General features: G+C 35.6%; 1 protein-coding gene across 1 annotated transcript; it reads left to right on the forward strand.

Moving 5' to 3' along the window:
• Window positions 1-1,458: 1,458 nt before the first annotated feature.
• Window positions 1,459-60,281, forward strand: LEO1 (LEO1 homolog, Paf1/RNA polymerase II complex component). Its single transcript, XM_074234671.1, has 12 exons — window positions 1,459-1,659; window positions 20,584-21,336; window positions 24,353-24,457; window positions 25,694-25,788; window positions 27,409-27,554; window positions 31,657-31,741; window positions 35,799-35,893; window positions 36,869-37,003; window positions 46,696-46,831; window positions 48,893-49,079; window positions 52,026-52,123; window positions 60,068-60,281. Exons 1-12 carry the CDS (start codon window positions 1,602-1,604, stop codon window positions 60,170-60,172), a joined length of 1,998 nt encoding a protein of 665 aa, XP_074090772.1. The 5' UTR covers window positions 1,459-1,601; the 3' UTR covers window positions 60,173-60,281.
• The last annotated feature ends 2,597 nt before the right edge of the window (window positions 60,282-62,878 follow it).

The raw sequence follows: 62,878 nt of genomic DNA on the forward strand, positions 1-62,878 counted from the left end.
GGAGAAGACTTGATTGAGGATGAATACATTTTCATTTTTACTAGCATTAGATTCATCCAGAATGCTACTTCAAGAAGAAATAGAATATTAGTTTCTTCATGAAATAAAAATTGTAATAGAGGGTCAACCAGTATACTTCCTACCCAAAATATAGGAAAGGATGAACTTAATCATTGGCCAATTTTCTTACTTTTTCTTAGGTTTTTGCAAGGCAATGGGGTTAAAGTGGCTTGCTCAAGGCCACACAGCTAGGTAATTATTAAGTGTCTGAAGTCAAATTTGAACTCAGGTACTCTTGACTCCAGGGCCGGTGCTCTATCCACTGCACCACCTAGTAGCCCCCATTGGTCAATTTTCAGTTGAAACTTGTCAACACAAGAAAGCCAGGTGAGGAAGTGTTTAAGAGATGATATATGTACTTGTTTATGGCTATGTTTTTTTTATAATTTCCCCAAAAAGTGTTTTGACAAATTATGTATAATATATACATTAGAACTGGGATGAGTGTCCGTGGCCAGGGGATAGGACAGAACCATTGCACCCTCTCATGAACTCACCTAAGCAAGAACCATTTGGAAAATAGTCATTTTGTATTTATTTGAACAGTCAGACTTATAAAAGTATCTACTAAGATGTCCCCTTAAGACACATGAGCTTTCCCTGTGCCTTTTCATTTGGAATCTGGTTCATGTTCCAATACTAGCTGTCATTGTGTGATTTTGAGTGAATCATTTACTATCTCTGGGCCTCAGTTTCCTATAAAAGGAAGGCGTTTAAAACTTGATATCTCAGGTCCTTTCTACTGTAAGTCTTAAGGGTCTATGATTTATTTATTCCAGAGCTAAGGGGAAAAAATATTAGATTGGGGAGAGGAGACGAAGACACTTAAAATTAAACTATTGAGATCCACTGCAAGAACTGTTTGGAAAATAATCATTTTGTATTTATTTGAACAGTCAGAGAGAAGCAGCCAGGCCCAGACTCCTCCTCTCTCCACTCTGGAATTTGCCCTACATCTCCAGACTAAAAAATCTGGCAAGCCTAATTTCGCATATCCAGGATGCCCCGCCTATCCTTGACCTTAATTACTCCCTGAACTAACCCAATGGGCTAAAAGTCTCAAATAAAAATATAGTCGTTTTAAAAATCAGCTTTTACAAAAGGACTCATAAGAATCGAAGTTCTAAATGAAAAGTATATCAGTACAACGCAACAATATTGAGTAGCTTTTCCAGGAGGGGGGGGAAACTCCATAAAACAAGGAACAAAGGCTTCCAACTTGGCAGGGCTTCACTGTGACCTCGTTTATTCCCCCCAGCTCTCGCCAACTAGGGCAGCCCACGCTGGCCCCGCCCCCGACGGAGCCCCGCCCCGACGGAGCCCCGCCCCCTCGCCGGCCCCCGTCCCGCCTCTTCCTGTCCTTCCATTCCGGGAGACAAAGGGCGGAGCCGGCGCGGGCGGCGGGGCAGGAGGGAGGAGGGGCCGATGCGCTCCGTTCCTCTCTTTGGTCGTCTCTCCCCTCGCCCTTTTGCGACAGTATCGTGAGGCGCGCCGGTTCCGTGCCGTAAAGAACGCCAGGCGCCGGCTGCTTGGGCCCCGGGATGGCGGACATGGAGGACCTGTTCGGGAGCGACGTGGAAAGCGACATGGAGCGCAAAGGTCGGGCTGGGGAGGAAGCTTCGGGAGGCGCGGAGGGCCGGGGGGCGGCTCGGGGCCTCCGGTGCGCCGTGTCCGGGGGGGCCCCCGGGCCGCTCCCGCGCCATCCCCAGGGTCCTGCCTCGGCTCCTAACGGCGGGGGAAGGGGGCGGCCAGCCTTGCCGGCCGGGGGGCCCGGGGCCCGGGTAGCGGGAACGAGTGAGGGCCCCGCCGTGCCCGCGGCATGCGCCCTGGAGTGCCCGGGTTGTGGGGTCCGGAGCGAGAGAAGGGGGCGGCCGGCCTTGGCTGTGGCGGGCGAGGGTTTCTGCTGTCATGCGCCTCCTCGGCCCGGCTCCCTTCACTCCTCGTAGCTGCCTAAAGCTTGGGTTTAGTCATGGCACTCCTCTGCTGAAAAAGCCCTAGGCTCTCCTGCTTGCCTATAGGATTAAATAATACTACCTTTTTTTCCCCCTTCTATTCAATGAGTATAGATTAAAGCAATTGCTAAGCACTGTAAAAGGCAAACACTTTAGGGAAAAAGGCTTTTTGAAATGAGTTAGAGATGTCAAACTGTTACTGACTAGTCTCGGACTATATAGAGTTGTCTCTGGAATCTCAGTTCTAATCTTTCAAACTTAATTGTTTCTCCCTTTCATGATTCCCGATCTAGCTCAAATATGGCCTTTCCATTTCTGATCACTAGGCCTGGAATTCATTTCCTCTTTTTTTTTTTAAGCTTTGTAGAATTCTCAGTTTCCTTCAAAGATCAGCTTAGGTTGCATCTACAAGATAATTTCTGATAATCTGAGTTGTTAATGTCTCCCTCAGCCTCCACTTATGTTTCATTGTATATTTACTTAGATGTGTACTTGTTATTTCATTATTATTATTATTTATTATTATTATTATTAATGTTTTTGCAAGGCAAGTGGGGTTTAAGTGGCTTGCCCAAGGCCACACAGCTAGGTCATTTATTAAGTGTCTGAGACCGGATTTGAACTCAGGGACTCCTGACTCCAGGGCTGGCGCTTAATCTACTGTGTCACCTAGCTGCCCCGTTATTTTCTTATTAAATACATAAACACATAAAACATGAGATTGGGGGTGATAGTGTTTTTGTAGTCCCCAGCATGTTGCCTGGTACAGAGGGTGTTTTAATAAAGATTGATTGGTTGCCTAAGTCAGTGGAGTCTATCAGGAGGTTTTTTTGTGTGAGATCTGTGCTTAGGTGGGAAGAAAATCACTGGTTGATAGAATAAGGGGATAAAAATGTGTAGGGATAGGACTGCTCTTGTGAGGTGACTTATTCTTGGTCCTTGTTCTCCTTGTTCTTTCTGCAGCATATAACAATCCTGGCTACTCCTTCCTTCTAAAGATGCCTTCCCTTACCTTCTATGACTTCTATGACTTGATTCTTGATTCTTATCTTATTTTTCTGACTTTTCATTCTCTATATCTCCCTTGCTAGTTCATTTCTTTATTCCTGCCCCTTAAATTCAGTGCCACCCCTTCACCTTTGGTGTGCCCTTCTGATTTTTCTCTCCACACTTTTGATTTCAATTATAGTTGTGCAAATGACTTTCTGATCTTTATCAAAGAATAATAGTATCTTAGAAGTTATTTGGTCTAACACATACCTGGACAAGAATCCTTTGTATAACATGGTTAGTTGTTGTCCTTAGTTCTCAAAGAGGACTGAAATAGCATCACTGTGTTGAAGTCAAGGTACTCTGAGTTTGACTGTGGCTGGTCAGACCAGTATAAACTTGTAAGACACGTGTCAGGCACAAATAATCCACCTGAACACCTGCAGGAGAAATGTCTGTAAATCTGTGCATCTCAAGTTTCTTTTGTATCTCTGTCACAGCACCTTCTTTTATGCAAGCAAGCCATGCTGGGCAGACCATTGCCAATGTCTCCCATGTCATGCAATTAATTTCAGAATTCTTCAGAGAGACCTCAAGAATGTCTTTGTACTACTTCTTCTGATCTCCATGTGAGAACTTGCCTTGTGTGAGTTCTCTATAAAATAATCTCTTAGGCATACAAACATTTGGCTTTTGAACAATGTGTTCAGTCCATCCGAGTTACACTCTCTGCAGTAGAGTTTGATTTCTTGGCAGTTCTGCTTGAGAAAGGACCTCAATATCTGGTACCTTATCTGGTCAACCAAATTTCAAAATCTAAGACAATTCAAATGGAAACAATTCAGTTTCCTGGAATGGCACTGGTATACTGTCCAAGTTTCACAGGCATTTAACAATGAGGTCAGCACAAATACTCTGTAGACTTGTACTTTAGTAGGCAGCCTAATACTTTTTTTTTAAACCATAATTTCTTTCTGAACCACCCAAACATGGCAATAAGTGAGTTACATTGTCATCTTTCTGTACATTTTTGTAAAATATACTCCCAAGATAAAGTAACTTTTCCACAGTATTCAAAACTTCTCCATTTGTTGTAACTGGTGGTTCTAAATGTGGGTGGTATGGTGCTGGCTGTTTTCTTGGTGTTAATTTTAGGCCAAAATTAGCATAAATGGCAAAGAATTGATCCATACTTTGTTGTATCTCTGTTTCAGTGTCTACATTGAGTGCACAATCGTCTGTGATTAAAAAAATCATGCACCAACATTCTCCTTGTACGACATATTAAACCCGGGATTATCCAAATCTCTGCTTGAAGATCTCTAGTGAGAGTGAACTTCTTGAAGCCACCTATTCTATTTGATTAGCTCCAATTACTAGAACGTTTTTCCTTACATCAAGCCTATTTCTGTCTCTTTGTTGACTATTGTTGAGCTTTTAGTTCAATAAAACTTCTAGCTATTTTTCAAATAAACTGTTGCTGAATAGCAATACCTTCCTTGTCTTATAATTGTATAGTTGGTTATATTTATTGCTATGAAATTTTGTCCTCTTCTTTTTTTATTTGGTTTTGGTCTACTAGTGTCCTTTTGAGTCTTGATTATCTTTCATTGTGTTAGCTGTGCCAGCTTTGTGACATTTGTAAATTTGACAAACATGTCACCAATTCCTTTATCCAAGTAATTGTTAGAAACATTAAGCAATACTGGGCCAAGCACAGGTTCCCATAATCTAGACCAAGGCTGTCCAACCTGACTTTTAAAAGTTTTTATTGAAACATTAGATAATATATTTTGATTTGCCATTTTAGTGAGAGCTCTGAGGTAACTCAGCTTCCTTTACTAAAGCATTTAGTAAATTCAGAGGGGGCTAGCATAAAATAGCACTGCTGGACCCATGGGGCCCTCAGGCTGCGTTTTGGACAGCCCTGGTCTAGGTTAGAGACTTCCTTCTAAGTTGACATTGAGTTCTTAATGATTTCTATCAGTCAGACTATTCAAACTGTTACGGAACTGCTTAATTATACTACTATTTAGCCCAAAACTCTTTAACTTATCCATAAGAATAACATGAGAGATGCTGTCAAAATCTCGGCAGAGTGCATCTTTGGCATTCCCCTATTCTGCCAGTCTAATTAACCTTGTCAAAAAAACTGATGACATGACCTGGATTTTTTTGGTAAATATTATTTTAATTTTGGCTTTTTTTCTTCATATCATCTTCCTGATCACCATGGCCAGGGAACTATCCTTTTTTGTTGTTGTTTAGTCGTGTCTGACTTTGTGGACCTGTGGACCAAAGCACACCAGGCCCTTTTATCATCCACTAATTGGGAAGTCTGTTACAAATTCATGTTTGTGGTTTCCATGATACAGTCCAGGACACCATCTCATCATCTGCCATCTCTCTCTCTTTTTTTTTTTTTTTTTTTGCCTTCAGTCTTTCCCAATATCAGGGTCTTTTCTAGTGAGTCTGGTCTTCTGTTATGTGGATAATGTATTTAAGCTTCAATGCTAGACCTTCCAGTGAATAAAGTGAATTAATTTCTCTAAGGATTGATTGATTTGATCTCTTTGCTGTCCAAGGGACTCTCAAAAATTTTCTCCAGAACCATCATTTGAAAGTGTCAGTTCTATGACTCAGCTTTCCTTGTATTCCTATTCTCATAACTTTACATTGCTACTGGAAAAACCATTGCTTTGACTTTCTGGTCAATAAGATTCTGTCTGCTTTTTAAGAGGGAAAACTGATTGAACACGGTAACTTGTTAGGGAGCCATATTGACCCTTTTTAGTCACCACTTCACTTTATAGATGCTGACAATCATATCTTAACATGTTTTAGAATTTTGTTTAGTGTTACAGTCAGGTTTACTAGCTGATAGTTTTAAACTCCTTTTTCACCTTTTTTTTTTTTTTGACTATTTGGACAACTTAGCTTTTTCCATCTTTTTAGCACCTCTCTTCTCCAAACTCAGTTAAGCTCAATCTGCAGGATTTTCAACTATCTCTTTTGGTTCTCTTGGATGTTGTTCAAATGGGTTTGATGACATGAACTCATCAAGGGTAGCTGGATATTCTTTTAGTGTATTTCTTATCTTGGGTATTGACTTCTTATTGGCAATTTTTTTTAGTTCAAATATCATTCTCCTTGGTAGAGAAAAATAGAAGCAAAATAAGTCAGAACCAAGCAGCTCTATCTTCTTAGTTGTTGGTTCTCATCAACCTATCCCCTGTGAATAGCAGTCCTAGCCTTCTTTAAATTGCCTTTTTTAAATTAATATAGCTTTTTTACTGATGTCTTTTATTTTTTTCTTGTTATGATTTTCTCCAAGTATCTCTTCTACTATGTCTCCCAGATGGCCATCTTATATAACAAATAGTACTTTTTCAAGACAAAATAAAAGAAGAAAAGTTCAACAATATAAGTCAGTTGGAAAATTCAGAAAAGGTACAATGTATAACAACTGTGGGCCTCTCATCTCTACAAAAGTGTGGATTGAGTGGTATCCTCTTGTTTCTTCTTTGAAGATATGATTGTTTTTTATGGTCTTGTTGCATTCACTTTTGATTGTTTTATGTGTGCCTCTATATTGTCAGAGTATATTGTTTTCTTAGCTCTGCTTATTTCATTCTCGATCAGTTCAATGTAGCTTTAAAAAAAACCCTATTTTAGTGTCCTCAGCATTCCTTAGAAATCGCAATTTTTGGAGCATTAACATTTCTGATACTATTCTTAACAGATTATGTCATGGTTTTGTATTTATCCTTAGCAATCTCTTCTTGCTTTCATTTCCCCATACATTTTTTTAAGTTTTTTGAAACATCTGACCCTTAAGAAACTTTCCCTTTTTTCCCCTTGTCAGTATTGTTGGTTTTTTCAAACTATTTTTTTCAGCTACCTCTTGCCTTACCCATAATTTAAACTCATCTGGTTGGTATTTTCTTCAACCTTTTTTTTTCTATGTTAATAATCTCATGATTGATATCCATTAATATTCTCATTTTATGAAGATGAGCAAATAGGCAAAGAGAGTATAGTTTCTGTTGTTTCTCAGTCCCTTTTTTAATTGATTTCATCTCTTCAGTTTATCTTACATCCATCCCTAATTTTATACTCAGATCAGCTAGGTGGTTCAATGGGTAGCATGCTGTCCCTGAAGTCAAGAGGACCTGAGTTCAAATCCAGCCTCAGACACTTAGTAGCTGTATGATCTTGGACAAATCATTTAACCCTGATTGTCTCACTTCCAAGACTTATCTCCAATCATCATGATTCATATTTGGCTACTGGATCCAGATGACTTAGAGGAGAAAGTGAGGTGACTTAGTATGATACCCCCTCATTTAGTCCAATTCTCGTGCTTGTCATGGCATTATCTCCCTGAAGTTATGTCTTCTTTGAAAACTAAGGACAGGGGCAGCTTGGTGGCGCAGTGGATAAAGCACCGCCCCTGGAGTCAGGAGGACCTGGGTTCAAATCCAGCCTCAGACACTTAATAATTATCTAGCTGTGTGGCCTTGGGCAAGCCACTTAACCCCATTTGCCTTGCAAAAAAAAAAAAGAAAACTAAGGACATCATCATTTTTGCTACTCATTCCACAGCTACAATAGACTAGGCCTTATCATTTGACAATTGAGCTTCTGGTCATGTAGCTGCCATACTTAGGGTCATCAGCATCTTTTGCCAAAACTATTGCAATAATACCTAATTAATGATCTTGCATCTAGTTTCTTCCATTTTCTCTCTATTTCCACACAGCTGTTATATTGGTATCTCAAAGACCCTCTTTGTTTAGGAAGTTTCAGTGACTCATGCTTGACTGTAAGATAATAGACAAATTTCTCTGTTTAGGGTTTAAAGCTTTTTGTACATTGACTTCAGCCTATCTTTCTAAACTCATTACATATTACTACTTCTCACACACTCAGTGCTTCTGCTAAACTGGCCTACTACTTGTTATCTGCTTAGATCATTTCATTGCTTGGCTTTGCATAGGCCATCTCCCATGCTTGCAATGCTTTCTTCCCTTACCTCTGCCCTTTGCAACTCCAGGCTCTCTTCAGAATCAGTTGATCTCTGACCTTCAGAAGACTTTTCCTTATCCCCCAAGTTGTTAGTGCCCACTAATCAAATCACTTTGGATATATTTTCTACATACTTCTTGGTAAGAATGTTTGCTCATTACCTTCCTTAGTGAACCTTGAGCTCCATAATGGCCAAGGCTTTTCTACTTTTATATTCATACTCTCCAATTCATAGTAGACACTCAATAAATACTTATTGATTGATTGGTTATAGTACGATCCATTATCTTTTCTTTCTTTTGAAATGTTTCCTTTTGGCTCTTGAAAATGTATCATTGGGGGTGGCTAGGTGGCACAGTAGCACTGGCCTTGGAGTCAGGAGTACCTGAGTTCAAATCTGGCCTCAGACATTTAATAATGACCTAGCCGTGTGGTCTTGGGCAAGCCACTTAACTCCATTGCCTTGCAAAAAAAAAAATGTATCATTGAGTGCTTTTTAAAAATTTGGTTGGTGGGGCAGCTAGGTGGCATAGTGGATAAAGCACCAGGCCTGGAGTCAGGAGTAGCCGGGTTCAAATCTGGTCTCAAACACTTAATAATTACGTAGCTGTGTGGCCTTGGGCAAGCCACTTAACCCCATTTGCCTTGCCAAAAAAAAAAACCTAAAAGAAAGAAAAAAAAGAAAAATTTGGTTGGCACAAATTTTTTCTGAGTGCATTTGGTTAGGTCCATCTGTTATTCTCATTTTCCTTGAGTTGCCATTTCTAATTCCTCATTGTAGCTCATAAGAACTGAGCTTTTAGCATCTAGGGTTGTTGATAATAAGAATGGATTACTATAAAAAAACTTGAAAAAAATTAACATTTTGAATTAATTTATTCTTCCAGGTTCATCTATAAATGATCTTGGGATAATTCAAGGTTTTCTGCAGGTTCCTTCCTCTACTGACTGTGAGGCAATTCTTTGGACTTTGTGATTCTCCTGAGTAATGTTTTGTAAATGAGCTGGTATTTTATGCCGTTTTGCCTTTGCAGTATGGCATTCTGCTTGGCAAATATTCAGTTTAGTCAATTAATCAACATTTATTAAGCATTCGCTTTGTGCCAGACCTTGTGCCAAGCAACTAAAGATAGATACAAAACAAAATTGAAATAGTTCCTCCTCTTGTGGAACTCACATTTCATTGGGGGAAAGAGGTGAATAAATCCATATAAAATACATACAAGATCAATGTAAATAACTTTTTTTTTTTTTAGTTTTTGCAAGGCAATGGGGTTAAGTGGCTTGCCCAAGGCCACACAACTAGGCAATTATTAAATGTCTGAGACCGGATTTGAACTTGGGTGCTCCTGACTCCAGGGTCGGTGCTCTATCCACTGCGCCACCTAGCTGCCCCTAAACAACTTTTTGATATGAGCAAAGGAGCATTAGGAAAGGCATTTTGTAGGAACTATTACTTGAACTGACTCTTGCCATGATCAAGGCATTTCAAGAAGTAGAGAAAAGCAGGGAAATAATTCCAGGAATGAGGGCAGAATTGTGAAAAGGTATAGAAATAGGAGCTGATAGATCATGTATGGGGACTACCTAGGTGGACTAATTTGGTTGGAACATAGAGTATATGATGGGGAATAATATATTTATTTAGATAGGTCACACAACTAGGTAATTATTAAGTATCTCAGATCAAATTTGAAATCATATCCTCCTGACTCCAGGACTGGTGCTTTATCCAGTAAGCCACCTAGCTTCCCTATCTGAATTTATTCTAAAGCCAGTGGAGAAACAGTGAAATTTCTTGAGTAGGCAGTTGTCATGTTGTTGTTATTCAGTCATTTCAGTCATATCTGACTCTTTATGACCCCATTTGGGGTTTTCTTGACAAAGATAACAGGAGTGGTTTGCCATTTCCTTTTCTAGCTCATTTTACAGATGAGAAAACTGAGGCTAGCAACATGAAGTTACTTGGCCAGGGTTACACAGCTAGGTCAAATTTGAATTCAGATCTTCTTGGCACTCTAGCTTTGGAGGATGGATTAGAAAAAGGGAAGGGATTTTATTTGGTTTGCTGTTGCAGTAGTTCAGATAAGATCTAATAAAGGCCTGAAGCCTAAGATGGTGACTGAATGGAGAGGAAATAAATGAGCAAGAGATGTTGAAGAAATAAAATCAATAACAGCTAAAGGGAAACATTTCCAGTCATCCTGATTCATATCTGGTCACTGGATCCATATGGCTCTGGAATAGAAAGTGAGACTGGTGACTTAACACAGCATTTCTCTCACTGAAATTTATCAGAAGGAGATAGGAGATGAAGAGTGAAGAGATATTGGCTGGATGAAGCACTTTCTGGCCTTTCTTGGCATCTTTGTTGTGATGATCATTTTCAACAGATTTAACTTCTATAAGAAGTGGTGGCAATAGCAGTTACTCTTATTCATTTCCTATTAAAAAAAAGAGTCTTCCAGTTAAGTAAGCCATTTTCAAGTTGTTGTAATTGCACTCAAGATAATCGTTTTCTCATTTTTATCCTTTCTTTTGAGCAAAGGCAAAAATTGACACCAATATAGTTGGTTTCACTGCACATTGCCAACTGATTCAGAAAATGTCTCCCACGTGCATAATAACATTAGTCCTTTCAAGATAAGAGTCAATTTCATTTTTGTGATGTTTCTCAACATCTTTCAACTTTCTTCGTGAGGAAAATATTAATGTTAGAAAGGCATTGGATTTTGGGTGATATATAAAGATTTTTGACTTTTTAGGTTTAATAAACTCAAATTATATTTTCTGTGGTGATTTTAGCTGTCCTCCCCTCTGTATTCTTTCAAATTGAAGTAAACAAATATATCAGTGTATCAACACTTATCATTAGTTCAGCTTAACACTGCAACCTGCCAACACAAGAAACCCACTTAAAATAATTGTTCCCACTTAAAATAATTGTTTCATAAGTTTTGAACTCTACTTTGAAACTAACTGAATTCCAGATGAAATAAAGAAGTTTTAATTGTATGTGATTATGATTTTTTGCCTTCTCTTTGAAGACCCATAAAAATAACTGCCCTCTTAACTTTCATAATTTGTCATTTTAAAATAACTGCTGTTATTATTTTGTTCAGTGTGAGAGTAATTTGTATCAAATATTTTTAAGAATGGAGATTATTAAATTAGTGAATCTGATACAGCTCAATACCTGCATATACCAATTATGTATCTTTAGACATTTAAAAGACACCTGATCAACTTGTTCCCCCCCCAAAAAAAAAGCATTTCTGGCAATGAAAATTTCATTATTAAAAATTTGACATCCCAATCAATGAAACAGGAATACCATTTCATAATTGTTCTAATTAATTCACTTCATCTTTTAAATGTTATTTTTTTCTATAGCAACAAGTATTTGAATAAAAGCTTAAGACATAAGTCCAGATTTCAAGGGGAAATGCCCTAGTAAACTTTCCTGATAATTTCTTACTTTTAACTGAGAAAATCTGTAAGAATTCATATTTGTTTTTGTAATGGGATCTTAAAACAGTACTTATCTCATAACACTCCTAGATACAGTCTTAGCAGTTTCCCTATATATTTTGTATAGATTGATTCATAAAGTTGGAAAATATAGTAAGTTTCAGATAAAACTTAGTATAAATTGAGTTGGCCAGGGAAAACATGTTTAAAATATTACTAGATACAAATACAATTTCTATGAGTACTTGTGTAACATCCAACCATTTTTCTCAAATAAAAAAATGTTCATTATAGTCATGTTCTCTTATAGAATCATATTAAAAGGAACTTGAGCAATCATTCCAATTTTGCTTTTTTAACATGTACAATAGAAATACTTCTTGTAGACCAACAAGTGACATAAAAGAATGACATTTACAGAATGTCATTATGGGTGGCAGAACTATAAATAAGGTCAATCATTCCAATATCAATATTCTGATATTTAACAGTTTCATTTTAGTTATTAATAGAAAATAGTCTTGGTTCATTACTATCTCTAATTGAGAATAGCCAGGGAGGAGTCTTTATTTTTAGTCAAAGTACACAGCTGAAAGGTCAATAATCACTCTTCCAATTGTTTTCTGTAGGCAATTCCTTTATAGAAATCTGACAGCCACTAAATTCTGGCAGTTATCCACCTACTTGATGAACAAGATGCTGGAAGCCATTATTATATATGGCATACTATTACATATGGACTCTGATTCTATCACCCTCTAAAATATACCCAGCAGTCCAGTTTTATTTTTGTCTAAGAGGTCAGGAGCCAAGGATTGGATTTTTGCACAGCTACATATAAGTAACAGATTATCGTCAGTAGGCTCTGAAAGTTGAGAAGGCAGATGTAGTAAGATCTCCAACAGCCCCTGTCACATTATCCTTCCTGAATAATATAGGTGGAAGAGGCCAGTCATATTTTTTTTTTTGAGACGGTGGAGTTAAGTGACTTCCCTAAGGTCACCCAGTAAGTATCAAGTATCTGAAGTCAAATTTGAACTCAGGTCTTCCAGACTTCTAGACTCCAGGGCCAGTGCTCTAAAACTGTACCACCTAGCTGTCCCTAGTCTTTCTCATTCTTTTTTTTTTTTTTTTTTGCAAGGCATTGGGATTAAGTGGCTTGCCCAAGGCCACACAACTAGGTAATTATTAAGTGTCTGAGGTCGGATTTGAACTCAGGTACTCCTGACTCCAGAGCTGGTGCTCTATCCACGGCGCCACCTAGCTGCCCCTAGTCTTTCTCATTCTTTTTTTTTTTAAATTTTTTAAAATTTTTTAAAAAAAATTTTCTTTTTCATTCAGACAAATTAAACCATCACCACCATAATCTTGGTCAACATTTGCCCTCAGACTTTGAGATGGTTCAAAACACTGAACTCAAGACCCTTTGGTATAGCAGTGCTTCTAAGGCAGTGTTTGCAGTCATCATCCTGGGATGATGTTGGGAATAGCTTTATAATTGTTCCTGCAATCGGATCTTTTTAAGACCTCAAAATTTTTGTCTTCAAATTCCTTGGCACAGTCAAATGATTCAACATCAGAAATTGAGACTATTTTCTCAACAGAAATTATATTAAACCAGAGGTATTACCACCTGCTTTGCAGCTGAACCCTAAGGACTGGACCCTTTCCATCTTACTTGCAGTTGAAACCTTCCAACATGACATTCCCCCAATAGAATGTGAGTTCCTTGAGAGGAAGGTCCATTTTTTCAGTTTTGAAATTCAGCTTAGTACAATACTTCAAACATGGTGATTAAATACTTTATTTATCCATCCACTCATTTACTCAGCCAAACTCCTAGGAAAAGCATTTACTGTCTCTATTTCCTCTCATTTTATTCTTCATTCCTTTGCAGTGTAGCTTTTGACCCCATTGTTCAGTCGAAGTTACCTTATATAATTGTCTTTTATCATCTTCACTGTATTCGACACTGTTGACAACTCTGTCCTGGATATTCTCCTCTCAGTTTCTTGAGGCTTCTTTTGCTAGTTTTTTTCCCCTTCCCTGTCTTTTCACCTCTTGCTGTTTCATTCATACCCCTTAACTTAAGGCATTCCCCAAAGCTCTCTCTCTTTTCTCTACATTCTATAACTTGGTAACATTATTATCTCCTTTTGAGTTTAGTTATCTCTGTGCAGATTTCTATAAAAATGTAGATTTATATAGATCTCTATATAGAAGCCCCAGTCTCACCCTTGAGCTCCTGCATTTCTTCCCCTATTGCCTTTTGGACATTTCAGGCTGAATATCATGGAGATATCTCTAATTCAGCAGATCCAAAATGAAACTCACAATTTTTCCTCTTCAGGCTTATTCCTCCAGTTGTAATTGTTCCTCTTTCTATTGATGGTACTACCATTTCTACAATCTCCCAGAGCTTTGGTATTATCTAAATCCATTCTCTTCCTCACCTCCTTTTTTTCATTTGCCATATCATGCCATATCTGCTTATACAGCATCTTTTACACTCTTTTGCTTCTCTACTCATAAAATCACCAACTAAACTGTATCATTTCTTTTTTATTTTTTCTTTTATTAAAGATTTTATTTGCGTTTTACAATTTTTCCCCCAATCTTACTCCCCCCGCCCCAGAAAGCAATGGTCAGTCTTTACTTTGTTTCCATGTTGTACATTGATCCAAATTGAGTGTGAGGAGAGAGAAGTCATATCCTTAAGGAAGAAACAAAAAGTATAAGATCAGACAAAAAGATATCAGGTTTTTGTTTTTTTTTTTTCTAAATTAAAGGGAATAGTCCTTGAACTTTGTTCAAACTCCACGGTTCTTTCTCTGGATACAGATGGTATTCTCCATTGCAGATACCCCGAAATTGTGCCTGATCGTTGCACTGATGGAATGAGCAAGTCCATCAAGGTCGATCATCGCCCCCATGTTGCTGTTAGGGCGTACATAAACTATCATTTCTTTCCCTTGTCTGTTACATTGGCATTCAAATTAGTCTCTGTCTCAATTCTTTTACCATTCTAGTACATCATCCACATAGCCACCAAAGTGATTTTTCTTTTCTTTTTTTTAAAGGTTTTACAAGGGTTAAGAGACTTGACCAAGGTCCCACACCCAGATAATTATTATGTGTCTGAGACTGGATTTGAATTTAGCTCTTCCTGACTCCAGGACTGGTGCTCCATCCACTGCGCCACCTAGGTACCCCCCCAAAGTGATTTTTCTTAAATATAGCTCTGACCATATTCTACTCAAACTCCAATAGCTTTTTTCTTTAAGGATAAAATTCAAACTCTTTATTTTGACTTTAAAGTGCTATACATATGGCAGCTAGGTGGTGCAGTGAATAGAGAGAGCACTGGCCCTGGAGTCAGGAGGTTCTGAGTTCAAATTTGACTTCAGACACTTACTAATTACCTAGATGTGTGACTTTGGGCAAGTCACTTAACCCCATTGCCTTGCAAAAACCTTAAAAAAAAGTGCTATACCATTCGAACCATATTATACTTTACTTTCTTTCCTACATTAGAATCTGATCAGTCTGGCTTTCTCTTTGTTTATATAACATTCCATTTCTCATCCTTTGTACTGATCATTTCCCATGCCACAAATGTGCTCCTCTTTCTTTTCTATTTCATGGAAGCAGTCTTGCTCCTTCTTTAAGTTCAAACCTGTCTTGCACAGTTCCTTTTACATAGTAGGTGCTAAATAAAAATTTGTTGATAAAGTTCACATAGAATTACTCTGTTTTTATCATCTTGTTATTGGTATATAAACTGCAAGTTATATTTAATATGACTTTTTTGGTGTAGTGATGGCAAAGTGATAACTTCTATAGTGATCACTTTAAGTATCCCCTTGAAAAACAGTATGTATTTTTAATTTCTTTGGGTCAGAATGAAGTAATCCCACTAATCATAGTACAGTACTTTAGTGAACTCTCTAAACCTATGGGCTAGTCTTATTTAATTTCAACTTTTTATATTTATTGTAACATTTTCAATATTGATATTTCAGTTTGGTCAGTCAATTAACAAATATGTTATTGGACAGAGGTTTCAGTTTTGAAGTATGAGCAGTTAAATATATTTAAATAACTTAGAAGTCATGTGATTCTTAGCACTCTACTCAGTTGTAGTTACTACAATACCCTACTGGACTGAGAACTATTTCTTTTTAAATTTTTATATATTTTTTACTCTGAATTTAAAAAGTTGAACAGAATTTCCTTATGCAAATAGAATAGAAAAAAAACGGGTTATGTATGGAAATAAAATTCTCTTATATACAACTTGCTTTTGAAATATATATATATATATATATAATATATATACACACATATTCATGCAACATATTGCTTTCAAAGCTGTCCTGCTTGTCAGTGTTTCACTAAGAATCATTTTATATTTATTACGTCCCTGCCAAATAATTCGTTTAGTGACCAATCTGCTGGTAATGAATAGTTAATGAGAAGAAAGTTCATGAGCCCCAGATTAGGAACTCTTGCCTTAGTTCTTTCTTGGATCTAACAGTCATGGAGGTGGCAGTAAAAATGAAGGTGAAGTGCAGTCTAAAGGATTTAATAAGAATTGAGTTTATTCCCATTTATGTGCATCTGGCCTTTTCTATTCTCAATCAAATAATTCTTTCTTAGGTAAATGGAAATAATGCATTTTTGTTAATAATATTAAAACATTTTAATAAAAGATAATTTTTTATTTTTTAATTAAAAAATTATTTTTTTTCCAACTACATGCAGTGGTAGTTTTTACCAATTTTTTTACAAGGTTTTGAGTTTTACAGTTTTTTCTCCCTCCCTCCCTTCCTCCTTTCCATCTCCTCTGACAGAAAGCAATCTGATTGATATAAGCTGTTGTTTATAACCATACTAAACATAGGTCAATATTGAACATGTTATGAGAGAAGAATCAGATCCAAACAGAATAAAGAAAACATTAGAGAGAGAAAGAAAGATAATACATAAGCTTTTAAAAATTGAAGATAATAAGCTTTAGTCTTCATTCAAACTCCATAGTTCCTTGAAGCTCTTGATATGGATGGTATTTTCCATCACGTCTTTTGAAACTGTCTTTGATTATTTTACTGTGGAAATGAACTAGTCCATCATGGTTGATCATGATCCTATGCTGTTGCTAATGTGTATGATGTCCTGCTGATTTCACTCAACATTAATTGATGTAGGTCTTTCCAATCTTTTCTGAAATCCTGTCTCTCATGATTTTTTTTTTTTTTTAGGTTTTTTGCAAGGCAAATGGGGTTAAATGGCTTGCCCAAGGCCACACAGCTAGGTAATTATTAAGCGTCTGAGACCGGATTTGAACCCAGGTACTCCTGACTCCAGGGCCAGTGCTTTATCCACTGCACCACCTAGCCCCCCCCCCATGATTTCTTATAGAACAATATGTTAATCACATTCATGTACCACAATTTGTTTTGCCTTTCCCTAACTGATGGACATTCTCTCAATTTCTAATTTGCCACTACAAAAAGAGTTGATATAAATATTTTTGAACATGTTGGATTTTTACCCTTTTCATGATCTCCTCAGGATACAGACCAGTAGTGGATATTGCTGGATAAAAGAGTATGCACATTTTTATTGCTTTTTGGGCGTAATTTCAAATTGCTCTCCAGAAGAGTTGGATCAGTTCAAAACTCCACTAATGATGCATTAGTATCCCAGTTTTTCCACATCCTCCCCAATATTGGTCATTTTCCTTTCTAGTTATATTGACCAAACTGAGATGTATAAAGTGCTACCTCAGAGATAATGCATGTTTTAAAAAAAAAATATTTTTCCAACTGCAACAGCAGTTTTCAACAATCTTTTTTTTTTTGTCAGGTTTTGAGTTTATGTTTTTCTCCAACCTTCCTTCCCTCCTCCCTCCCCTGAAAGAAAGCAGTTTAATATAAGCTTTATATGTATAACCATATTAAACACAGATATATATTAATCATATTGTGAAAGATGAATCAAATCAAAACAAAAAATTTTAGAGAAAAACATAATACATAAGACAACTTTTAAAAATTGAAGATTATAAGATTTGGACTTCCATTTAAACTCTACCATTCCTTCTTTGGATATGAATAGTACGTTCCATGACAAATCTTTTAGAATTGTCTTTGATTACTGCTGAAATGAACATGTCCATATTTGTTTATCATCATCCTATGTTGTTGTTAGTGTGTATGTTGTTCTTTTACTTCTACACATTTCATTTAGTATTAGTTCATGCATATCTTTTAGGCTGCTCTGAAGTCCCATCTCTAATGATTTCTTATTAGAACAATAGTGTTCCATCACATTCATATGCCACATTTTGGTCAGCCATTCCCCAATTGATGGACATTCCCTCCATTTCCGATTCTTTATCGCTAGGAAAAAGTAAATAATGCATATTTATGCTATTACCTTTCCCTTAAGGGGGGAATTTCTAAAATACCCTGACTACATAGTTGTTTGTGTGTCTTCTCAATTAGCTTTTTTTGGTGCAGGAGCATGTTATGTTGAAAAATACTTATTTTCTGCAAGTTTTATTTGTTATTTAGTTGTTTTAGGTTCATTTATAAGGTAGTTGGGAAGAAACTAATATAAACTGCAACTATAATTGATCCCTTGTGAAATTTGTATTTTGACTCAAATTTGACACAAAATATTCAGCACTGGGACAAAAGAAGAAAAAAAATTTCACCAAAAGACTATGAGTTCCTTGAATGCAAAGACTGTTTCTTGCTTCTCTTTGATATCTCCTCTACCCTTAGCAGTGTCTGCATATTTGACACTTAATAAAATGTTTGTTGATGTTACCATATGAAGATCAATTAAAGTAACTGTAAATATTTAGCTTAGAGAATAGAAAATTTAGGGAGACATGAATCATCTTAAGATAGTTGAAGGGTTGTTATATGGAATAAATATTTGACTTAATCTTCTTGACTTAAAGGACAAAACTACTAGCAATGGATAGAAGTTTGGGACTTGGAAAAATTGTAACAATGAAGAGTTATCTAAAAATGGAATGGAAAGCCTTAGACAATACTTCCCCTTGGATGTCTTGAAGTTGAACCTAGATGATTTACTGGGTGTTTTGTAAAGGAGTTTCCTGTTCAACTCATATAAGTGTTTGTTGTGATGATCAAATTATATAATATGTGTAAAAGTTTTGCAAACTTTAAATGGAACAATTACTTTCTTTCGCTTCATATTCACAGTGCTTCTTCCTAATGCAAAATTCTTTATCTGGTCTCTGGGTATGTGATGGAATACAGTGGAGAGACAGATTGGTTACCACCCCTTGGATCACATTGCTCTTTATTCTGTGTTTTCAAAGGTGCTATGCTGACCCCAGAGAAATAGTTGTTCATTCTGGTTAATAAGTGTGCCACCTTTTTAAACTTCTAGAGTTGTGTGATGTAACATTCGGCTATCTTCCTTTCAGTTTTGGAAGTCTAAGTTAATAATAAAGAGAGGCAACATGGCTTAGTGGAAGTATTGCTGATATTGGAGCCAGAAATACCTGGGTTCAAGTTTTGATTCTGACACATACTGTCGATGTGACTCTAGGCAGTCACTCAGTGCTCTAGGCCACATGTGTCAGAGTCCAGTATCTGCCCTGAGTTGACGTTGGTGATATTCAAGTTTAATTGAGAAATGTTTAGCAAAATAAATAAAGATGCTAAAACATAGAAAATGTTAATTTTTGATTTTCTAGGTCAATAAGCAGCCTGCAGTTTGACAGTTTGAGTTTGACATCATTGGTTTAAACAATTCTCTGAGACTTCCTAAAGTTGTAGTGGAGCTTCTGACCTACTCTCTGGCTTGGGACTTTATTAAGACCAGGCTCTGTGAAATTCTGAAGGAAATATCTGATGGTACTACTGTTATTTTCTTGAGGTATTGAATGTTGTGTTCCTCCAGGATCTCAGGGACAAATCAAACTGGGGACATGAAGAGATTCAGTGCCCTCAAAATGATATGATATATGGAAAATCTGATCCCTACCCTCTTGGTTTAGGCTCTTCAAATTCCTCTCCTGGGTTTAGATCTGAGCAATAGATCTGTGAACTTGCCATGTTTGGGGTTTCATTAGATTTCTGCTAGACTTGAATAGTCACTCTCAGCCAGCTGGAAAGCTATGCAATTTCAAGAGGGCCACAGCTTTAGACTTTCCTTCAGTCTGGAATTCTTGTCCTACTTATCCTTTTTCAGGCCTTGCTCTGGGCTAGGAACTGGAACTGAAATCTTAGTCTGCTTCTAGCATCCAAGACACATAGCCACTGCTTGTTTCTGAACTTGCTACTTGCTTCTTGCTTAGATCAACCTAGGTCCTATGACTGCTTCTCACATTGGACCCGAAGATGTAGTTGCAAGTCTCCTCAGTTTGGCCTGGATTGGTAACCAAGAACTGAAGAGTAAGTGACAGTGCTGCTAGTTGACACAAATTCCTTCACCCTAAGTTTCTGTTCTGGGATTAAGAACTTCACTTTTATTACACTGCCTTTCCTATAGCTGGAATGCTCTGCTTCTGCCACAACCTCAGCCCTAGTTTCCCCTCTCTGTCTCTAGATCTATCTCCCCATGGCTGACCTGAGAAGAAAAAAAAAATTTACTCCTTTTTTTCTTGAATTTCTTTGTTTTTTGTTTTTGTTTTTTGTTTTTTTGCAAGGCAATGGGGTTAAGTGGCTTGCCCAAGGCCACACAGCTAGGTAATTTATTAAGTGTCTGAGACCGTATTTGAACTCAGGTTCTCCTGACTCCAGGGCTGGTCCTCTGTCCACTGGGCTACCTAGCTGCCCCCATTTTTTGGATTTCTTAATCAAGATTTGACTTGATATATATTTTCCAGATCTGTTTGGAGAAGTTTTTATTTGGAGATGGGATGGAGTTCACTGCTTTATTTTTTGTCCTGTAATTTCATCTTGGCTCTGCCTGAACAACTCATATGTTTTGGTACCCATAAAAAAGAAGAAAAGGTATTTGAATGAATATTGCTATTTAGATATGCTTATATTTGCTGGCATAATAATATGAATATCATTTCCTTATTTCTTAGATTCTGATTCTGAATCTGGATCTGATTCTGATCATGAAAATGCTGCTTCTGGTAGTAATCCCTCTGGAAGTGACAGTGAGGGGGATGATAGAGAAGATTCAGCAAAACCAAGTAACAAGGAACTGTTTGGAGATGACAGTGAGGATGAGGTACTTCATAGTGTGAGTGATAATCACTCTGAGAGATCAGACAATCGATCAGAGGTTTCTGGGCATTCTGACCATGAAGAAAATGACCAATCAGATATTGATCAGCATAGTGGATCAGATGCTCCTCATGAAGATGAAGATGGAGACCACAGATCAGATGGAGGGAGCCATCAGTCAGAGGCTGAGGGTTCTGAAAAAGCACATTCAGATGATGAAAAGTGGGACAGAGAAGATAAAAGTGATCAGTCAGATGATGAAAAAATGCAAAACTCTGATGATGAGAGACCACAAATTTCTGATGAAGATAAATTGCAGAATTCTGATGATGATGAGAAAATGCAGAACACCGATGATGATGAGAGGCCTCAGATTTCAGATGATGAAAGACTACAGCTCTCTGAAGAAGAGAAGATGGCCAATTCTGATGATGAACGACCTGCAGCCTCTGATAATGATGATGAGAAGTTGCAGAATTCCGATGATGAAGAAAGGCCACAGGTCTCTGATGAGGAGAAAATGCAAAATTCTGATGATGAAAGACCACAGGTCTCTGATGAAGAGCATAGGCGGTCTGATGATGAAGAGGAACAAGACCATAAGTCAGGTATGGAATGTTATATGTAGAATTGTGGCCTGCCTTGCCAACCTGGTTTTTCTTCTTAGATTCTTAACCCTCCCCTTCTCTAATCTAGCTTTGTTATATTTTGTTTAGTACCTTTTGATACTTCATTCTTTTTTTCCCCATTTGTTAATGAATGATCAAATATAGTAGAAAGAAGTGTCTAAAATAAATAAATATTGTAAGTTTTTAATAGGGAAGTAGCTTGTGAAGTGGCAATTGTTCCATTTTCATAGATTAGTCTGAGACTGTAGAAAGAGACAGTCATAAAAGCTAAGTGACCTAGTAGTGGCCATTGAAGAAAGTAGTGAGTGAATGTGTTCTTAGGCAGTTGTTCAATGCCAGGATTAACATCATTAAAAGATGGTGTCTTTTTGATCTGAAAGTGAGAATAATTAATTGAAGAAAAATATTTGAAGCAGATGTGATACTATTTTTCTTCTGTAAAATTAGTTGATTGGGGAAATAATATGCTTTGTAGTTAGGGCCTATTTTAAACTCTGTAAAAAAAAAAATGGCATCAAGGAAGTGCCAGGCATTGTGCTGTACAGCTATTTTGTCATTTCATCCTCACTGCTTCCCTTTTTGCAGCAAGAACATTGAGGCAAACAGATTAAGGGACTTGTCCAGGGACATACAACTGGGCCTGATTCCCAGTCCAGTGCTCTTTCCTTTGTCACGTAGCCATTTATCGGACATATTGGCAAGTGTCTTGTAACCATGGGGAATAAACCTTCATGAAAAGGACTTTTTTTTTGTTAAAGAAATAGGGTTTTTTTAAAAAAATTTTTTTTAGGTTTTTGCAGGGCAAATGGGGTTAAGCGGCTTGCCCAAGGCCACACAGCTAGGTATTTATTAAGTGTCTGAGGCTGGATTTGAACTCAGGTACTCTTGACTCCAGGGCTGGAGCTCTATCCACTGCACCAGCTAGCCACCCCAGGAATAGTTTTTTTTTAAACTAAGAAATTATCAGATTTTATGCTGTTTGCATTTCAGATAAGAAGACAAGCTTTAATTGAGTTATTTGCAGTTCTTTGTCTGACCATCAGGAAACAGTTACCTTAAGTACTCAAATTACTACTAAGAAAATCAACCTTAACTTCCGAATTATCTACCAAAGCAAAATTTCCATTGAGAAAAGATTCAGGAACTGAGAGAAAGAAAGGTAGTGGTATATGCCTACTGATTTTGCCTTTAAGTCCAAGATGCTTCTTTATATATGTTAAGCTGTGAAGCCTCTATTTTAGTTCTAAATTCTATAGTTTGTAAATATGATTTATAACAATAAAAAATTTATTCTACTATAAACATCATTCTACTATAATAATGCTTTTGATCTTGTGCAAATACTTAAGATTATTTATATAAATATAATGGATGTGAAAAAATTTAAAAATAAAAATTCTAAAATGTTCATTTTGCTATTTTGTTTTTATACTAACATTTGTCTAGTTGTCCCTTCTCTCCTTCCAGAGAGACTTAAAGAATATTTAAAAAAAAAAACATTTCAGCAAAACTGAGTTCACCATTAAATATATGATGTTCTTCTTTTATAATGCCCTGCCTTTGCAGGTAAAGGAGGGGGAAGTGCATTCTTATGGGTCTTTCCTGGAATCAAGTTTAGTCATGATAATTTCATAGTATTTAGTTTTAATTTAGTTTTGACAAGTCCTTTCATTTACATTGTTGTAGACTTTAATATTATTTTTATGATCTTGCCTACTTTACTTTGTATTAGTTCATGTATCTTTTCCTGTTTTACTTATCACATTTATGTATAATTTTTTATCATGCAGTAATGTTCCTTTATAGTCCTGTGCCACAACTTATTTAACCAGTTTCCTAATTGATGGTTATATACCTTGTTTCCACTTTTTTTTTTTAGATTTTTTGCAAGGCAAATGGGGTTAAGTGCCTTGCCCATGGCCACACAGCTAGGTAATTATTAAGTGTCTGAGACCGGATTTGAACCCAGGTACTCCTGACTCCAAGTCTGGTGCTTTATCCACTATGCCACCTAGCCGCCCAAAGAGATAGGATAAATTTTATTTGTTTTTTTTAGGTGTTTTTTTTTGGAAAGGCAAATGGGGTCTTGTTTCCATTTCTTTGCTATATGAAAGTGCTTCTATAATACTTGGATCTATTTGAAGGTCTTTTTTTTAATGGTCTTCTTTGGGTAAGTGGAGTGGACAATTTATGTTTATCAGAAAGGAATGTTTTATTGTTATGTTATTTGTACTAAAAAGTTTTCAGTAGAAATTTTATACAAATAAAACATTCTAATACTAGAAGGACTAGATATGTAAGTTGATTTAAAAAAAAAGTTTGAGTTTACTTTAAAATAAAAAAAACCATCCTGTTTTCTTTACCTTATGGATACTAACACTAAGCATACTATTATAGTGTAGTCTTTTGAGCTACTCTTAAATTCTCGTCCTTCTGACATTAAAATTAACTTTATAGGAGGCATTGGTCCACTTTTCCCATCAGAGATAATAAAATAAAGTGAAATGATCCTTCTAAAACTTTATTCTTTTGAGATTGGGGTTAGTATTTTTGTGTGGAGGTGACACTAGTTTCACATAAGTTCTGTCACCGGAACAAAAGCTCTGAAAGGTACAGTCAGGATGAAGGAGGTTTGTTTGTAGATCTGATAAAAGGATTATTATCTTTCAGTCTTGCTATGTTTAAGGGTATTCTTCATCAAAAATTTGCCTCCCTGCAGCTCATGAAGGGTTATTATCTTCATTGGTTGAAACATATCCATTAAATTACATATTGTTTGAAGTATAGAAGTACTCCTCTGGCATAAATAAATATCTCTTGGAAAGTGGTATTAGAATGAAATTAAACTCTTATATATCATCTTGCTTATAGGAGTAGACATTATTTTCCTTCCTTTAAATCTCATTCTAATTAAAATGCTACTCTAAGTTGTTTTTTAAGGTATTTAGTTTAAAAAAGTTATTTTTATGATGAAATCCTATTATACTTTCTGTAGAGTCTGCAAGAGGTAGTGATAGTGAAGATGAAGTTTTACGGAAGAGAAAGAAAGCAATAACCTCTGATTCAGAAGCAGACAGTGATAATGAAGAAGGCCAAAAAGGTAATCTTGGTTTTTGTTTTAAAAACTATAATATTCTCTTAATGCTTTATTCAAGATGTCAGATACTAAAGAATTTTGATTAATATGTTAATTGACATCATTTACTTACCTAGACTTACTCTGAACACTCCTTCCCCTCCCCAAACTACATTTTATTAATTTTGTATATATTCTCTATATCTTTATAAAGGATGTGCACTCATTTCCTCCCTTATACTGTTGGCCTTTTTGGGAAGGGACTGTTTGACTTTGATTTTTGGGTCCCTAGTGCTTGGGCACCATAGGCCCTTAACTATTTGTTGACTGAGGGACTGAAAGCTCTTCTGCTCTTTTACTTTACCAATTGAAGGATTATGAGGCAAACTATTAGCATACAATACTACTGTGAACTGAAAGCCTTTAATTAGGAATGAATCTGGCAGCAACAACCTGGTATAATGGAAAGAACTTGGGACAAAGACTCAGCAGACTTTGTCAAGAGTACTGTCCCCCCCCAGCAAGACTTTGTAGTCTAGTTGCTTCTTATTTTGAAAAATAGAAATGATACTTGCCATATCCAACTCAGAGTTGTTGGAAAGAACACATGAGAAGATAAATGTGGTCATATAGAGATGAATCGAGATTGTAAATTCTAAACTTTGCTGTTCCTCAGTTTTTCCATCTGTAAATTTCCATCTGGAGCTAATAATAATACCAACTAGTTTTATCAGGGTTTTTGTGAATCAAGTGATTTGGTAGCTGCAAAGCTCCATACAAATATGGTTTTATTATTTGCGATTTTTGTTTCCCACCTGCCTGGTCTTTTTTCTCTTTATTGAAGATAAATATGATTATTGCTTAACTCTTGTCAGATCCCTGGATATTTTCCTTGAACGGTGAAAATACTGGATATATCTTGGTTGTACATAGTTGTTTGCCTGTTATCTCTCTTCCTCATTGGACTGTGATATACTTGAGAAGAGGCACGATTATTTTTTTCTTTATTTATATCTGCAGATATTAGCACAAGACTAGGGACACAGCACTTAATAGATGTTTGTTGACTTGACCGAATAAATCTGTTTTAGTGTGCTGACTATATAACAACTTTTGTAAAAATCTGTGGGATCCTTCATGTTTTGCATTTAACTGAGAGCATTTTGTGACATATTCACATAAACATTTATGTGAGTTGTATTCCATATAACTTGAGTTACGGAAAAATGATGGCTTTTGTCTTTTTTTCCCCCATTGAAGATAATAGTGAAGCCATGGATCTATTTGGAGGTGCAGATGACATTTCTTCAGGGAGTGATGGGGAAGACAAACCACCCACTCCAGGACAGCCCATTGTGAGTAAATACCTATCCTGAACTGGAACCATTAGTAGAATAAAAGGTCATGGATAAACCTCAGTCTTCTCTTCCTGTCTTATGGTCATAGAACCAAAGCCTAGCTTTCAGGACTTTGTTGAATGTTCTTGGATATTAGTGATTCTGATCTGACTGCCAATTGTGTCCCAAGTTCAGGGTCAGACTGTGTGCATCTTGGTTTAGAGATTAAGCTGTTCTGTGCCTCAGGTAGAAAGAAGCTTTGTGTTTTTACCAATTACTGTTTAAAAGTGGGAAATGATTTTAGAGATTTGGAATTTACCTCCATAAAGAATATGAATCTTTATAAAGGGTTCCATGTTAGGAATTCAATCATGATTCCCTAAGTCCTGATTCTGATATTTGCTTCCCATCACCGTTTCTATTCTTGTAGTAGAAGCAAAGATTCTTTGTAGACTTCACAGTTATAGTAAGAGATGACTAGAAGAGAGATGGGACTTTTCTCATATTTGGTCCTCTGGGGCAGTAGACAAGTCATTTAACTTCTGCCTGCTTCAGTTTCATCATTAGTAAAACAAGGAGATAAATAATAACACTTATTTCCCAGGTTTGTTTCCAGGATCAAATGAGATAGTTAGAAAACACTTTACAAAACTTAAAAGTGCTATATAAATGTAAATACCAGCTATTATTGTTGTTGTTGATGATACTATCTTGCCTTGTGCAGGAAAAGTTTGCAGATTGCCTATATACACAGGAGCCTAGTGAGCAATTATTTCTTTTACTCGGGACAGTTTGTTAAATTATATTCTCTAGTTGTGTTTTGTTTTATTTTAAACAAATATGAATTGGGGCACTGTGAAGTGTATCCTCTTGCTTTATTTTATTTGAAGATATTTTTTATTCTTATATTTACAGTGTCATTCATTTCAGTAATGTTAATTTGATAACCTTTTAAAAAAGAAATTAGAATACAGATGAGATATATGTATTAAAAAAGGACATTTTGTTTGCACATGGAGAAACATTCAAAGAAGAGAAAGAGCATCACATTTTAGAGTGAAGCTGTTTTAGCATTTTAGTCATATTCTGTCAGTGTTGTATTGCTGCATGCAGACAGATGGTCAGTCTACTAGGCTGCTATATATCTCTGAATAACTTGGAGTCAGGCAGACCTTGGTTTGAATATTGTCTCAAATTCTTGCTAACCTTGTTACATCATCTCTCTGAACTTCCGTTTCTTCATCAATAAAATTTGGATAATACCATGCCCATCTTCCTTGGTTTTGAGAATCATTTGCACTAATGAAACTTTAAAGTGCTACCTGAATGTTTGCTATCATTTCTTCAGCCCAAATCTGAGTTCTCAATTGAGGTCATGATTGTTAGCCTATATTAATTAGGGTTCCTTGAAATAATATTTTATTTTCAAGTTTGAGTATTTTATACAAGATTAGTAAAAATTAAAAAAACCCTAATCTTCACTATTTTAAGTCTTAAAAGCAATTGAGGCACTAAAAAACTACTATCTGTGGTTTCTTTGCACTGCTTTTTCTGCCACATACATCTAAATAGTGTAGTTGAACCTAGATAATTTTTGATATCCTTTTCAGTCCTTCAGTTCTGTAATTTGTTTACTAGGATGAAAATGGGTTGCCTCAGGAGCAGCAGGAAGAAGAACCTATTCCGGAGACCAGAATAGAAGTGGAAATACCCAAAGTAAACACAGATTTAGGAAATGATTTGTATTTTGTCAAGCTGCCCAACTTTCTCAGTGTGGAACCCAGGTAATTTCCTGAATTATAGATTTTCTAACAGTGGAATAGTATTTTTGAGATGCTTTTTTTTCTCATTTTATATTTTGTGGGGGAATCATTATAGCTAATAGTTAAATTGTCTTACCACATTAATAAAATAATGTATAATTTTGAAGAAACTTTTAAAGAGATTTTAGGAATCACCCAGGCTCGTAATTTAGATATTCTCCTCAACTCCTAACTTTGACACTGCCACACCACCACCCACATGCTCAATCTGTTGCTAAGGCCTGTCAGTTTCGCCCTTGTAAGTAACATCTCTTTCTTATGCTACATTCTCTTTTAATGCTGCTATCACCCTGGTTTCAGGCCCTTGTCACTTCATACCTGGACCATTGTGATAGCCTGCTGATGGCTCTACCCACAAGCCTCCCTCCATTCCATTTGATTTTCCATCTAGTGGTCAAATTGGTCTTTGAAAAGCATAGGTCTGACTGTGTTACCCATCTACTCAATAAATTTCTTTAGCAATTAAGGCCCTTTCTTAGCTGTCCCTTTCTCCCTACTAAGTTTCTGGACAAGTCTTTTTCAGTCCCTCTTGATTCTGATGCCTTCCCTCTGTTAATTATTTACAATTTATCCTTTATATAACATGTATATTTGCATGTTATTCCCCCATTAGGTTGTGAGCTCCCCAGGGCAAGTTTTCTGATTTGTCCTTATTATTCCATAGCACCTGGCACATAGAAGCTGCTTATTAAATGTTTATTGATTGACTTTTAAAAGGGTATTATCCTTTGTATTTGAAGATATAGAATTTAATTACTGGGGGGTGCTGTTTTAGAATTTTTTTCTAGTTGTCTGTAGCAATTTATTCACAGTCTCTTAGTGCTCCCTCTTGTGTCCATTTTTCAGCTGTAATCATTTTCCAGCTATAATCATAGAAAAAATTGAAGCTAATTTTTCTTATTAGCCCTATTCAAACCATCTAAACCAATTTACCTGAGAGAGAGAAAACCTTTTCAAAAGGGAAATTATTGCAAAATTGTCCTTTTTTTTTTTGACAAGAATTAGTACTTTTAACTTGGGTTTTGCATTTTAACTTCAGCCTTTTCTCTTAGTAAAGCTCTTGCTCAGAGGATAATTATTTCAGGAATCATCCTGAAATAGTTTAGACTAAGTGTTGAAGTTGTAAAAGGAAGGGCAAATGGATCCATTTTTTTTCCATCCAAACTTAATGAAAGTGACATCATTCAAAACAAGATAAGAAGAAATGAGATTGTTTATGTGAATTCCTTTTTAAAGTTTTACTTTCAGAACAAACCTAGAGTAGGAACAGTATTTTTTATGTAATTGAATACATTGTAAAAAAATACCTACCATTTTTTTATATTTAGAATTTGAGATATTTTAAAACTTGATATAGGAAATTTTAATATTAAACCATGTCATTCATTAGGTAGGGATAAAGTAAATAGAATTACATATATTATTTACTAGTCTGTATATTTTCATTTTGACTTTTGTTCAGCATGATTTTTCTCATGTTTTCTCAGCTCACCCAGATAGTTTACCTAAAATACCCAAGTACTCTTCTCACTGTCAGGAATGCTGATTGATAGACTAGTATATCCTTTGTCAATTTCATTAAAGTTTCTTCTTTCCCACTCATAATATTTTTAGCCAAGAAAAAACAAGAGTGGAGTTATATAGTTAGGGGGAGTTTCTATTAGGAATGATCATATAAAAGTTTGAACCATTTTGCCCTTTGTCTGCTAAGTTAGAGATGACCTTTGAGAAGACTATTTTTAGCAGTAGCTTAGAGTTTGTTTATCTTTTAATTTTATTAAACATGGTTCGAAAACTGAGTATTTCTCAGCCTTTTGTATTGGAAGTTCTAAAGTTCATAGAAGTATCTGTAAGTAAAATATTCCTATTGTTATTTAAAAAAGGTTTATTTTAGTTTGAAAAAGACATGCAGTAATACTTATTGGGAGGTTTTTAAAACTTTTTTTTTCATTTGTCTAAAATTTAATCAGTGGAAGTGTTTAACAAGGAGATAAATGATCACATTTGCTGTTATGGAAGATACTTTATTTAAAGTTCAAAAGAAAAAGTTCAAATGAAAATCAAGAGCTTTTCCAAATGTTCTACTTATTGATAAGTTTATCCTACATTTCAAAGTCTCCTCAGGAAATCATAACTCTAAAAAAAGATTGGATTTTTCTAATACTCCATATTATAAAAACAAAATAAATGAAAACTGCTTCTTTCTCAGACCTCTTACTTATATCCAGGGTACAGATTGGCTAATTCTTACATTTGCATATCTTGGACAAATTCTCCTCAAGCCCAGGTTTGGAGGAGAAACTGGGTCACTTTAAAAAAATGTTTTTCTTTTATTTATTGAAGGCAATGGGGTTAAGTGACTTGCCCAAGGTTACACAGCTAAGCAATTATTAAATGTCTGAGGCTGGATTTGAACTCAGGTCATACTGACTCCAGGGCTGATACTCTATCCATACTGTGCCATCTAGCTGCCCCTTCTGTCATTATTTTGAAAACTGCTAGTCCTTTCAGTGATCCCAGACTTCGTATTGCCACAAAATCCAAACAAGTAGTAATTTCTTTAATACACATCTTCTTTTGGTGATGCTATTCATTTACAATCAGCTTGGATCAGCTTGATATTAGAAGAATTAAAATTACAAATAACTCAAAGACTGATGGAAAGAAGTTTGGTGGATATATCCAGACTTTAACTTGTTACCAACAATTCATATGTAAGAACTGGAATAGCTGGCATTACCAAGAAGTGTTCATGCAGAAAAGAAGGTGGCTTTCTTTAATAAGATCCAGCTTAGATTGTACATTAGTATTAAAACCAAAAAACAAGAAAAAGACATAGAAAAAGACATAAAAAAGACATACTAGAATCTGATAAGATGTGAAAGTATAGAAAGTCTAGTTTATTGTACCTACCTAACATATAGTAAGAACTTAATAAATGCTTGTTGATTGATTGTATCAGTAGAAAGGATATGCACAACAATGAAATCATGGATCAACAAGATAATAAGAAAGCTTTTAAATCCAAGTGTCAGGTTGATTTTGAATAATCTTCTAGGTTAAAAATACTGACAGGCAAAAGTAGTAATATAATTTTATTTTAAAAGGTTTTATTTTTGTTCCCCTTATTAATAAAATATCTAAGCATAGGAAGCAGTGTGTTTGCACATGTGAATTTTTAGTTGTCAGTTTGGTCACATTTTAGCTCATACACTTGGTATCATTTCAGTAGAAATCTTACTCTTATGAAAATATTTTGAATTTCCACCTAATTGTCCCTAAAACTAGTCCTTTGGAGATCCTATAGTTAAAATTTATTGAATAGTATAACACAGATTTCTAGTTTTTAATGCACAAAATTACTTATTATAATGAAAAATAACAACTGATGATGTGGAGTAGCATGAGTCCAAGGAGTTAGCAATCAGGATTGACTTCCAGAAGTTTGACATGGCTAACAAAGTGAATACTACGTGACTTTTCTTCATTAAAACAAAATGGAATAGAAATAGGATTCAGGAACCAAGGAAATAATGAAAGGATTGCATAACATTTCTTTTGTGTTCACATTCTTGAAGAATGGAAGAAAATGTACGAAAAGGATCCTAAGAATCAAAATAAAAGAAGAGCAGGTGGTACTCTCCATGATGCCATTAACATAAGGTTATTTCCCTTTTTGGTTTCAAGAGATTTGTGTGATCTCTAAAACATTCTGTCATTAGGCCAAAATTTTTTATTTTTTTTTTCAAGTGTACTGGGATGAGATCTTTTTCCAGTAGACCTTTCAAATTTTATTTGTAGTGATACCTTTAGGTTTTATATCATAATTTCCAAATGCAAACTTCTCTCCTTTCTCTATTAAGCTAATCTTTGTATAAAAAAGGAAAAAAAAGAAAGAAAAAAAGCAGTTCAATAAGATTAACCAGCACATTTACTATATATATATATATATATATATATATATATATATATATATATATATATCTGAAGAATCCATCTATTACACTGATCCCTTTCCAAATATGACTGAAATTGAATTGAATTGTATTTTTGCCATTTGCAGACCTTTTGATCCACAATATTATGAGGATGAATTTGAAGATGAAGAGATGCTTGATGAAGAAGGTAGAACCAGGTTAAAACTTAAGGTATCATCATATATTCCCCTTTTGTTGTTTTTGAATTCCTTTCATTAAATAGGACATGGAATAACTGGAGGCTTTCTTTATAAATTGAATTTATATTTCTTATTTTTCAGCAGGTATATCAGAGTAGAATCAATAATTGTTTGCTTTTTTCAAAATATTTCTTTTATAAAAGTTGTATAATGTTTCTATTCAAATATCACATTCATTTTACTTATTTACAGTAATAATTTCTTGACTTCTCTTCTAAAATAGTTGATGGACTTTTCCCTCAGTACCTAATTCCAGGAATTGTATTCTAGCTATCTATCTAAAATAGCTAAATCTTGGATTGTTAGATAGCATCTAGTCTACTTTCTTACACATTGTAGATGCTCAGTGTTTACTACTGACTTGAATTTGATTCTGTGGATAACATATAGTTATGTTCAAAGACATATCTGCACTAGGGAGTACTTTGGATAGTTGCCATGTTTCTAAAGTCCTCCCTATTTTAGTCCTTTAGTTTTTTTTGTTTACATGATGAATGAGCCTCTCTTAATTTCTCAGTTCTTATTAGACCTAATATCATATAAGATATCCCAGAAATCTTAGTGTTGTTTGAAGCTATTGAGCTCCATAAGCTGAGGGTTAAGTCTAAACTATGTAATTTAAAATTGTACTAAGATCTGAGATACTATATAGTTTAGATAATCTTTAACTAAAAAAATTGCCAGTCAACCTTTTAGCACAGAAGACTGCTTCAGACATTTAATCTATGAGGCTGGGTGGCATTAGAGAGCAGGAGATATTTAAACTCTTGTTAGGTGGTCAAGTTAGACTTTAGATATTTGAAACTATATTCCTGTAACTGTAGTGTTTCCTATAGTTAATACTTTTTAAAAGACTACATTTTTGTAAATTATCTTAAACTGATTTGGATGATACATAAATAAGAGTTTTACACTCTCGTTTCAGGTTGGAACTCTGCAGTCGTAAAGGTGCTAGTTGTAGAATCAGAAAGTTTGAATCCTCTATTATTTACTATTTGAGATCTTGAGTAAACAATTTAATCTTAGACTTCAATTTCTTTAATTGTAAAATAAAGGAGTTGCACTACATCATTTTTAAGATTCCCTTTTCTTCTGTGATCAGGGTCATAGAACATAAAGACAAAATGAAAGAGTCCTTGAAGCTTTCTTACATTCCATTGCTAGGATATAGTGTATGCACAGATATGTAAATAAAAAAATAAGTTAAGAAGTAAGATAGCATTAACACTGAGTAAATCCTAGGACCTTCACAGAGGAGGTAACAACTGAACTGAGACCTGAATTAAAGAAGGTTTTAAGAAGTAGAGAATGACCATAAGTGAAGGAATCTACCAACAAGGAATGTTACATTCTATTAAGACAACATATACCTATATGAATACATAGAATAATCAGAAAATAACTGTGAGGTAGTTCAGGAAGAGAGGACACTTAACTCCTCTTTGCTTGGGGAGGATTGGGAAGAGTTTCACATAGAAATAGTGCTTGACCTGAGTCATGAAGAAAGCTGGGAAGGGAGTCTCTGAGGTGAAGGTGTAGAGAGAGTTAGTACAAAGGCACAGAAAGAGCTTTGTGTGTGCGAAACAGCAAAAATATCAATGTAACTATGGAGTATAAAAAGGGGAGTAGTCTATAATGAAAATTAGTATTTTACCTCAGAGTTACTAGGGGAACCCCCTGGAGCAAGAGACTGACACGGTCAGAGCTATGCTTTAGGAAAAGCCTTTTGGCAGCTATTTGAAGGATAATTCGGAATGGAGATAGATTGTCCAAATGCATAGTTGAGTTCTGTAGTGTTCATAGTCTAGTTTGGATGCAATGTAGAATATAAGAAGGGAAGTCATGTTTGAAAGGCTGGGTGGAACCAGGTGGCTGAAGGCTGAAAATGCCTAGCTGATGAGATAGGGAACCAGAAATATTAAGTAGGGAGAGACTGCAAACAGGAAAACACATTAGCATCACCAGAGGTGATTGAGGGCCTGATTAGGCTGCCTGTCATGTGAAAGTAGAGCAGAGGATATACTTGAAAATTATTATGAATTTAGAATTGATAAAATTGGACAACTTCTTTGTTACTTTAGCAGAGTCCATTATTGGGCAAAGTTGTCCCGAATCTCGCCCAAATAGGTTAAATAATCAAATGCCATGAGGACTTTGTTAGAAAGGGACTCACCCAAAGATAACATAATAATGAGATTCCTGTGTGGTATTATTTTGATTTCTAAAATCAGATAGCAGCATTCTTATTTTTCAGATTTCAGAAATGGGGATCAAGAGGATGTTAAGTGATTTTAACCATGGCCTAACAATTATAAGCTGGCATTGTTTAAATTCCTTCTTGATTTTTGGCCTAGTTTTTTCCCCCCCCTTGAGAACATACACCTTCTTGTTAGGACTGAGTGTTTTTATGTCTGGATATTATGTCATAATTTATAAAATATTAATGATATTTCTTTGGTGTGTTGATTCTCTTTCCTAATCCCCATTTTTTCAACTCTACTTTTTTTCCATGACTATTCTCTCTTTTTTTGATTGTCTTTATCCACTCTAATAGGTTTATAGTAAGTTTGCCTTATCTCCTCATTTTTATCCTTTCCTTCCCTCCTTTTCATGATATTTCTTAGTTGTGTGTTTTTGATCTGTTAAGATTATAGAACTTTAGAGACACTTTGGTTTTTTTGTTTGTTTGTTTTTTTTAGATTTTTGCAAGGCAAATGGGGTTAAGTGGCTTACCCAGGGCCACCCAGCTAGGTAATTATTAAGTGTCTGAGACCGGATTTGAACCCAGGTACTCCTGACTCTAAGGCTGGTGCTTTATCTACTATACCACCTAGCCACCCCAAGACACTCATTTTTGAAATTGGAAACGTTATTTCCATTTTTTTCTTCCCAAACTTTGGTTCCTTTTTCAATCTTGAATGCTATGTGTAACTCAGAGTTTTTACAATTTCAAAACCTTGGTATGTCATAGAAAAGAAAAAACTTTGATATTTTTCTTTAAGACATTAAAAAGTAGATCATTCAAATTTAGGCTTGTATAAGAACTTGGATACTATCTGTTGCTAATAGTGATGACTGGTTAATGAATAGGAAACATTATGTGCAAGTCCTGAATTGAATAGTTAATAGGAACAGCTTCAGCAGCAACTTCTAACTTGGTGGTACATATGCACAGAATTTAAAAGGCCACATCATTGTCTTCAATTAGATCTGATAACCATTAATGAAGAAAGGATGCATCCTATCCTGCTGATAGTGTTAGTTGCATCATTTTTGTTTGTGAAATCTAACCCCTAATCCATTTAGTAATTCTATAGTATAATGTTTTTCACTTTGGGCATTCAGTTAATATGTTGGTTTTGTTTTTTATTTGATGCATGTATAGTTAAGTACTCAGAAATTTTTTTTGATTGCTGGCTTCAGTGATTTTTGAGGGGAGGAAAAAAAGAAAGGAGGAAAGTATCTATGAGGAGGTCTAGTAGAATCTGAATTGTAAAGGCAGTTTACACACAATATCCCAGAGAGACTACTGTGTTATATCGACATGGTGGTAAGAACACTTGCTTCAACACACAGTAGTCTTTCTATTGACTATTGGAATCGGTTATTTAGATGATTTTTTTTATTAGTGATTGGTTTTAAACTAATGACTGAGCATTAAGGAATATGATTTTGCCTACTCAGTCAGCCAACATAGAGAGAATTTTTTCATTTCTATTTGAATTTTACAGAGATCTTTACCCCATAGTACTTGTGTAATAGATGCCATCATTATTCTCTCTCCATTTTTTTTTGCAAATGAGAAAATAACTCAAAGAGGGACTAAATATGAATTATCTCAGGTCACTTAACTATATTTAGTTCATGGAAGAAGTATATCTCCTGGCACAAGACCTATGTGCTCTTTACACTTGACCACCTAGCCTCTCATTCTTGCTTTGTGATTATGCTTTTCTTTGGTGAGTAGTGGGACAAGGAGAAGAAATAAATAAACAATATGGTTTTCTAATGAATTATTTTTTGAACAGGTTGAAAACACTATACGATGGCGAATGAGGAGGGATGAAGAAGGAAATGATATCCGTGAAAGTAATGCTCGAATAGTCAAGTGGTCAGATGGAAGGTTAGTTGAGATTAACATTCTGGTTTTCATAAAATGATAGAAAAGTTAAAACATGCAGAGGTGACTAAAAAGACTGAAGTATTAGATGGATTAGAATCTTTGAATGGGGACTTAGCCAGATTTTTTTTTTTTTAAGGTTTTTGCAAGGCAGTGGGGTTAAATGGCTTGCCCTAGGCACACAGCTAGGTAATTATTAAGTGTCTGAGACTGGATTTGAACCCAGGTACTCCTGACTCCAGGGCCGGTGCTTTATCCACTAGACTTAGCCAGATTTAACCAAGAAATTGTTTGCTTGCCTGAGTCTTTAGTTTTTCATAGGACATTGTAAAAATTAATGAAGAGGGTGAGTTTATGATACATCTCTAACAAAGATGGCAATAAAAGATGTGATACATCTCTAATTATGATGTCAATAAAATGTTACTTTCCCTATTGGCTACAGCAGATAAGGATGGTGGAGATGGATCATCTACTAATATATTTGCAGCTTAATATTTTTGGAAACTATTGGTATTGATTTATTAATAGTCTTAGAAAAATCTCAGTTCAGTTGTATTATAATTGAAAGGATAGATTTTATTTTAGCTTTGTACATTTCATTGCAATAAATCAATTTTTTTGTAACATCTATTTTCATTTCTCCTCTTTCTGAATTATTTGTTGGTTAGTGGTAATATTGTTTCTTTACAAAATTTTTATGACTGATTTTTTTTTTTGTCTTAAATCACATACGTGTTTGAATATATATCCCCAAAAAGCAATTCAGGAAAACCAGCCAACACTTCAACTGAGTCTGATAGGATATTCATCATCCCCTGTGGCCATTAGTTTCCCGCCTGTAAAGTAAAGGAAGGCTAGTTTTCTTTAGCATCAGTTACTTTTATGTTTTTAATTTAAAAATGAGGGGGAAGAAAGTTGAATGATACAATGAATATTTCCATTGCTAACATGCTACTTTTTCCCCCCCTTCTTTAGCATGTCACTTCATTTAGGCAATGAAGTTTTTGATGTCTACAAAGCACCATTACAAGGGGATCATAATCATCTGTTCATAAGACAAGGCACTGGCCTTCAGGGACAGGCTGTTTTCAAGACAAAACTAACCTTCAGGTAAATATTAATAAATTACTAGAAATCTCTGAACCAACAAATTAGATGGTCTTTTCTTAGTCTTAATTCTTCTTTTTTAATGTAATTAGGAAATGTTTACCAAAATAAATAAAAATGATCTTGAACAGAGTAGTTTCAGTTGAGTGTTTGGAAACCAGATTAGAAGGAGTTGATTACTCAATGGGTGAAGCAGTTAGTATAGATTAACCTTTTCAAGAGATCCTATAAGAGTTTTGTACTTTTTAGGGTTGTTTTTATATGATAGATAAAAATCTTACAATTTTTTAAAATTTCTAATTATCTCCAGTATCCAGTGATAAACTGAAGGTAAAAGAAAAAACCTACTGAACACATTTTTGAAGAGATGGGAAGAATAGACTCAAGGGCATCCAATAAGTGGAGACAAAGGGGAAGAACAAAAGTTGATAGTATAGCTAGGATTCCAAGATGGAGATGGGCTTTTGAGGGAGAATTTGAATAACTAGTTAGTCTTAGAGCATACAATTTAGGGAATCAATCATAGATGACTAAATGATTACCTAGATTTAGTTAGGGAACCAGTTGTTTTAGAAGGCATGAATCTGTAGTGGACGTTCCATTTCTAGCAGTGCTCAGGAGCAGAGGAGGCATTTGGTAGTGATAATTCTTATTTGAGGATTAGCACGATGGGAATAGTAGCTGGGTAGTATTTGGTTGTGAAAACAGAGTTGCTGTCCTCTCCTTTTATGGATGTTGGGCTATCCTTTCCTTTAGAATATATGTATGTCTTTTTTCTGTCACTATACTTGATTTGCTTGCTCCCATCATAAGAACATTTTAGGACCACCTATTTAAGGTCTCCTGACACTAAACTCACAGTGTTCAGACCATAGGGCTGAGGATCATATTTTATAGTCTTAAGAATAGGATTTGATCCATGAATGAATATTTTGAGAATTAGAGTTGTCATGAACATATATACTCTTTCTCCATGGTGCAGATCTTTTTCTCCAGGTTTCTTGTCATTTGTCTGTTTCTGGTTAAATACATGAAATATATTTTCCAAGGAAAGGTGCATTGGTAGGTGTAAATTTTATCCAAATAATAATAAACCAATTAATGATTCATGCTAAACTATGAATCAGCTAAATGTTTTCTTTCAATATAGTTTTGCTCATAAACCAAAATATTTTCAGAATAGTTAGCTTTTTATGATCTACTGTTTCAGGTTCCCTCCAAATAAGAATTAGCAACTCTACCAAACTAATACAAACACAGGGACATTATTTACCTGTACATTTATGTGAATTCCCATTATTCAAACTAGACTTTATGTGTGGAATTTTGAAAGAAATTCTTATTCCAGAAAAACACCTATGTTAACTTTACTGTGAGGTAACTTGTATCCCTGATCCTTCCCCTCTGCTTGACAGTCCATGGCCTCCCTCCACATCCTATACCTGAAAAAAAAAAACACTGAAAAAAATCCTCCATTTGAAAGCAGAAAAATGGACTAGACCATAGAAAGCATGGGAGCCTGGCTTGAGATTTCTGATGCAGAGAGAAGAGATCTTTGCCCTGCTCTAACCACCTCCTGAATATCCAGCCCCTGTATGTCCATCACTGCAGTACCACACATCTGTCCCTAGAGCCTGTATGTTTCTTGTTCTCCCCTATCTTTGTCTATCTCCAGCCCCCATGTTGCTGGCCCTGGACTCTGGGTGCTACTTATCTTCCTCTTTCTTCTCTGTCGCAGCCCCTACATATCCTTGAACCCTGTGCCAGCTACTAGCCCCTCCTTCCACAAGCACTCAAGCCCTTCCTGACACCCTCCCTCTTTTTCTTCCTCCCTTCCCTATTCAGTAGATATCACTTTATCTAGAGGAAGAAGGCTTTCTGTGCTTTTTAAGGCTAAAGTCATATAGCTGTCTATTTAAAAATGTTTGTGTATGTTTAATCATATTTAGACTGCTATGGACAGTTGCAACACATTTCCCCAGGTAGCAGTGGTTTCTAGCCTAGGGGGTTTAAATGTCCCTAATTAGAACTGGCAGTCAGTTGGTCTCAGCCTCCATGCACCCTGAGTTTTTTACTCCTGGGCTCTTGGTTCATTGACTTTTTTTTTTAGGGTTGTTTTTTTTTTGCAAGGCAAATGGGGTTAAGTGGCTTGCCCAAGGCCACACAGCTAGGTAATTATCAAGTGGCTGAGGCCAGATTTGAACTCAGGTACTCCTGACTCCAGGGCTGGTGTTCTATCCGCTGTGCCACCTAGCCGCCCTGAGAAATCATATTCTTAAGGAAGAAAAGTAAAGTATAAGAGATAGCAAAATTACATAATAAGATAATGGTGTTTTGTTAAATTAAAGATAATAGATTTTGGTCTTTGTTCAAACTCTACAATTCTTTCTCTGGATACAGATGGTATTCTCCATCACAGACAGCCCAAAATTGTGCCTGATTGTTGCACTGATGGAAATGAACAAGTCCATCAGGGTTGATCATCACCCCCATGTTGCTGTTAGGTCTTCTTAGAGGACAATAGTACTCCATTCCATTCTACTACAATGGATGGGCATCCCCTCATTTTCTAATTCTTTGCCATTACAAAAGAGCTGCTATAAATATTTTTGTACATGTGGACCTTTTCCCCTTTTTTTATGATCTCTTTCAAATAAGGACCCAATAGTGTTATTGCTGTATCAAAGGCTATGCACAGTTTTATCACACTTTGGGCATAGCTCCAGATTTCTCTCCAGAATAGTTGAATCAGTTCATAGCTCCATCATCAGTGTGTTAGGGTCCTGCTTTCCCCATAAACTCTCCAACATTGATTATTTTCCTTTTTTGTCATTTTAGCCAATCTGATAAGTATGAGGTGGTATCTCAGAGCTGTTTTAATTTGCATTTCTCTAATCATCGATGATTTAGAGCATATTTCATATGACAATAAATAGCTCTAATTTTTCATCTGAAAACTGTTCATATCCTTTGATCATTTATCAAATGGGGAATGACTTCTTATCAATTTGTCAATGCATTGATTTTTAATAATATTCTATTGTAGCAAAATAATTTACTAAAATTCTTGAGTTTATTATGAGATTTTTACCTATAAGTATATTTGAATGGTTACTAGACAAAATTTTTCAGATCTATTATCTGATTAATATAATTCCTCTAGAAATCAATGTGATCCGTAGTCATATGAAAAACTGCTTTGAATCATTACTGATTAGAGAAATACAAATTAAAGCATCTTTGAGGTACCACCTCACACCTGACAGATTGACCAAAATGACCAGAAAAGACAACGATCAATGTTGGGCGGGATGTGGGAAATCTGGGACACTAATGCATTGTTGGTGGAGCTGTGGACTCATCCAACCTTTCTGGAGAACAATTTGGAATTATGCCCAAAGGGCAACAAAAATGTGCCAATCTTTTGATCCAACAATACCACTACGGGGTCTATACCCTGAAGAGATCATGAAAAAGGGTAAAAATATTACTTGTACAAAAATATTCATAGCAGCTCTGTTTGTGGTGGCAAAGAATTGGAAATCAAGTGAATGTCCATCAATTGGAGAATGGCTGAACAAATTGTGGTATATGTATGCCATGGAACACTATTGTTCTATTAGAAACCAGGCAGGATAGGAATTCAGGGAAGCCTGGAAAGATTTAAATCTGGTTGATGCTGAAATATCTGCTCTAGGCAATTTTCTAAGAAAAATTTTCCAAGAAGGTGCTAACTTATGTTAGGGAAAGTTTTCTATTCTTTGAATTCATGGGTCTAGTACCTAACCCTAATTCTTAATTTTCACTTATGTTAGTTGTGAGATCACTTACCTGACAAGACTGTGAATGATAAAATACATTAAGAAACTTGTGGTATTAATAACTAATATTCATTATTCAGTACTTTAATGCATGTAGATGCTTTTTTGGCTCACATAGGAGAAGGTACTACTTGGCATAATATTTCTTATTCTTTGTGTTGAGTTACTCACATATTGTATTAAGACTTCATTTGTGTATCATGGCAAATCAGTTTGCTGAGGTCATGATAGATGATAGAATGTTAAACCTGATAGATGTGGTACAGCTCCCTTATTTTATATTCTCTCTCCTATGGGCATGTATCCTTTTAATCATCTTCCTACTTTCTACGAACATACTCTGAAGTATTTTCTATCCTTTTAAGTATTTCCTCTGTCATCCAATTAACTAGTATCTCATATCTTTCTTGTCCTTATTTCTAAACTTGTAGAAGTATACTATGTCATAAAAATAGATACCTGCTGGTCCATATTGACTTAGAAAACACAATTAACATGATCTGTGTTGTACTATATCTTTATTTTTTAAACAATTTCCAACTTAAGTTTGAATTCTGTTTTATGCTTACTCCCTTTGTCTTAAATTACTTTTTTATAACTTTTGAATCTCATTACTTTACTGGGAGAATTCAATGCAGGGTTATTTATGACCTAATTGCCAAATCCAGGGATCCTTTCTCAGACATCATAGTTTTTGACCTTTTCTGTATCTTTTGACATTATTGACCACTTAAGCCTTCTAAAAATTTACTTGATGTACCTCTCCTGGTTTTTCTCTTTTTTCCCCTCTTTTTCTTTTTTGTCTTACACTTTAAATATTTTTTTCTCTATTATTTTTTTAAATTTTTTTCCAATTCATGTAAAAACAATTTTTTTTAAAGAAAGATTTTATTTATTTTGAGTTTTATTTTTCCCCTATTCTTTATTCCCTCTCCCCAACCCCCACAGAAGGCATTCTGTTAGTGTTTACATTGGTTCCATGTTATACATTGATCTCAGTTGAATGTGATGACAGAAATCATATCCTTAAGGAAGAAAAATAAAGTATGAGATAGTGAAATTATATAATAATATGATTTTTTTTTTTTTTTTTTTTTTTTTTTTTTACTAATTTGATGGTAATAGTCTTTGGTCTTTGTTCAAAGTCCATAATTCTTTCTCTGGATACAGATGGTATTCTTCATTGCAGATAGCTCAAAATTGTCCCTGGTTGTTGCGCTGAAGGGATGAGCAAGTCCATCAAGGTTGAACATCACCCACCCCCCCATGTTGCTCTTTAGGGTATACAGTGTTTTTCTGGTTCTGCTTATCTTACTCAGCATCAGTTAATGCAAATCTTTCCAGGCTTCCCTGAATTCCCATCCCTCCTGGTTTCTAATAGAACAATAGTGTTCCAAAACATACATATACCACAATTTGTTAAGCCATTCCCCAATTAAAGGACATGTACTTGACTTCCAATTCTTTGCCACTACAAACAGGGCTGCTATACATATATATATATATATGCGTGTGTGTGTGTGTGTGTGTGTGTGTGTATTTTTAAGTTTTTGCAAGGCAAATGGGGTTAAGTGGTTTGTCCAAGGCCACACAGCTAGGTTAAGTGTCTGAGGCCAGATTTGAACTCCGGTACTCCTGACTTTTGGTCCACTGTGCCACCTAACTTCCCCCAATAAATATTTTTGTACAATGAGGTTTTTACCCTACTTTTTTAATCATCTCTTCATGCTGTAGACCCAGTAGTGGTATTGCTGGGTCAAAGGGTATGCACATTTTTGTTGCCCTTTGGGCATAATCCCAAATTGTTCTCCAGAAAAATTGGATGAGTTCACAGCTCCACCAACAATGCATTAGTGTCCCAGATTTCCCACATCCCTCCCAACTTTGATCATTGTCTTTTCTGGTCATTTTGGTCAGTCTGTCAGGTGTGAGATGATACCTCAGAGATGCTTTAATTTGCATTTCTCTAATAAATAATGATTTGGCATGTAAAAACAATTTTTAACATTAGTTTAAAAAATTTTAAGTTCCAAAATTTCTCCCTTCTTCCCTGCCCCACTCCTTGAGAAGGTTATATAATCTAATCATGCAAAGCATATTTCCATGTTAGTTATGTTGTAGAAGAATACACACACACACACACACACACACACACACACACATACACACAGAGTAAAAAAAAATGCTTCAATCTGCATTCATACACTATCAGTTTTCTCTCTCTGGAAACGGTGGTTATTTTTCCTTATAAGCTTTTGGGTTGTCTTGGCTCTTTGTTTGATGAGACAACAGTGAAGTCATTCACAGTTGATCATTTTACAGTGCTACTGTTATTATGTAGATTTTTTCCTGGTTCTGCTCATTTCACTTTGCTTTAATTTGTGTAAATCATTCCAGGTTTTTCTGAGAGCATCCTGCTCATCATTTCTTTTTTTTTTCTCATCATTTCTTAATACAATAGTAGTCTATCACAATTATATACCACAACTTATTCAGTCATTCCCCAAATGGTAGACATCCCCTCACTTTCCAATTCTTTGCAACCATATAAATATTTTTGTACCTATAGGTATTTTTTTTTTTAATCTTTAGGATACAGACCTAGAAATGGTATTTCTGGGTCAAAGAATAGGCATAGTTTTGTAACCCTTTATAACGGATCTAAATTACTCTTCAGAATGGTTGAATCAGTTTATAACTCCACCAACAGTGGAATTGTCATTTCCAACATTTTTCCCGTCATATTAGCTAATCTGATAACTGTGGGGTAATAAATCAGTGTCTTTTAAATGTTTTTCTAGTGACTTAGAGCATTTTTTTTTAGGTTTTTGCAAGGCAAATGGGGTTAAGTGGCTTGCCCAAGGCCACACAGCTAGGTAATTATTAAGTGTCTGAGACCAGATTTGAACCCAGGTACTCCTGACTCCAAGGCCGGTGCTTTATCCACTGTGCCACCTAGCCGCCCCAACTGTTTTATTTTTAAATGTTATTTTAGTTTACTTTTTCAATTATATAAAAACATGGTTTTCAACATTTATCTTTTTGTAAGCTTTTGAGTTCCACATTTTCTATTTCCTTCCCTTCCCCCTCCCCAGAGCAGCAAATAATGATATAAATTATATGTTTATATATATATATATATATATATATATATATATATATATATCACTCTATCATGTATCATACTATTTTATGACCTCAGCAAACTGATTTGCCAGATATGCAAATGAGGTCCTAATACAATATGTGAGCAACTCAACACAAAGAATAAGAAATATTATGCCAAGTAGTACCTTCTCCTATGTGAGCCAAAGAAGCATCTACATGCATTAAAGTACTGTATAATAAATATTAGTTATTAATACCACATATTATTTAACATATGCCACATTAAACCATGTTTAACATATTTCCATATTAGGTTGTGAAAGAAGAATTAGAACTAAGGAAAAAAACTGAGAAAAAAATTTTAAAAAGTGAAAATATTAGGTAGACTCCATTTCTCATGGCAATAAGAATTGTTCTTGGTCACCGAACTACTGAGAGGAATTGAGTTCATCCTAGTTGATCATCACAGAATGTTGCTGTTAAGATGTACAATGTTTTGGTTTTGCTCTCTTCATTCACCATCAGTTCATTCAAGTCCTTCTAGGCTTTTCTGAAGTCTGGCTGCTCATGATTTCTTACAGAACAATAGTACTCCCATTACATTCATTTACTATAATTTGTTCAACCATTCCCAAATTGATAGACAACCCCTCAATTTCCAATTCTTTGCCACTAGAAAAAGAGCTGCAATAAATATTTTTGTACATTTAGGTCTTTTCTCCTTTTTTATGATCTCTGGGAGATAGACCTGGTGGTATTTCTGTATCAATGGCTATGCAGTTTTATTCTCCTTTGGGCATAGTTCCAACTTGCTCTCCAGAATGGTTGGATCAGTTCCTTAAATCCACCAACAGTACTTTAGTGCCTTTCACCATTTATTAATTGGAGAGAAATGAGATCTTTAGCAGAAAAGCTTGCTGTAAAAATTTCCCCATTTATTACCTCTAATTTTGGCTATATCGGTTTTGTTTGTTCAAAACCCATTTTATTTAATGTAGAGAACATTATCTATTTTACATCCCATAGTGCTATCTCTTACTTAATCATGAATTCTTACCTCATTTATAGGTCCGACAGGTAAATGCTTTTGGTTTTACTCTTTATGTCTAAGTCATGTACCAATTTTGACTACTTTTTCTTCCATTTATGTGATTTCTTTGAGTTTTATGTCTGAAAGTGCTTTCCTGGACTTACTTTTGTATTCATTTTCTATTCTCTCCCTTGCTGATCTTATCTGTTGTCATGATTTCAGTTCTTACCTCTATGAAGATGGCTCCCATATCTTACCATTTATTTTGATACTTATATTCAACCTTAGTTTCTGTACCTGTCCTATATCTCCCAGATGCCTTTTGAACATCTCTATGTTAATATTATACTGATGAACTAAATCTCATACTGAATTAATCACTTTAATTCCCAAAGTGACCCTTTCTCCTACATTTATTAAAATGAACACTATTGTGTCTACCTCAGGTTTGGTATGAAGATCAAAGGATATCATGTGCTAAGCATTCTAAAAACATCAAAATGCTATATAAATGTCAGCTTTTATGTTATTGATTCATTTAATCTGGACCTGTGGCTTCAAGGTTTACAAACTTCTTCCACTAGTACTCCTAGTACTAATTTTTTGCATATAGCCAGTTTTATATCAAAGGAGAAACTGAAACCAAGATCTTCCTAGCTGCAAGACCTTATTCTCTGTCCTCCCTTACTTGGTAGCTAGTATTACCATTGTCAGCATATTATTAAAAGGATATCCTTTTAATTTGATAATGATATTCTACTAAGCATTAGACTTAAGACCTTAGCTTCATCTTTGACTTTTTTCCTCCCTTACTTTCATCTCATAAGATGCCAAGTCTTATGAAGTCTATTTTAGAATATATTCTCCTTGATGGTGGACTCTGCCATTTTTTATCTTTCTATATTGGATTCCTAACATAGTAAGTACATACCATATGGTAAGAGTAACAAATTGTTGAACTTTTGAGTAGGCTTAATTAAACCTCAGAGGGGAAGTGAGTTAGCTATGGTTGTCACACAAGTTAGTAGAGAACTGCGATTCCAACTGAAGATTCTGATTACTACACTTGTTCTTTCTGCTATATCATACTGTCTTAACAAGATAATCATCCTGGGTTGGCCAAGTGGCGCAGTGGATAAAGCACTGGTCCTGGAGTCAGGAGTACCTGGGTTCAAATCTGGTCTCAGACACTTAATAATTACCTAGCAATGTGGCCGTGGGCAAGCCACTTAACCCCATTTGCCTTGCAAAAACCTAAAAAAAAAACAAACCCAAGATAATAATCCTTAACTTTACAACTAATTTCTAAGGACTTATGAAATATACTAATTAATATACATTGCAGAGAAAGTATGTACTTCCTCAAGTCATCTTTTTTTATCTTGATTATCATAGTTGCATTTACCTTGTTAAAAATTTGACTTCTCTATGACTTCCTTTTCATGCATCTCTCTACTTCCTCTAATCTATGATGACTAGAGAATATAGAAGTCCTTCCTCTTTCCCCTCTCCCTGAGGGTCAAACAGATTTAATAGTCATGAACATATTAGACAATAAAAAGGACTTAGAAATAGCTTCTTTATTCAGACAAATAGAATTTAGTGTATGTTGTTGCTTGTTAATTTATATAAATATGTAAATGTTCCTGTCATAGGTATTATGATTAACTTTTTTTAAAATTAACTTTCAAAAGTATTTTTTAAACAGTAATACATTTTTGTTCACTTTTTGACAGACCTCATTCTACAGACAGTGCCACACACAGGAAGATGACCCTGTCACTTGCTGATAGATGTTCAAAGACACAGAAAATTAGAATTTTACCTATGGCTGGTCGTGATCCAGAATGCCAGCGCACAGAAATGATTAAGGTATTTTTTTATTGGTTTTTCCTTTGATTTTTGTTCATTAAGAGTAATATTTTTATTTACCTACTCTTCAGTTGACTGATGCTATAAATATTGCTTACTCAGATGATCAGAAATCCCTGCACATAGGCTGAGATTATAGGGTGGTGATGGTGACAGCATAGATAATAGTAGTAAAGTAGAATTCCAGGTTTTTTTAAAAAAACTTGACTCAGGTTTTCCTCTAGGTATTTCAGCAGTTAATCAATTGCACATTTTAAGCTGTGATTGAAAAGACATTTCAGTAACTGTTCAGATTCCATTTATAATTTTATAAAGTTGAATTGAAATAAGTATTCCTTGAGAATTGAGAAAATTCTTTTCTTTGTAAAAGGGAGACTTTGGGTGTGAAATATTACATATTCTGTTCGAGATGGAATATGTCATATGCTTGTCATATTATTACATCGATTGGTTTTGCTGAACTGCTTTTTAAAACTTTATTTCTTTGAGACTAGCTATGATTATGTATGTATGTATGTATGTATGTATGTATGTGTGTGTGTATGGAGGGGAAGATGTGAGAGGTTTTTGGAAATGATGAAAAAATCAAAAGATACTAATAAATTTGAAAATGGTAAGGGGTCTCATTAGGTATAGGATGAATAGAATTAAAACTGGGTGGAATGAAACCTAGATCAGGATCAGAATATAAGTTGATAGAATGTATTTGGTTAATTTTTACTTTTCAGAATTTCAAATTTATGTAATTCGTTAATGAAGGCACATATTTGTCTGGCAAATTATCTCTTATGAGACACTTTAGTGGTATTGTGCTGCTAGCTTTCTTTTCCTTAGAGATAGTCTTATTTTCTGTCTTCCTTCTTACTCCCTGCCTCTGACAGGAAACTGTGTTTCCTGTATAACTTTTTTCTCTTTTTTGAGAAAGGGTGTTGCAAAAGAAAAGAGAGGAGTCAGCCAAGTGCTATAGCCCCCTGCCTCCAGTTTCATTATCAGCTTATTTTGTTAGTTAGTTATATATCTCTCTTTGCTAAGCCTATCATTTTACCATCTGGAAACCTGCCTTCTTGTCCTCAGAAGCAGGTTCAGCAAAGCTATGCATTGTCATAGTACCTCTCTGAAGTAACATATGAATCTGAGGTAATTCCTTATCTGGAATTGGTCATAAAATCTCATGTAGTTCTTGGTGATATCCTGAGAAGAGGGCAGAAACCATACAAGAATGATAGAGAATACTCCTTAAAAGTGAGTGGTATATTATCTTGGGAAGATCTTTCCCTTATTTTCAGAATAGCTTCAATGGAGATATTTTTATAGTTAAACTGAACTTTAGCTTGTCTTTTCCCAACTCTTGAAGTTGGGATATCATAAGGTTTGAAAAAAAGTTCTTATCTATATAAAATGGCTCACATGGAGATGTGAAAGGAAGGGAAATGCTCTGGAGAAACCAACAAAGTTGGCTGTCTTAGTTCTCAGGAATTCAACTTCTGCAACAATTAAGGTGCAACATTGTGGTTCAATACCTACCTAGGTGGCTCAGTGGATAGAGCACCAACCCTGGAAGTCAGGAGGACCCAAGTTTAAATCTGGCCTCCGACTTAATTGCCCAACAGCAGTGGACCTTAATTGTCATTAAGTCTGTGACTTGAAGGTCACAGACATAACTCTCCTAAGACTTGTGATCAGTTTGTAGTTTTTAGTGTATTTGATGCTCAGGGTGGCTCCCTGCTCCAAGGAGTAAGCTTAGGGAATCTTTTGTGAGTATCTTCAGGATTTGTAGTTATAATTTGGGATACAACCAGAAACTCCAGCGGACTCTGGATCTGCTGATTCCTTAAGAATATTGCTCTGTAGGTTCCATTGTAGAAAAAAAGATGTTTCATCTCACCTTTATATTTCCCTTAGTTCCATAATTAAGGAAAAATAACTTTGTTATTTGGTTTAATGAACAGAAAAGTGGCTTAGTAATTTGAAGAAAAAAGGACTTTTAAGAGCTCAAATATAAATGAATCTAATTATTTGTGATATATTGAATCAACTAATGATGTCTGATTTCCTTGACAGAAAGAGGAAGAACGGTTAAGAGCATCCATTCGTAGAGAATCTCAGCAGCGTAGAATGCGAGAAAAACAACATCAGCGAGGACTTAGTGCAAACTATTTAGAACCAGATCGTTATGATGAAGAGGATGAGGGAGAAGAGTCAATTAGCCTGGCAGCTATTAAAAATAGATATAAAGGTGGCATAAGAGGTAAGTTTTTCTTTTTTAAATGAAACTAAATTAATTGAAATTTTAATTAAATTTGTAATTGAAATTACATTTTGATATTTTAATTTACACATTATATTATCTGGACCCCACATCACTTAAAAATCATCTTTTTTCAAGAATTTAAGAACAGTTTGTCTTGAGACTCAAAAAATTTTGTAGAGAACAAGCCACAGCCAGGCTTTTCAAAAATCAGCCTATAGGATATTCAGGAACTTTTTTTTTTCTTAAGAATTTTGCAAGGCAAATGGGATTAAGTGGCTTGCCCAAGGCCACACAGCTAGGTAATTATTAAGTGTCTGAGACTGGATTTGAACCCAGGTACTCCTGACTCCAGGGCCAGTGCTCTATCCACTATGCCACCTAGCCGCCCCAATAGGGTTTAGTGGCTTGCCCAAGGCCACACAGCTAGGTAATTATTAAGTGTCTGAGGCTGAATTTGAACTCGGGTACTCCTGACTCCAGGGCCGGTGCTCTATCCACTGCGCCACCTAGCTGCCCCGAACTATTTATTTTTGTTGTGTTTTTTTTTAAATGGCAACAACTTCTCTCACTATTTAGTTTAATAAATATTCATTAAGCCTTAAGTGTTTAAGCACTGTGCTGGGCACTGGGAATACAAATACTAAATGAAGTCTGTCTTGAAGAAGGTTTTTATTCTGTTAGAGGAAGCAACATGTGCACTGATCAGTAAATACAAAGTCATTTTGTGAGAGGTGGGAGAGATTCACCAAAGCTGTGTTTAGGAGGATGTTTCTCAGATCCATTTGTCCTAATGTTTCTACTGACCTCCAGACTTGTCTTTCTAACTGCCTAGAGGACCTCTTAAACCAGATGTCCCACAGACATCTTCACCTTATCATGTCCAAAACTGAAATCATTTTCCCTCCCAAACTGCCTTATCAAGAGCACCATCATCCTCATTATCCAGGCTCCCAACTTGTCATCCTCAACTCCTCTCACTTCTCTTATCCAATTATACCAAGTCTTGTTTATGCTTTCATAATATGTCTCATATACTCTTTTTCCCCTCTGACACTGCCCTTATTAGGGATGATGATAAAAGGACCTTCAACACCTTATACCAGACTCTCCACTCTTCAGTGCACCCTTCACTCAGCTGTTGAAGCCCACGTCTGACCATGTCACTCCCCTGTTCACCTCCAGGATCAAACATAAGATCATGGTTCCAAAATTCTTGAACTTACTCTCCTCCATTTGCTCTGTGATCCAGTGACCCTAGCATACTTGTTAGGCCTCCCAGCATCAGCTGCCTATCCCTCCCCTTCACCTGGCTTCCTTTGTAGCCACTACAGTCAAACCTCCTGTAAGAAGCCTTTTCTGGATCCTATTTGCATACTGCTCCATCCTCAGACTGGGAGCTCCTTGAGGGCAGGGACTGTTCTTTGCCATTTTTTTTTTATCTCCAGTCCTTTGCTTATTGACTTGAGGAAATCAAAGTGTATTCCCTTTTACTTTTTTCATGGACTATATCTTTCCATTTTGAAAAAATAGTAATTTTTATATTCTACTTTATTTCTGAAGTAAAAGTTGGATTGAGACTAAGTGATTTTTTTAAATGACTTAAAATGTAATGACTTTTATTCCTTCTTCCTCACTCCTTTTTTACTCCTAGTTTCCCTTTCTTTCTATTGAAGTACTGTTTATTTCTATTTATTTTTCCTTTCCCATACATATACATGATGGGCTCAGCTCTCATCCATAACCCTGTATGCTACCTTCTTCACACAGCTGCTCTTATTTTGTTGATCTGTGCCTCTTTTCTCCAAAAATATATATACATAGATTTCTCAGAGTAGTAGTTCACTTTGGACTGTTGTGTAGCAACCTTTTTTTTTTCTTTGTAAAGTGAAATGCAGCAAATACAGTGAAATAAAATAAAAAGAAATAATTTATGATTTTTAGAGAGAAAATCATGAAATGTTCAGTTTGCCTGATTTTTAAATTAAGGTATATAAAAATCTAATGTCACCATTCACTTGGCCATTGGCATCAGGAATGCTATCTGTCTATATATACTTTAAAATATTGAGGACAGCTAGGTTGGATAGAGCATTGGCCCCGGAGTCAGGAGGGACCTGAGTTCAAATTCAGCCTCAGAGACTTAATAGTTACCTAGCTGTGTGGCCTTGGGCAAGCCACTTAAGCCCATTGCCTTAAATGAATAAAAAAAAAAATTAAAAAAAAAAGTTTAGAATTGGAATATTAGGAAGCACCTTAACATTTATCTTAATTTTTTCTTTTTAATTTTTAAAACACAGACTTAATTTTTTTTTCCAGTTCCACTACTGTAGAACTACTACCTACCAAGAAGTCTTTCCTATTTTGGATAGCTCTAATGGTTAGGAAATTTTTTTTATTAATATCAAGCTTAAATTTATGTCTTTGACCCTCTCCCAAGTAGTTCATCTCCTTGGTCATCAGGTCAAGCAGAATACCTCTTCAATTGGAAAGTGACCATGTCCTATTTAATTCTTCTCCAGGGTAAACTCTCCATTGGATACTCTTATGTCAACAGTTGAAGCTCCTTTGCTGTAGTCGTCATCATCATCCTGCCATGCTCTCCAGTTTTATCAGTGTCCTTCCTAATATGGTGTGCTTAGAACTAAATGCCACAATATAGACATGGTCTGGCCAAGACAGAGTAGAGAATGTCTGATTCCTCCTCATTCCTAGAAGCAATGTTTCTCAATGCAGTTCAAGATTTCACCTCAATGCATTTCACCTCAATTCATTAGCTTCTTTCAGATGCCATATAAATGCTGTTGACTCATTAATCTTGATGACCACTACAATTGCCAGATCTTTCTCACATGAACTGTTTCTAACTTTCCTTTTCAAGATAAATTATATACATGTAAATGTAAATATAAATATATACATATAAATTAAATCACTTGTTTTCAGAGGAACGAGCTAGGATCTATTCTTCTGATAGTGATGAAGGATCAGATGATGACAGAGCACAACGACTACTCAAAGCAAAGAAACTGACCAGTGATGAGGTGAGACTTGTATTCATCTTAATTCATTTATTTGTAGGCAGTGGTGACTGGGAATTTATTCTGGATTAATATTAAAAATGAGGAACAGCATGAGGTAGTGGATAGATGCCTTATCATCAGAAAAACTGAGGTGAAGGAGAAGTCAGTTTAACTTTTCATTGCCTCAGCCATTACCACAAGTCACCAAATGTTTTCATGCATAGTAGTGTTCTTAATGCTGATGAAATTACAGGTTCAGGGGCAGCTAGGTGGTGCAGTGGATAGAGCACTTAATAATTGCCTGGCTGTATGACCTTGGGCAAGTCACTTAATCCCATTGCTTTGCCAAAAAAAAAAATCACAGGTTCAGACCAAAACACATTCAAAAAGTAGTTTTTAACTCCAATTTTTATTAATTGATCTATTGGCTGATAATAACATAGTGTAAACACAAAGATTTAAAGGTTCATTTATTTCAGTGAAATATTATATATCCTTTGGTAAATAGGGTTGATGTATTTATGACATGTTTCTGAAAAGTTAAACATTTGCTTCATGAAGAAGCATATGGAACTCTGGATCTGGAGTGAGGAATATCGTAGTTCATACCTGGTCTCAAACGTTTGGGCAAGTCACTTCCATTTCTGCTTGCCTCAGTTTCTTCAGCTGTAAGATGGGATAATGGTGGTACTCACCAGGGTTGTTCTCAGGATCAAATGAGAATAGTTAAGTTTTTAATCAGTGTCTGGAACAAGATAGGCATTAGAGTAACATTTATTCACTCCTCCCACATTTCAGGATCTTTTTTTTTTTTAAAGACTAATAGGCTATAGCTACCATGAGGTGTGAGCTACACAGCATAGACCTTTAGATATTGCAAGTCCATCATTCAGACCACAAATTAATGAAATCTGTCTTAATGAAATCTGTCAGGCCTTTGTATTCTTTTATCTCCTAAATTCTTGATTTTGCATTTTGAGCACTTCTGAATATCCTAAGGTTATTTTCTTTCCACATGTTTCCTCTGTTGGTATTGGTGTCTTTTTATCCATATTCATAGAATAACTCAATTCTACAGAAGGGCACTGGCTGATTCAGGAAGGCAGGAGAGTCTTTCAGTAGCCCTGCTGTGGGTGTCAGGCTTCTGACACCTCCTGTTTAGAAGTTTACAGGCAGGTATTATGGTAGGTGGAGAGAGTCTTGGACCAGGGGCCCAAAGCACACATCACTTACTCAGTCTGAACTGTTAGCTCATCTCTAAAATGGGGATAAGAGCAACTGCCATTCTTACTGCACATGGGTATCATAAGAATCAAATGAGATAAAGACACACTATAAGTGTAAGCATTTTGTGTCTGGTTGCTGTTCTAATACACATATATGATATGTGACTTTTAAATTTATCTCATTCATGTTCCTCTTATTTTTCATTATAAAATGCTATGAATAGCTTAGCCCTCAGGTAAATGTGCTTTGAGAGATTTCAGATGTGGTGTAAAATTTCCACAAGCTATTTTTGGGGCACGAGTTGTAGAATTTATTTCCAAAGAACTAAGAAGTGACATCTGAAATGAGGAAATATCTTAATGGCACATTTATAGTATGCAAATAGGGCACTGTTTTGTAAGACAGCATAGTTTGAGCATTAAATCATTCTTTTTCTATTCAAATTTAAGGGCCTATATTCTGTAGTTGTGAATGTTTTGTTACCATATTTTCTTTTAACTAGTTCATGTTTACTTCAGCAACTGTACCTTCAATGCTACTTTGTGAACTTAATTGGCATATAGGTATCCGATAATATGAAAAATAGCTACCTTTCAGCAAACTTTCATATCCCCATAAGGTAGGGAGGGGTCTTTTGAAACATTCAATCTCTGTTGGAATCAACTTGGAGCTCCCAGAGTAAGAAACTGAGGGAAAGTCCTTGGCAAGAAGTGTTCATCATGGGGCAGTGTAGCTTCTGCAGGCACAAGGCTCTTTTTGTGGTCAAGTTTAGGGAGCTGTGAGCAGTGAGGAATCAGTCCTGACAGGGGTAAACAGCTGAGCCCAGTCAGCTACTTGTCCCAAACAGAAGTATCAGGATTGGCTGGTGCCAGTTTTTTCATCCATATCAGCCCACCTGCCTCTTAGAATCTGCCCTTGCCCTCTTGATGTTTTCAGAACAGGTTGTACTTAGACCAGGGACTGGCATTCTCTCAGAATTAACATGCGCTAAAAACAATTTAGTTTTGGGGGAATTTTAGTGCTGTAATGCGGTACCTATATTTTTATATTTAAAAGCTTTTGAAATTAAATTATAGTATGAAAAGAGTAAGGGTTCAGAAAATACATAAAACTCATTCAAAATTAAACTAAAATGTCATTTTGCCAGGTTAGAGATGATTCTTGACTCAGATTAAGAGGAAACAAAGGCAGGTGGGAAATGAGTCATGCAACTACACTCAATGCCAGCAACTCTCCCCTCCTTCCCTTGATCGTCCAGGCCAGTACACAAACAGGCGACCATCTGGCAGGGTTCTCTTGGGTAGCTTTCCATTGCTACTATTTGGGAGAGCAGGGTGATTGGACCCCAAAATTCATGACCTTTTCTTTACCTTTCTGTTGTCTCTGCAGTGTCTGCTGTAGAGAGACATATAAAAATGCAAGTACTTGAATACATCGAGAGTCTTGGGGAACAAGCTGTCTATGTAATAGCCAAGTTTTAAATCTCTCTTGATATGTGTATCAATCTAATATTCTCACCTTTACTTTCTACTCTTTAATAAGAGGCAGAGCTATTTCCTTCAGTCCTATAGACCCACCCATATCTTACTTGCAGGCTGAAATTTAAACTGTTCTTCAGTAGTACCTGAAACTCATTTCAGCAAAGTTAACATGGTCTCTGTCCACATAAGTTCTCTACTTTTCCTGGTTTTCTTTTTCCTAGATGGTACATGGTTATTATATAGTGGGTGACAGCTCACAGCTTTGAGAGAATAATTTAGATGATATCTCAAAGATGGTAGGTAGAAAAAAGGGTGAGGAAATGATAAAAGGAATCTTTTTCTGGAGATGCTCAGGAAAGGCAAAGTCTAAAGTAGATAAAGTTAACTGATCTTATCTTTTTTTTTTTTAAGATTTTATTTGAGTTTTGAGTTTTACAATTTTTCTCCCAATCTTATTTCCCTCCACCCACCGCCCCATGGAAAGCAATCTGTCAGTCTTTATTTTGTTTCCATATTGTACATTGATCCAAATTGAGTGCGATGATAGAGAAATCACATCCTTAAGGAAGAAACAAAAAGTATGAGATAACAAGATCAGACAATAAGTAAGATGTTTTTTTTTTCTAAATTAAAGGGAATAGTCCTTGGTCTTTGTTCAAACTCCATGGTTCTTTATCTGGATTACGATGGTATTCTCCATTTCAGACAGCCCCAAAATTGTCCCTGATTGTTGCACTGATGGAATGAGCAAGTCCTTCAAGGTTGAACATCACATCTCCCCCATGTTACTGTTAGGGTGTACAATGTTTTTCTGGTTCTGCTCGTCTCACTCAGCATCAGTTCATGCCATTACCTCCAGGCTTCCCTGAATTCCCGTTCCTCCTGGTTTCTAATAGAACAGTAGTGTTACATGACATACATATACCACAACAACTGATCTATCTTGAGTTTGCCTCGTAATTCTTGCAACTCTACCTGCCTCCCTTTTTCCCTAAAACACCCTAAGCAGTACTTGTTTTCATAAGGAGAGTAGAAAGATGATCTCACTGAACCTCAGATGAATCTTGTCTTTTACATAGTAGATATTCTGAACTATTGATTGACCATATGAATGAACAGTCCATTATCTGCCTTCATTTCATTTTACATACTTTGCTCTCCAGAGGGCTGATAACAAGAGGAGGATCCAATTAGTAAGACTCCCAAGAATTGATGCTGATACAAGATATACTTTGGCTCCATCTCAAGTTGTTGTGCAGGAATATTTAGTAATTCTAACAAGAACAAATTGTGTGTGTGTGTGTGTGTGTGTTCTGGTCTTCAAACTTCTTTATAAATGGCTCATTGAGCTTCATAATAATCCTAGGAGTTAGGTGCTAATATTCCCATTTTATATATGAAGAAAAAAGACAGAAAGATGTTAAGGATTTGCCCAGTACTACATAGATAATAAATATTGGAGATGGGATTTAAACTGAGGCCTTCCTGAATCCAGATCCAGCATTCTTTCATTGTATCACCCAGAGGACTAAGTATGAGTAAACCCCTGCCCTCTTCTCTAGTCAGTCTCCTACTGCTTCTGGGAATCTTTGAGGAATCCTTGCTTCTATCAGGTAAACATTAGAATTAGGATTCATGGTAGAATCCCTGTATGTAAATTCATTTTTTCATAGGATTCAATTCTATACATCAAAAATTATTTCCCACTTTTTATTTTTTTAGGTTTTTTCAAGGCAATGGGGTTAAATGGCTTGCCCAAGGCCACACAACTAAATTATTAAGAGTCCGAGGTCAGATTTGAACTCAGGTACTCCTGATTCCAGGGCCAGTGCTTTATCCACTGCACCACCTAGCCATCCCTACTTTTTATTTTTTAAAAATTACATTTTATTTTCCCAATTACACATAAAGACAATTTTTATAACTCCTTCCTTTAAAATTTTTGAGTTCCAAATTTTCTCCCCTTCCCTCACTTTCTTCCTGAGTCAATAAACAATTTTTCATATAGGTTAAACATGTTTAGTCAGGCAAAACATTACCATATTAATAATTTTTCAATAACAAATCCTGCCTTGAATTACTTGAATCCCTGCTGTGTAGTAATAGAAAGCAGGGAGTCTAATTATAAAGTGACTGTGGTGGCAGGGGTGGGGGAGGGGGTGGACTTGGAGAAGGTGGGATGGAGCCAGTGTGCAATATCAAAATATCACACCCTTCCCCTCTTTAGAGAAAAAGATGTATGGGAGTGTTTCTTTTACTCATTCATTGTCTTACTGAAAAATCTTTGGTGTGGGGAAAAGGAGTTGAAAAGTGGAATCTGATCTCTGAACCTATTAAGCATTTGTTGTTGGGATTTTGACCAGCCAGAAAAGTAGCTCTCTTTTTAATTTACACTGCTAATAGGAGTTTAACCACCCCTTGTAAAGTTGTTTCCCTTAAACTAATTTTTTTAGGATTTTAGATTGGGGAAGGTGACAAAAGATATTTTTCCCTTTTAACATTTTAGTCTGTTTAGACTAGTGATTACTTCTTAGAATCATCCTGAATATGGCAAACACATAAGGATCTTGAGTTGTAAGGTACATTAGAATTTAGGCCAACTCCTTGACTACAGGCCAGATTGGCTAAGTGCCTAGCCTTGGTCTTTCAGGTATATAGTGACTCCGATACCAGGGCTTTTTGTACCATGCTCTTCTAAATCTGGCTTAAGTATCCAACTGCACTATTGAGTAAGATGTACAAGAATAAGGGTAAGGGTTAGCACTTTAGAACTTAGAGAACAACTCCCATCCATGCTCACAGTTGGAGAGTAGAGTTGCAGATAATTATCCTCATTTTACAGGAGGCTCAGAAAGTTTAAGTGACTTGATTAATCTCTGTTCACACAAGTTCAGTGTTAGTGTTGAACAGAGGTCTCACTTGACATGATGGTCTTCCATTACCTTGACCCCACACTTAGCCTACCTCTTTTCCTGCTCTTCAACTAATTAAGCTTGGCTCCTTTGTAGAGCTTGTCAAGGGAGATGCCTTAAGACTTGTTAGAAATATGAAAGGAGGGTCTCTGGGTGACATTTATTTTTTTAGAACGTAAGAACATGAAGGATTTGATTTTATTAACTACTTGCTGTGAAGGAAAAACACCGAGTCTGAGGGAAGGCCTCTATTACTGCTGACATGTGATTATTTCCAACCTTCTGTGGAGATGGATACAAGGACAAATTTGTATTTAAAGGAATTCACACTATTTGAGTGAAGGAACTATTTCATCATGGTCATTCCAGCTGGGTACAGTATCTTCTGCATAAGTGATAGAAAATTTGTTGGAATAAAAAAAAAATTGAGCTTAGGGCAGAAGTGAAAAGGCACTAAACTGATAAAGGCAGATTCAGGAACTTAAAAAAGGGCACTAAATTGTACCCAGCACTGCAAACCCCTTTGGAGTTAATCTCCGATGTAAACTTTACTCAACATGTACTTGTCCCTCCCATTGATATTTTCTTTTTCTGCATTACATTAGCAGTTTCTACCTGTAGATGGAAAAAATTCATGATCCAATGGAAATTTTTCAAGTTTCTTCTAAATTAGAGCTGTCCATAATATGGCCCAGTGTGATTTTTTTGCAGTAAACCCTGTGGTTTTTACTAAACTTTTTAGTAAACAAAGCCAAGCTACTGCAGAACTCTCACTAAATGGCAAATCAAAATATATTGTGTTATTTCAATAAAAACTTTTAAAAGTAAGGTTGGACAGCCCTGTTCTAAATTATTAAAGTAATGGATGTATATATGTAAGAATAAAATTGTTTTTATATAGTTTGCAATTATTAAACTAGCATAAAACATTTCCTCAAACATACTGAAACTATGTTCAGAAATCCTTTAAAATATTTTGAAAACTGACTAGACAGGCTTTGAAATCTTTTTTTTTATAGTCTAAAAAATGTTAAGGATAGACAACAGATTTTCAATGTGATAGTTTTCTATTTGTCTTTGAGATCTTTCCTCTCAAAAATACCTTTGCTTCTTCAGCACTTAAAAATTTCCCAAACTGGCACTTGACCAGTATGCTCTTTTAAAAATAATTTTAATTGATGTATATTGTTTTCATTTCTACATTTCTAGAATTGGCCATCCCTTATAACAAAGATTTAAAAAAATAAATTTATTTTCCCAACTACATGGAAATAGTTTTCAACATTCTTTTTTTGTAATGGGTGCCACACTTTTTCTCCCTCCCTTCTTTCCATCTCCCCTTCCCTTGACAGCCAATAGTCTAATACATTATACATGCATAATTATATTAAATTATATTCCAGGGGCAGCTAGGTGGATTAGAGTACCAACCCTGGAGTAAGGAGCAAAAACAAAATATAATATTTCCATATTAATCATGTTGTAAAAGAAGAATCAGAACAAAAGGAGGAAAAATGAGAGGAAAAATCATAGAGCATAAAACAAATTTTAAAAATTGAAAATAGTATGCTTGTCTGCATTCAGATTCCATAGTTTCTTCTCTGAATGTAGATGGTATTTTCTTTATTACAAGTCCTTTAGAATAATCTTTCATCATCATTATACTGCTGAGAGGAGCTGAATCTATCATAGTTGACCATCACACAATGTTGCAGTTAATGTGTACAATGTTCTGGAATTTTTTTTTTTTTTTAAGGATTTTGCAAGGCATATGGGGTTAAGTGGCTTGCCCAAGGCCACACAGCTAGGTAATTATTAAAGTGTCTGAGACTGGATTTGAATTCAGGTACTCTTGACTTCAGGGCCAGTGCTCTAGCCACTGTGCCAGCTAGCTGCCCCTAGATTTTTTTTTTTTTTTTTAGGTTTTTGCAAGGCAAATGGGGTTAAGTGGCTTGCCCAAGGCCACATAGCTAGGTAATTATTAAGTGTCTGAGACCGGATTTGAACCCAGGTATTCCTGACTCCAAGGCCGGTGCTTTATCCACTATGCCACCTAGCCGCCCCAGATATTTTTTTTAAAAGAAAAACCATTATTTAACAAAATAAACGTATTAGTATATTTCGTTTTTGTAAGCAAAGGGGAAAGAATGGGGATATTCTAGTGGATAACAAGTTAGCCTTGCATCTAGAAGACCAGCAAGTCATTTAATCTCTGTATTCCAGGAAACTATGAGAGTTAAAATACATGGATGAGCTGCCAGTCTGCATTGATGGAGGGTGGATTCACCAGAAATAACTCAGTTCATAATTGAGCTTTAAATTTGTTTTTTCTTGTCTCCCTTTAGGAAGGTGAAACTTCTGGAAAAAGGAAAGCAGAGGATGATGATAAAGCTAATAAAAAACACAAGAAGTATGTGATTAGCGACGAAGAAGAGGAAGATGATGACTGAATTTCAAAAAATGGAAATGTGTTTTCTATGGATTGTACAGTTATTTTATAAAAGATGTAACATGATGAAGTTATTTTGATTAAAATGAATTGATATGCTTTTTGTTTAATTTTAGTGTGAATAAAATTTATAAAAATAAATTTTCTGACTGAAGAAATAAGATAGTGCTCAGGCTACATACACAGAATTTTCCTAGTGTATTTCTTTCTATCAAAAACATTTTTGGGAGGCAGCTAGGTGGCGCAGTGGATAGAGCACCGGCTTTGGAGTCAGGCATACCTGGGTTCAAATCCGACCTCAGACACTTAAAAAAATAATTACCTAGCCGTGTGGCCTTGGGCAAGCCACTTAACCCCATTGCCTTAAAATCTAAAAAAAAAAAAAAAAAAAAATTTTTTATTCAAGGTCCACACTATTTTTTTTTTTTTAGGACACCCTAACTGAACAATGACCAAATTTTCTTCTTCAAATGTTCTTTTAGTACTTTTCTGGCTTTCTCCTTGGCTCTTATCTCATTTTGCTTTGTGTATGCGTTCTGTCATTTTCCTTGCTCCCAGAGAGTATATGATATCTTTCACCTTCTGGAATCCCTTGCTTATCATAACGTATTTGGTTGTATATATTTGGAAAATGGAGTAACTTGTAATTTAATGAGTTCTCTGCTACTAGAATAATTAATTCAAACAGAGGCTTGATGATAATTTAGCAAGAGTAAGACAGCAGGAAGATCCCTACTGTATGCACTGAAGATAAAGATGTAGTTCTTGCCCTCACAGAGGTCACAATCTAATGGGGAAACAAGCAAACTCATACATAAAAACAAGCAAAGCACAGGATACAGAGGAAATAATGGAGAGGCAAAGGTTTTTTTAGAAATGATGTGACTTTAATTGGTCTTTAAGCTAGAAGGTAGAGATGAGGAAGGACAGCATTCCAAGCATGGGGGACAAGGAGAGAAAGTGTCAGGGAGAGAGGGGGTAGGTGGGTCTGTGTGTGCTATTGAAGGAATGATCAGATTTGGTCCTGGCTCATATCACCTAGTAATGAAAGCTTGGAAGGTCCTCAGCCACATTTAAGCCCAGAAGCTGAGGAGACAGGCTCAGCCTGGACAATCCCTCCAGTATTGTGCAGAGGCAAGAAGTCAGGAAACATGTTGGAAACAAATTAAGAATCCCATTAATAATGAGCTAATATGGTGACAAGAGTGACTTCAAAACATCCCAAAGCAAAACCTCAAAGGAAACAAACAAACAGCTTGGTTCTAACTTCAACAAGAATTCTTTAAAGAAATGAAGAGGGGTTTTGTTTCTTTTTTTTTAAGAGTTAAAAATATAAATTAAATGAGAGCAAGAGGGAAAAAATTGGAACACAAAGTGATCAAAAAAAATGAGAACAATTACCATATTGGCATAAGAATTCAAAAATTTGAAAATGTAAGACTATTGAAACCAAAAAACTGAAAAAAATGTTACCTAAAACACTACTCCTGGAAATCAGACTTAAGAATCACTGGGTAATTAATTTTCATCCTATGTGAAAGCCACAGCCAAAAAAAAAAAAAGAAAACATTAAAAAACAATTAAAAAAATAAAATTGTCTAGATCTCTCAATGCCAGAAAACAGAAATTTAAAGAGTATATTAATCCCTTCCTGCAAGAAATCATAAAATAAAACTGCCAGGAACATTACAGCCCAAGGGTTTATGGACTAAGATAAAATACTGCAAGCATTATCCAGTATGCATTGGGCAGTCACCTCTATCTTGAAATATATATGTATAACTAGATTATAGAATAAGTTATCTAGCAATTTGGAGTATAACCCTCTGGGAAGCAAATGCACCCTTAACAAAATAGGACTTTAAAAGCATTCCTAATGAAAAGACCAGAGCTGCATAGACATTTTGAAACACAGGAATCAAGATAAAAAAGGTAAATATGAATAAATCATAAAGGATCAAACAAAAATAAACTTTACATTTTAATATGGAGAAATTATGCATAGCTCCCTTCTGGATTATTATCAAGAGTCTTAGAGGAAATCTTAGTAAGATAGAGTTTAGGAGTAATTTGCTATATCTTAAAAACAGACATGGGGGGGAAAAGAAATACTATGAGTGGGAGAGGGAAGAGTGGGAAAAAATATCTAATTGGAGTTTACTACTAGAAGATTTTAAAACAAGGAAGAAAGGATGGAGAAATATACTGAACTAATACCTGAAAGCTTTTCTCATCTGAACTGGTTAAAGGAGAGAAGAATGCATACACAGATGGGTACAGTTTTTGTTTTTTAACTTAAATGAGAAACCAGAAGGTAAGAAAAGAAGGGGGGATCAAGGGAGAGATTAGTCTTAAACAAAACAAACTCTTAAGGAAGGAGAATCTAAAAGATGGATTTAAAAGGGAAAAAAAGATAACCATGATTGGGCTCAGGGCTAGGGAAAGAGAACAGGGGCAGGGGAGCAGAAGCAGATTGTAGCAAACAACTAATATAAGAGAGTACACCACCCTATTCATTATAAAGACAGGTTGGGAAGCAAAGAAAACAAAAACTATAAGATAACAAGGAGGGAAGGAAATTCACAATTTATGATCATAATTGCATTGGATAAATTCACCAATAAAATGGGTAAGAGAGCAGAATCCAAAATTATGTTAACAAGACACACACTTGAGAAATAGATTTATAAAATTAAAATCAAGTATT

The sequence above is a fragment of the Macrotis lagotis genome, chromosome 4 (genome assembly GCF_037893015.1).
Source record: "Macrotis lagotis isolate mMagLag1 chromosome 4, bilby.v1.9.chrom.fasta, whole genome shotgun sequence".
Lineage (NCBI taxonomy): Eukaryota > Metazoa > Chordata > Mammalia > Peramelemorphia > Peramelidae > Macrotis > Macrotis lagotis.

What these genes read in the sequence shown, in the direction of transcription:
- LEO1 (XM_074234671.1), top strand. Translation starts at nt 1,602, where the DNA reads ATGGCGGACATGGAGGACCTGTTCGGGAGCGACGTGGAAAGCGACATG. An exon ending in TAATGAAGAAGGCCAAAAAG is followed by an intron (nt 24,458 to 25,693) that starts GTAATCTTGGTT and finishes CCCCCATTGAAG; the next exon opens with ATAATAGTGAAGCCATGGAT. An exon ending in CCACTCCAGGACAGCCCATT is followed by an intron (nt 25,789 to 27,408) that starts GTGAGTAAATAC and finishes TTTGTTTACTAG; the next exon opens with GATGAAAATGGGTTGCCTCA.